General features: G+C 43.9%; 3 protein-coding genes across 3 annotated transcripts in view; 2 read left to right on the top strand and 1 right to left on the bottom strand.

Moving 5' to 3' along the window:
- Positions 1-12,643: 12,643 nt before the first annotated feature.
- T265_07998 (hypothetical protein) lies at positions 12,644-31,723 on the top strand (the record flags this gene model as incomplete). Its single annotated transcript, XM_009173679.1, has 2 exons — positions 12,644-12,734; positions 30,928-31,723. The coding sequence occupies one exon, from the start codon at positions 30,928-30,930 to the stop codon at positions 31,627-31,629; it is 702 nt and encodes a 233-aa protein (XP_009171943.1).
- An 874-nt stretch (positions 31,724-32,597) lies between these two features.
- On the bottom strand, positions 32,598-40,956 carry T265_07999 (hypothetical protein; the record flags this gene model as incomplete). The annotated part of the gene is made up of 4 exons (XM_009173680.1): positions 32,598-33,346; positions 36,349-36,779; positions 38,915-39,344; positions 40,872-40,956. The coding sequence occupies 3 exons, from the start codon at positions 39,335-39,337 to the stop codon at positions 33,115-33,117; spliced, it is 1,086 nt and encodes a 361-aa protein (XP_009171944.1).
- A 13,966-nt stretch (positions 40,957-54,922) lies between these two features.
- T265_08000 (hypothetical protein) overlaps positions 54,923-72,089 on the top strand; it is a gene marked incomplete at both ends in the record, with an annotated part of 32,375 nt that continues 15,208 nt past the window's right edge. Inside the window, one exon of the mRNA XM_009173681.1 lies at positions 54,923-55,018. Coding sequence (XP_009171945.1) covers positions 54,923-55,018 — 96 coding nt within the window. The remainder of the gene's footprint in view (positions 55,019-72,089) is intronic.

Consider the following 72,089-nt stretch of genomic DNA (forward strand, 5'->3'; position numbering starts at 1 on the left):
GCGAAGGCTTTCTTTCGTTCACCAGTCTCCTCCACAGCCATTCTACCAAGAAATCTACTGTTCAAACTGTGGTTTCGGCGAGAGTAATCCACCCTTCTACGCACCCTAACCCGTCTGGACCGGACCAGCCGTCAGGTAAAAAGGGGTCAGAATCGGGATTGACTGTAAAGGCAAGCGAACAACAATCACGCCAGCTGGGTCAGAAAAACAAAGTCTTGGGGCCACCCAGACGTTATCCAGTTAGGATACAGGTCGGGCAACAATCCCGTAGGAATACTCACTCTAATTATCACTGAAAGCAATAGTTATTCAAGGTGAACAGACCTTCTACAAGCCTACAAAAGTATAGATCCAAACAGTTTTAGTGCCCCGAGCGCAATGATGATATTGTGTCTAATGCTTACGTATGAACGTCCCAGGGAAAAAAACCGACGGTCAGTTATCAAATGGCCAAGTATGTCTGTCTCAGAATCGTGCTAAGACGATATGCAAGCGTTAATTCGGTTGTTGAAACTAGTATGGCTGAGGGTCACTCCTGAAAGAAAGAAAGAAAGAAAGGTACAACAAACCTAGCATAATGAAAACCAGAAGGGGAAGGAAATAAGCCGGTGAGTGGTATACTGCTCTGTTTGAAAATAACCTCTAGTCACAAGCGAGTTGACACTTCACTTACCATCTGCGTCGCTCGTATAGGATAGTTCTATGGTGGTGTACAGGAATACACTCCCGGACAAAAAACAACCAGTTTTACGATAAGTCCGACACTGTGAGACTGTTTTTTGCCCCCTCTCGAACCTTACACCCCGGAGTAGGTAACTTTGTCTGGAGGCCCATCAAGCTAACCTAATCGCGGTAATTCCACTAAGAGTTCATGGCTTTTTGTTGAGAACCAGCCGACCGTGCCAGAACTTGCCGCAACTTGATAGTCTAGCCACAGAGTTTGACCAATTATCTACTGAGACAAGCTCACTCCATCGGATGGACGTCCTTTCCTCCAGGACCAGAGGAGCTTCTGGAATCGTGCAGCTTTTCGGGGTGGATCAAATGGAAACCTGGGTGATAGAGATTGTTGAATTCAACCTCGTTTTAGCTTGTTGCATCCTGATACAAACCCCATAAACCGCATAGTTATGATCAGTTTTAAAAAGTTTTGAAATTATTAAGGTTGATGCAAGCTTGATAATCTCCTACGTTAGTTTCTTCTGGTCCCTTACCAGTCCGTAAACTAACAAGCCGTTTTCTTGCAATGGGAAATGTAAGTGCCTCCACAGGGATGTCAACAATGAATACCAATGCTGACCGATTTATCGAAATTGACGAGTTTGCATGTTTTGCAGAACAGGTCGGAGAACCTGTGTAAAAATCGGTCAACAACTTGGAGTTTCTCATTAGAATTTTACTGTTGGTTCTTGCAGGAAGACATCTGATGCTTATGGTCAACTGCAACTACAACAATCCGAGCACCGGTAGCTGGTACCTGTGATTGTAACACCGTTTTCGAAGAAATCCTTCGACAAGACAGTTTTCGTGCTTTACTCTGATGATACTCCAGCATCGGACGTCTAGACGTTCGAGAAGCAGTTGTTTTAGACACAGTGTATTTTAGAATTTCTCAGCCCCTTTACGATTCCTCGTACAGTTGGTCTTTTGCTGAAGACCTTAGCATTCCATCGTGTAATAATAAAAATAACATGATAATAAAACTCGCAAGAGTTGTCCGTTGCCTTGGTGCTACAAAGGAGGGGGCATCCTCAGAACACAACTAACTACCTCTTTCTTGGTGAGTAAATTTTGCGAAGAGGATCAGCGCAAGTATCTTCACCCAAGCGTCCTCACGTATTGAAGGCAATTTTCCCAAAAAGGGCCCAAAAGGTCTTATGCTCTGGCACTCGAGGAGAGATGTCATGTATATAAAAGGAGCGAAAGCTCTATTTCTGGATTTGGTGTTCCATGAGGGGATTACTGTTTATGGTATGCACAGCATTATAGCTGCTACTTGTGGCTTGTCTAGATACTTTTGCTGTTTGTCGACTAAAGATCCGCAAACTCGAATAATAAATGAACAGATACCGAATGCATATTAAACGCTGATAGTGGGTGAATGAACCCTTGGGATAATTATCCGCCATGCTTAGGGTATGTGAAATGCTTCACGGCCAAAATAGGTCAGAACGTTTTTATTACATAATCTTATGGGTGGTGGGTGGACATCTCTCTTCTCTAAACTACGGATTTACTTATTTACTTACTTACTTACTTGTCAAATACGGGCGATTTTCACTGGTCGGATATATTCCCCCTATCAGCTGATCGATAGCTCTCAACTGAATAGTTAGAAACTGCTACGTGTTTCGGCACTCTTGAAGCTTGAACAGGGACTAGCAGTAAGTAAATAAGGTAAGTAAATAAGGTAGTGAGAAGGAGACGGAGTGTGGTCTAATTATACAGAAGAAATACTTCAAATGTCTCCGACCTAATTCAGATCAGCACGAAGCAGGTTCCATGACCCAACCGAATTCACATACGGGACAGCTTGAAATAGGCAGAGAACCACATCATTATGATACATAAGTGAGAAACTACTTATAAGGTTGCAGTAAACTCCTAGACAACCCATGACTGGTTTCGCTCTTCTTGGGCTCAGATACAGTCCTCGAGTTTCCTCAAAGTTACGTTTCACGTATATCCAAATTAAGGAAATATGCTAATTTGCATACCAATTTGGTTTTCATGGTGGAATTCCCTGAATTCCAGCTGATACCCATGAAACTCGAATCGTCATCTTACTGAGTATAATAATGAGCCCCAATCAGTCCACTCCAGGAAACTGAGGATCACTATACAACTATCCCAGTCTAACCGGGAAGCATAATTAGTTCACATCTCACGCACCTCAATGGGAACTGAAGCCTTCCTGAGCACAGTGGCTTAGTGTCTGTTGGTCGAAACTTTTTATCAGTATATCACAATAATTTGTAGTGCGACAGCACGAATTACGAGCTTACGTCGAGAAACTGCTCAATAGCCCCTTCTATTTTGCTTTATTCAGCAGTTTAACATTGGCGTGCTGAATTTTTAACGTTTTTGTTTACCACAATTTTCAGGCTGCTGATATGACGCATTATACTGCCCATACGATGTTGTATTTAGAGGTGAATGAAGTGAGCGTAAACTGTCTGAGGGTGAGTCCACAAGGTAATTTATGCGCTGTCGAATTCGCACTGAGACGCGCAAGGGATGAATAAGTCAGGAAGTTACGGTTGCGTATTCCCTCTTCACACCTAATTAGCAATGCGCTCAGACACAAAACAACTCAGCAGGAAAACTTGCTGTTTTCTTTCTGTCAGTTTTAAACGCAAACAATTCTTCCATAAGAAAACGTCAAGAATAGGCTGGCATCCGTAATGTTTGGGATTTACGAGGAATATTCAAACGTCAGACCTTTATTTTTCAAAATTTTTCATCAATCGTGTGTCTAACCTGAATTGTTGCTGCATAAAAGACCAACCGTTTGGCCTAGGCGAAAAACTGCTGATTGATTCTGCATTTTACTGACGTAAATTTACCGTCAGAACGGAGAACACACACGCAAACGTACCCACACAATCTTTGAGGTAATCAAGTTCGGAATTCAAAAGATGTCTAAATGAGCAAGAATTTCCCGATAGAAACATACCAGAAATGGGTAGACCGTAGTTCTGCTAATGAGCAAGACTTCACGAGATATGCGAACTAAACATAGAACGGAACCGCTCTAATTCACGAGCAGTTTCGAGAAATTTCTTTCAGAATTAGAGACCAATGCACTGAACAATAACGCATAAGCCTAGCAAATAAACATGCTGTAGCCATCATCCCTTGAAATATTATCAGCGAAAAACTTGGTGCTGGCAAGTGCATTCATTACTTAAGCGCTACTGACAGACTTAGTCTGTCAATTACAATATAGAATAGGTGACTCAAAGACTCCCCACGGTTGTATCGTGGGTGGCCGTCTATTGGTTACGCCTGCATTGAGCCTGTCAGACTGCGCGATAAGAAGACAGAGGACTCAGGACACGGCTGCATTTTTAGGACAAAACACAAAGAGCTTCTGCGTAAATATATAGGATGACTAAATGGCCAAATATGGTCGTTCACTTGTTCGTTCTGTACAGCCAATGGCGGTGTTCCGGTCGTGAACAATTTCAGCCCTACTTCACTGGTCTTATTGTGCTAAGCCGTGTTTGATGTGCTCCGCCAACGCACCTGCTTCCGGACGTGTCTTACCGATGGTGACCTTGGGGATGCGTCACTCTTTGCACATGTACTTTTTCCACGTCTGGGCGCGTCCTGACACCCACATATTTCTGTTGGCTCGGTTCTCAAGAAAACAAGGCATACTTTCTTTAAATAGCACCGTTTAAAGATGCTGCTGAAAACCATTTGATAGCCTGATGGCTGTTTTACCTTTCTTGCGATTGATCACATGGGCGATTCGCACCCCAAGCAGAGCTTCCGGCATCCTCATCTTCAACCCGAACTTACCTCGTTATCTTGAACTTTGTACGAGTTGAAAAATTTGCAGCACATTCAGTTGAAGATTGGCACAAACTAGTATTCAGGTGAGTTACATTAAAAACGATTTACTCTGCAAATGTGTGCACCAACAGTGCACAGCTTGGTGTTCATGCAGAGCACAAGGTTGTTAGGGGCTCGGGGACTACGTGCACATGATGAACCCAAAGAAAAGCGAAAGCGGTAGTTGGCTGCTGAACAGTTTCCAGCATTCCTATTGTGAGCAAGTTGTACCGGGGAAATCTCAGCGTGTTCTTTATCCTACTAGAAAAAGCGTCCCTGAAAAGCGAGGTTTCGATTTTTTTATGTGTGCCACTTTGTGCCCATGAAGTACCGTTTACTCATGTGGTCACAGCTAGATAAGTAGTGTATCAGCTGTTCGCATTTGAACTCGTCTACTCGAGGCACGGTTGGGACTGCCGCATTTTTAAGAGTAACACATCTTCCAATAGATGCTTTCAAAAAATCCTCTGATTAGTAAGGCATAAAAGTTCATCATCGGTGAAGGACCTGATGCGCTTCAGTCTGTTAGCTGGAAAGGTATAGAAAGTAACCGGGTATCTCATTAGTACAGCTTTGGCGTTTGAGGCTTTTCTATTATCTAACCGACATCCCATCAGATTAGCGGAGAAAAGAGAAATTTGTAAAAGACCTCAAAATAGTTACCATAAGATGGTCTATCATGAATACATGACTACATGGCTACATTTTAAAAGGGAGCTCATCTCCATTAACCCTCCGTACAGAAGTCGGTGAGCTTCTGAAGCAAGTGTTCTTGGCTTAAAAGTTAAAGCTTGGTAAGCAATTGTACGAACGCACCAAAGCCTTTAAAAATATGGGGATGCGAACCAGAGCACATTTATGTTTAAGAACTAGATTTCCGTTTGTATTGTGTGTAGTGGTCCATTTAAGGATTTTTTATGTCCCTCTCTCTGCTTCACTGCCTTAAAGCTACTGCTGTTTTGGTATTTGGAGGATATCAACATCGGGGTCATCGTGGAAGTTACACTAGAGGTTTGCTAACGGCACTGACAGGCGCAAGCTGCTGATATTTTGGGCAGCTCGATGTGGCCAGTCAGTATGAACTACAGTGCATATGTGGAGCATGAGGCAGACTCCGCGGTAGATAAATCGGCAAACATAGTGTACGGTGGGCAGGTAGTTGGCGGTTCGACTTCTGCTTGGCCATACGCCTAAATATTGGAACTTCAGATGAGTTTACTGGCTGATGGTCAGGTGGCAGGTGATCTACTTACCGAGTTTGGAACCTGGCTTACAAGCCAATATTCCGAATTTTGTTATTAGTTTGTCGCCAAATGAGACATTCTGCACAGAGCTCCTCCAAAATTTCTGCTCAGTTCGTGTTATATTGTTGGAGGTTATACAAAAACCTAAATCTTGAAGTCCCTTACTTGATCAGCACAAATTACTAAATGCGTCTGACTTGATCTTCTATTGTGATGTATCAAGTGTTACTGAAACATGTTCATGACCACCGTAGGTTTAAGAGAAGCTTTTTAAAGTTAAGAAGAATGAAATTTGTGGTAATGTTTCGAGTCTATTGAAGAGAGCTTTCTTGAGCGAACGCAGACCAGTTGCAGTGTAAAAAAAATTTGGCTAAAAGGATAACGGGAACAAATGTGGGGGAACTTGGATGAGTAATTTTGTGTTACTGGAAGAGTCTTGTTATGGCATTACTCAGATAAACAGTTCGTCTAGGGTGCTGTCTTTGAAACAGAAGTTTTGTTTGGGTTAGTATGCGTGATGGTGCACGTGACCAGACCAGGTAGTGTGTGGTCATTAAACGTCATAGGGTGTGGTATGGACTTGGCGTCTCAGGAACTGCAGCTCATTGGTTCATCTGTTTCAACCCTCGGGATGTCTCGTCGTAGGTCTTTGAACAACATACATTAACAATAGGAACATGCGAACCTCTGAGACCTTCAGACTCATGGATCTCACTCCTCCTCCTTTCCATCGGTGAACAAAGAGTTATCTGCTGGAAACATCGGATTTCAGTGCACAGTTTGTTGACTGGCTGACTGAATGAACTGACTGAGCGAAACTGGAGTTCAGCGCTTTCCTTATTTGTTATGGACTCAGGAGAATAACTATATCAAAACAGCGGGTTCAAATGAGAGCGATCTGAATGTAAATTTCACAAGTCCTGCAACCAACTAAACTTGGGTTTATTGTTTCAAATAGAGAGAGCAATATATTGTTTTGCGGAATAATAGTGAAAAAATGACAAACTTCTCGTAGTCCTCTTCAACTTTGAAATGCTGCTTGAAAATTCTCTGCCTGTCTCTGAAACCTCGGGGGTCGAAATCCTCCTGGGAAGTTCCATCAGAGGCATTGATTAATCAGACAATATTACTCTCCTCGGTTCAGATCCTTCAAAAATGCATACCATTTTAAATAGCCTAACTAATTCTGATGCATGGTTGGGCATGCGTTTCACACCTGCAAAGTGTGAGGTGCTGGGTGGGATCAAACCCAAACCTCGTGCTTGCAGACGAGCCAATCCATGTAGTAGATAAATTTGTTTAACTGGGTAGCTGTATGTTCCAGCGCACTAGCTGGAGATGAGGCTATTTCTCAAATCGGGAAAGCTAGGGCAGCTTTTGCTAATCTCCAACACTGATGGCGCCGACGTAACGTGATTTTGTCTGTCAAGGGCAGAGTCTAAACTACCACTGTGAGATCCATACTGCTTTATTGATCAGAGACGGGGCATCTACGCTCAAAGGACATACGGAAGATGTCAGTATTCGACCATCGGTGTCTCTGAGGCACTGGTCGGTTCTAGTGGGGACATCGGATTAGTAGTGCTTAGGTACGCCATATGGTCCTAGCTGATAATTTGATTGATTGATTGATTGAGGCCAGGCGTTCACATCTCTTTGGATCTGCATGGTGATAACGCAAAGGTTAAGCCACCATGTACCCATATACCTTTAAAGTAATTACATAGCAGTTGCAGAACTGTTGCCTGAATTTTACATGTTTCACATTGGCATGCTGAGTGTGGCCAATAGTGCCCTAATTATACTCCATACTAGAGCCTTGCTGCCTTAACATATGAACTTATCCTTTTGTAAGCATTCAAATGCAGCTAAATTTGCCTGTCAAGAAATATGCCTTCAAGAGCCAACGATAAATTCATCCAACCGGAAATTCCGTTATGTTGGGAAGTTGATTTTGTTAGACTTTCTAGTGTTACGCTGAATTCATCGTCCACATGGATTACATTATCGAGGCCAGGCGTTTCTTCATAGAAGACCTAAATCAGACGTTGGGTCCACTCTGAATTTCTGCTTTTTGGTCAGTACCTGAATTTTGAATTTCTAATATTGATCAGTAGTTCGCCTGTTGTAGTTGGTAAAAGCGTTCAAAAATGGATCATCCTGTACAGTCTGTTTCCGTCTATAACCATTCGATCTTATTTCTATCGTTTGGGACGCTAGTCAATGAAACTTTAGGAGTAGATTAATCGGCAATGACTGTTATACATCGCTTGAGATTTCCACCACAGAAAGCTGCCGCACAGGCGTACAGTAGACATGTTTGACCACAATGATCGTAGTGGGGTGGACTACTTCCGGTAGTTAACCTACTAACATGGAAAGGATCTGGTGCCAATCATCCACTAACATGGTAGTTAATGTAAAGCTGTTGGAGAATTCTCGGAGGTTTTTTTTATTTTCTAGCATTCAATTGGGTAATATTAGCTTGCCAACATGGCTAGACTTCTGATAATGCTTACAACTTGTTGTGCTATATGGTATTCCTCAAATCAGACTCTCGGTTGTGATAACTATGAATCGCTCCCTTCAGCGTCTTCGTTCCTCAACTAATTCGTTGTCTTTTTTGGTGGGGGGGAGTTTGCGGGATAGGTATTTTGTTCATAGCCACACCACTCTCGTTTGAAAGGTCGTCCTCCTGCTCTGGCGTAATTATTCCGGTGAGTCCAAACCAAAGGGAAGCACTGGACTCGAGTTTCGCTCTTATTATAGCTCATCGGCAGTGCTGGGATTTCATACCCGGACATCTGACATGCGAGGCGAGCGTGTAATAACTGCTCCATCAACGCATGTTGGACGCATCTGAATTTCCACATTTGGACAGGCGAACGTGTTCAGACTTGAGCGATGCAACTGGGGAGCCCGACTCATCGAACCCAGTAACTGTCCTGGTTGTGACGATCGATTGACCCACCAGTCAGGACTTCCCAGTCAGGTAGCGTGACACACCCTTGAAACCCACTGGGCAATTTTTCGGTTACATTTTTGGGATTTTGCGGGATGGTTTGTCGATACTTTTCAAGAATCTCTTTCGGAGAGAGAATATTGGGAGACCCATCTTTATTTTAATTTATTGCGACCAAGTCCTGCGTGAAGTGAGTCGGTCCCAGCCTTCTGTTATCCATATAGACGGTGCTTCAGAAATATCGCTGCTTCGGTGTGACGTTTTAGGACATGAGGATATCCGAGACTGTCTATCGTAACCTAATATCCTAATGTTCAAGGTTGGTGAAGTTGGTGAACAAAAATACACCAGTAGAAATACGTCCACGTGACAGTCACATCATCGTTATTAAGTCAAGGAGGCGGTGTGGAGTATTGACTGCCATCGTGAGCAGGGAAAACTCCGGGTAACCACTTTTACTTAGCGAACAGAGTTGCTCTGTTTTCACACAACATAAGTCAGTATAAAAAAATCGGTAGTACTGAGACCGCATTTTGGAACGTGGAAAAAACCATAGGCCAGATCTACACAGATTAATTTACATGAAGTAATAATGCTCACGTAGTCGTCTCTGGAGTGAGAACTTGCCTACTATTCTCACATCTGGTTATTAGGATTACAAATCTGTGAAAGACTTCCTACGTGCGACCTGAAATATCTCTGATAAGGATCGCTTTCTGTGACTGACAATGGGAGCAAATATGTGCATCACGGTGCAACCGTCTTCCAGTCACGATAAGATTGACCAGTATATAGCATGACCGTCATGAACAGATTGAACCTCATCATAGTGTAACGGTTTGTAAGCCTACCATCGAATTGTACCGACAAGAGGCCTGCTAGGCAGTCGAAGTTTATATAGTATCACACAGAGCTGACCAGCACGGTTCTGGCCATCATAGTCACTCGGTACTACTGGTTGGAAGAAGTGTGGTGGGTTGTTGTTTAAATGCCACATAAGGCTGTCCGTAGTTAGGCGTTTGAAACAAAGTCTTTGACATTGGCCCTAATCATCTTCACGTCTAGGTTTCGGTGCCGTGTTTCCATGTTTCCTACATCCAGAAATGATCTCATGTCACATCGACTTTCGTTTGATACCATCAGTCGGGTCATCTTACTGGCTGCATACGACATATCGATAACGCGGAAACAGACACCTCCCTTATTTATCTTTCACCTGCTTTTTTCTCATCCTTCCAAGAATCCTCTTAAAAACAACTGGTCTTGGTCACGAAATCTGTGAGTCACCGTTCACACAGCTGTTCCCCTCTGGAGAGATCATTAACGAGTAAAAAGAATCCCTTGAGGTCTGAAGCTCTCTAAAAAGGACACTGTGCTGCCGACTGGTGGGCTTGTTCACTTATGATGTTCCGTGTTGAGTGGGTCTGCGAAACTGTGCTCTTGTTTAATACACCGTTGCTCTAAAATGGAAAATTGTGGAAACTGACTACCATACACCACGTTCAGACAGGACACCGTTGCCCAAATAAAAACTACCGATTGTTTACCAAGCTCTTCTGAAATGAAGACCTTTAGGTATTTTACAAAGGAGGAAGGCCACGTGATAGAAGAACGATGTTGGAGTATCCGCACTTCTCCCGCTGTGTTTAAACAACCCAAGCCGTTTCAAATCTGCTGATCAATCCCCACCATGTACTGATTAGCAATCAACGACACGAAACCCCAGGGTACTTGTAAATTCATCCTATTATTAGTCCTCTTGCCCAACTTACTCATTGGTGGCCAACACCCACCCAATTCCCGTCCCTTTTTTGTTGACTTGTATTAAGCTTTTGCTCAGCATTCATATGGATGGCACGACTCCACAGCAGAATTCCTGCACCGCAATCCAGCAGTATTTAACAATAGGCCACTGTTGCTTTCGCTGTTATTCAGCATCGAAGTTGGAACCACAAAAAAAAACGAAATATCGAGCAGCAGTGGTAAATTGAAAGGTGCCGTAGGACTCACTACCATTCGATATGCGTGAATGAGTGAGGTACGGCAGATGCGAAACAAACATTGACCGGTGACCTTTATCCATAAAAAGCATATTTGCTCCCTTCTATTGATTCTACGAGGGCCCAAAACTTGTGTTCCTGATGAAAAAGCTCAGACTGCAGCTAGACAAGTAGACAACTGTATCAGTACGAAAATAAATTCTCATGCTCAGAGGAAAAATTACTCTTTAGGCACAGAATATCGTCTCCAAAAAGGCAACTTCAGAAAAAGATCACCACTCAGCTGAGTCAGAAGTGCTTTTCCGGTCGGCCACCATTTAATTTATGACTTTACCTCTTCATACACAGATCATATATACTCTTCGACTTTAGTGACCGTCGAATGGCAGAGGGTAAAGAGGAAATCTTTGAATGGGACAAATCAAATTAGGTAAACCTCAGTTTGAACGCTACCCGAAACATCGAAACCATAGTCAGTTGCTTCTTTGCATTGACACAGCTGCTGTTTTCCATCGTTCGACTCTAATTTGGTCAAGTTAGACTTCCCACCCCATGGAAGCGTACCAGTGAAACCTTTACCCCGCTAACACATTCGCAAAAACCAAAGAGGATCAGTCCAAAATGGTATCCCTTGAGAATTCTGCCTAAAAAGGTGAAATCATTGGTCAGACTGTGAAGAAAAAAGAATGAGATTTATATCACCCTTCAAAGAGAATCAAACATGATTTTGCAGCAGCGAGTCCACTACTGAGATTTGCCTTGAGGGGCATTTGAAAAGTAATTGCCCTCAACACTTTGTCTGTGGGCTTTTACCCAGTGGAAGAATCGTTTTTAATCTGATCTCTCTTCTTTAATAGTTAGGTGAAATTGTACCCTATTCAGCTTAAATATCGGTGTTTATAAGTTTGATTTTGACGGACAATTATTCGCAATTGATTTGGTTGTTTGACTGCAGGGTTCTATTGTTTTGCCCGTTGACTTCTGCTCTTTGAGATCGGTGTCTCTTGCTGTCACCTATTGGTCGTTGCCAGAGCGACCGCCATTTTATGTGGTTGGTTACCTGAATTCAACTCCTCCTATGGAGGATCCAACCTTAAAAGACGTCCTTCAAAAAAGACAAATACTTGTCCTTGGAGCCGCTTCCAATGATTGTTCCTCTTAAAAGACATCACGTCACAGAATAGGCGAAATTTTTTCGGTCTCTATGGCGGAAGGTACATACAATTTCCTACTCATGCATAACCCAAATATGAATTGCCTTGTAACCCAAGCCTTCAAACAGCGGAGTGCATTTCGTCAGAAGTTAGGTCAGGTTCCTTTTCTTGTTGAAACACACTACTCATAAGGTTGCTGATGACTCCTCGACAAGTGCTTCAGCAAACTCGTGAGTAGTGTGTTCCATCGGTCAGGTTCTTTTCTTGTTGAAACACACTACTCATAAGGTTGCTGATGACTCCTCGACAAGTGCTTCAGCAAACTCGTGAGTAGTGTGTTCCATCGCAGAATTATACCCCGATATTTTCAATAACCTACAAAACATGAGGCAACATCTGTGGAGCACATACATTTGTGGAATGTCATACATGAAAGTTTCAGCTGTGGTCCATTCGAGTTTCTCGTTAACTCCAAATTAATTTGCAGATGAGTGTTTTTCACCAGTTATGTCAATGCATGTTCATAAAACTAATTGATTGATTTGGTAATCAGTTTTCAGTAGCACTGTTAGTGAAACTACAAAAGGACGTCGAGAAAAACATGTTTCCAGCGAAATTGCCTCTTATCATTCACGTAACTATTATGATACAGAATAAGTGTGCTTTTAAAGAATTATCGCCTATTTGGGAATCGATTGGATCATTCAAACAGTGTGATATTGATCTGAGCAGACTGCAACTTTGGCGTTTACTTACCCAGGAATATAGAACAGACTATGGGCTGCCTTAAAAATCTCTGGAGATCCTGCTGTCGGTGAGTTACTTGATTAAAATTGAATCTTTCTCCCTGAGCTCAAAATTTAATTTTTTCCGTGGACTATGTTCTCTTATGTCTCATTCTACTGAGATTTTGGTAACCCCCAAACTGCGCCAAATTTCCGCCAGCATCCAACTTTTTGGTAGTCATGTAACCGGGAAAATGATAACCAGCACCACGAAACGAAAACTGATTGTTCCATGCGACCCCCAAAACGTCGAACGTCACGATATTATTTTCGGGCAATACGGAACCATGTTGGTGAGAAAACCGTCCCGCATCAGGCTTTGTTCTTATCATATTTAGCCACTTTCTTGTTCTCCACCAGAGGTATTACACTCACTCTGTGTCGTAGACACCGGCCAAGCACTAGTCGTAACTAGCAACGGAGGTATACTGCGGCCTGTGGTGGCAGCTGGCTGAAATCAGGCCGTCATATACCGCGTTTTTGAGAAACAGCCCTGTTAGGACCACCACGTCCATTAGGTTGCTTGAAAACGGGGTGATCGAATCACGCATCAACATGGTGGATGAAGACGGTGCAGCCGTGTGATTTTAGCCAGACTACATGAGCGTGTATACTTGCATGAACAAAGTAAGCGGTTGTTTGTGCGTATCATAATACTAGTAGTAATAATATTCATAATAGGTGCGACTGTGAGGAACTGACAGTATGCGATCAGTGCACATCCACTAAAATGGTGTGGGGAAGTTACGGCCAATATTTTGGTGGTTCCTGTACGACTACAAGGAATAAGGCCCGGGGCCCCACTTATCCACAGATCAGAAAGAGCTTTTTGTCAAACTTATATGCACCAAATACCCATTGATCTCGCTACTGTTTACCGATACCTTAAATTTGCTAAATGACAGAGGTGATGTTCGCTTACAGGATATCAAAGAAACCTGGTTGTAGCAGTCATGCCACTAGGTTATTCGCTCTATTTCGAAAGTGTAGCGGCAGCTTACTACTAGGAGATTGTGACTTTTAGCATGAAAATGTCAACTCCAGAAGAAGCCGCCCTTCAGATTTTTCCTAGCCGTGCGTGACGCAAGCTCAGACAGGTGGGCGTAGAAATAGACGAAACCTCTATTTTTGCAATGTGGAAAATGGTTTCCTATTTATTCCGAGAATTTCCCCGTCCACGTTCAACCGGAAGTTTTCCGCTTTGATCTTTATTAGATTGAGAAGTATATGCGTGCTTTGAATCCCCATACCTGCAGTGACTGGTTAAGAGGGAGTCTTTTATGAGAGCTAGTCTCTTCTGACAATATAGTCTAAATAAGAAAAGTGCTTTTCCTGAGTCATATTCTTTTATATTACTTCAGAACTAAGTAGAGACTTGCAAAATAGTGTCCAGAATGAAAGCTTGTAACTACAAACAATAAAAGAGTATTTCTGGCTCGAAGTATTTATTGTGGGCATAGCTGAAGATCGCTCTGTTGCAAACTTCGATCTCAAAAGAAGAAAATACACAATGAGAGGTTTCTAACACGGACTAAGGCATACCACTCCTGTCCTCTCTGTTAGTTGACATTAGGTTAGTGTTTATTCATCATAATGTCCGAATACCAATATTCCGGCGAACTCTTGACGTTTACTCGCGGCTTTCAGGCCCAGTTTTCAGAACTAGCTGATCGTGCTTCTCAATCTTGGCCGGATCCTCTCTGTTCTTCCAGTTTCCGATAACCAAAACTGTGGCAGTTGGAACCAACATACAACTTGTACATGGCCAATAGCTGACAAATTGGGCTGGAATGTTTTGAAACAAAAAAAAAACACCATACTCACTATGAAATATCAAAATAGGATTAGCTTATATCAAAACACCTTAGGTCGAACAAATCTGTATGCATGTTGCATGATTTTCCATACATGCTCCGCCTAATCTGATATGAGGTCTACATTGAAATTCAATAATCGTCGCAAGAAGATAACTGGTGAAATGCTTGTCGGTGATAATCTGGACATGTATACGTTTTTTTCACTTCTCTTCAACTCGAAAACAGGATAAAATTTTGCTCAACTACACCTATTCCTCCTTTGATGTTCAGTCCCCAATATCCCGTTCATCCGTGAGAACCTTGCTGCTATTTATCCATCCACCCCTGAGCCGTACAACATGTGTTTCCAAACTGCGTCGTTGTTTTTGTCCATCTCTCCTGCACAAAAGGCAGTTCATTGTTATCATAGTTGGTAGATGTTCTCAGCTCAAAACCGAATTTTCACCGAATCTGACTCTAAGTGTTGTTGGAACATCAAAATCACGGAAACGCTTACTTCGACCATTGAATGAACGGACGGGTGAATTCAGGTCTGAAAGAATTCACTTAGTTTGGAAAGCCAAGGTTTCTGTTCGTAGCATCCATCGATATTCGCAATCAAGACACCGTACCTCGTACGCCTCCAAAGGACCGAGCACCACACTGCTGAGGAACTTTGAGTTTAACGATCCCGAATATCAAAAGAAAGAATTGGGTTCGAAAGTCTACGGTACTATTCACACAAACGTGAGTTCAATTATACAACAAACCTCAGTTGTCCACGTTTGCCACGTTTACACGTGCACAATCTTGTCACTGATCGGTACAGCGCATTGTCAATGGTTGCACAACAAACAACGGTGAGCGGAATGTGGGATCTGTAGTTTGGGTTTCGGTCATCCCTTCCAGGACCAGTCTCGTGGCGGTGCGATCAGGCGGAAATCACGGTAGGACCGGACAGGGCGGGCTCAGCAGGCTGGGCACAAACGTCCATGTGCAAGTGGGTTGGCACATATACACACATGGACATATGGTGTTGGACAGGTTAGCCATTGAGTCAAAGTGAATGGCAGATACGGATAAGCAAAACAAGTGGAGATCAAAATATATGGGAGAAGTAAAGTGAATAGGTGAATTATTATGATGTCAAGTTAGATTCAAAGCACACCACATGCGAACATGTTCACCTGTTGAAACGTAAGAATTCATATGCGTCTGGTGTGTGCTGGTGGAGTAGTAGTACCACACCCTTCTTGCATGCTAGGTGAGCGGAGTTCAAATCTCGGTGTTGCCAAGGTTACGCACTGTTGATGACCTCTAACAGGAGCAGACTCGAGCTCACTGCTTCCCACGTTTGATGTGGATCAACCAGAATGATTGCGCCAGGGCAAAACGACGATTGTTCAAAGGAGTTATGTGGGTGCGCATTTTACAGAATCCCGCAACCACCAACACCCAAAACCCTATATGTTTCACCGAAAATAAATAAGTAAATAAATAAATAAATAAATATTGTATTTTTTATTGGGACCTTTCCGGCTGTTGGAACAGTTCAAATGCGGTCTACTAACTTCAAGAAATGATTGACAGTTATCGGTAAAAATAGGCAGGACATAAGCTCTTGAATGAAATTTGACAAGTCGTTGGTTCGTTTTGCTGAGTAAGGAGAGGATTTCTGCGATAGACTTTGGTTGGTAATGCAAAATGTGAAGAGTCTAGCGACGCATGTCCCTCTACGTCTTCAGCCCACGGATACAGTTTTATGACGTCATCAAACTCAGAGCACGGCCGTTTTCTAGACACAAAACATCGGGTGAATACCGTGACAGCTTTTGTATCTACCTAGGAATTATCGGAATACGTACCGATGGCCCTCAGATGAAGTTCTCAGCCACTGCACACTCCCCTGGCATCAGGATTCACCGGCCTGAAATAAGTAACCAAAGGTGAATTGTGCAGGTGTTAGGGCTCATGTGTTCGCTTAATCAAGTGATTATAGTCAGATGACTCTCAGGTCCGTGCTAGTTTTTAACCCTCTAAGAGTTGATATTGAATCACTGAATTTTATTTTGAATGAGAGTACCTTATACTGTATTTCCTAATGATCCTATCACTGTCATATATATATGTATATACGTATATAATACCGAAAAGGTATATTTTTTATCTCTGTTGTTCCAAGCAATAAAATATAAATTTTTGTTCTCGAATGACTGTACTATTGCTCCTCCGACTCAATGACAGGTACCTGTACTTTCACGGCATCAACACTTCTGGTTGTTGCCGTAATATGAACTGAAAGGTCTTGGTAAAGGATGACACCAGGGTCACCGGAGTAAACAAAAACACGCCGAAACATGCAGGAGCGGATAGTAACACTTGGGCCTCTTTGCAGCTGACAGGAAGAACGTCCCATACTTGATCAATTCACTTGAGATCATCAGCGATCCCATGAATAGAAATTCCGTCAGGGTTAAACTAAGCTAAAATAAATGGCGCTGGACACCGAGGGGAAGTGAATCAAGATACGGTTAACTGTTCTTTTCTTTGCAAATAATCATTCACAAGATTAAGATAGGGTGGCGGTGAACCCAAGTTTGAATGGTTATTCACCCCACAAACCAGTGTTTTACACGTTCTTGCATAAATTTCCGTTAGAAACTGGCTTGAAAATTCCCCGATCCGATTTGGGATAACCATACTCCACAACAGTAGAAGCTGGTTAGTCTTTGGTTGCCCGTTCATTCTTCTTTTACACAAAGGAATAAGCACCTGACTTTCACCACGCCTAATAGGACTAAAGACGAATTCAACTCACCTATATAGGCACAACAAACCAGTTTATTGTCAAGGCACAATGAAACGGCTTTTCCGTGACGAAACTGGTGCTGCAGCTTGCTGCATTCGAGTTGCGAGTTTTGTAGGCGTTCAGATGATCGCTCCAATTGTATCGAACATGGGGTAGACAGATCGGTGATAAGGTCCTCCGACGCGTTTGTCATAACCCGGTACTGTGCCTGCATTCTCACGGTACCGTGACCCAAGGTGGCCTAACTGCGTCAGGCTCACTGTGGTGAGTGCCTGCATGGACTCAGTCGCTGGATGGCGCATCCCTGGGATCACGGGATATGAACATGCTGACTTGTGAGACCCGAGAAAATTCCGGATTTCGGGGTATCTGATTTGGCGAACTAAGCATAGGTGTCTCTCAGTTGACCCAGTGAAAACATATGCAGGCCCATCCGGAACTGGGGCTTGAGACACCGTGGGGACACAGGTAACTACTCTCGCAAGAGCATCGAGCCCTTAAGATGGATCATTTGGCGCGGGATATTCTCATTGGTATGCGGATACGGTCTTGACGAGGGACAACGGAATTAAGCCTAATCTCTCATTTATGGTAGTCGAGTACGTCTGGAACCCAGTAACTGAGTGGAAGTAGTGCTACTATTTGGGTGGTTATGAGGCTGCGCGCTGGTTCAACACAGGTCAAGAACGGTGACGTATTTCCTGAAATTTGTGCAGAAATATCAGATACCCACGGAAAAGACCAGATATTCAGTGGACTGCGAGAAACTGGCGGGCAGTAAGACAGCCAACAAATGCAACACAGAATCATACGGGAACGTTGAATCTGATCGTGTTGAATGCAGTATTACAACTCGGAAAGTTGTCAGGACGTTCAGATTACTGAAAATAACCCCTTAATGCCCGGAACCTACTGAGAACCCAAAAACTTCACCAGGATCTCAGTAGGGAAGCCGGCAAGCCAGTCAGTCACTCAGCAAAAGCCGATAAGTGCTCAGACACGCCACAGAACGACGACCGACTATGACGTGTTCGGGCATTTCACAGAAGCCCGGTCGCTGATCATGGGCGTTCACTAAACGCGGATCAGACAGCATGGATCAATATTAAAAACTAACTTTTAATAGCACAAGGTCGTTGTAACTTTTGCACTCGCACACACTCACTTGTTGCAATAAAGCTGTCGTGTTTCTTGTCGGCAAGCCTTCTGTCCGACACTAGGCACGGGAGCGGTGACAGCAGTCAGATATAACAAAAGTTGGCGCATTTTCTGATCTACTTTTTGGACACTCCGCTCTGTTGGTCGTGCTACACTTTTGGGGTTTGCATAACTACGTCCTAGACCAAATGCCAGCCGTGATGACTGCACGTCTTCTCACACGCGAAATGAGGCGAATTTCATTGCGTGCGCATGGACCATGGTACCCGAAACTACTCAAGCCTTTTTCTTTTGGAGTAATATAAGCTGTAGATCTGTTTTCAGTGTCTAGATGCTATTCCTAATGGTCTCTTCGTGCAAATATCCTATGCAACTGCAAACATTTCCACAGCTGATGGAAATGAGGGCAACCAATGCGATGTGGTTTCAAGAGGTGGTTTCAAACCACCTTCAAATTAAACACATTTCACCACGAAGCATTAGCAGGAGGGAAGTAATTGTCTAACGAGGAGAAAGTACCATGGACCACTTCCTTTGAGATATTTGAAGTAGAGTTTCTACAAGGGTTATGAGCTGTACGCTTTGCACGGGTGTGTAGAGACCATTCAAATGCCTAAAACGGTGAAGTTAAATTGCTGTAGACGTGTACTTCCATTCTGGTGGGGGGTGCCTGAAGTAATAGTTCAAGAGACAGCAGATCAGTGTCGTGACCCATCCAATCAGTGTTTAAAAATTTGAGGACTGTGATGCATGAAGAATCGTTTTTACAAGATATTTAGGTATTCCAGTGAAAGCTTTATGCGACTGGTTTTGACCGCCAATTGCATGCATGATTCCTAGAAGCCGGACATCCCCTCGACAACATCTGATTCATTCGCGCGCTTTCTAGGTACCTCCAAGAAGATGGTGTTATTGTGAGGGACGACAAGCTGGATGGTTTTTCTTCATGCCAATATCTAAGCTAGGCTAAATCTCCAGGATGGTAAACAAAATCATATCCAACTGCGGATCATCCTCGTCGGCCACCTGATAGTGCGAAAAACAGAAGGAATCGTTTTTACTTACCCTGTCCTCGTCAAACTTAGGACGACCAACCTTTCAAGACATCACTTAAGGATTCACAATGCACAGAAGTCATAAAGTCATACTGCATGCTTAAGAGTTACATTCCTGGTTGTTAAGCACTGATGCTCCAAGCTCCATCTCTGACTAAAATATTACCTAATCTGTCACTTGAGGGCGGCACTCCGGTCCTCCTATTCGGTGGCGGATAGAGATATCAATTGTGCTTGCATAGATCCTGAAATAAGTACCGGATTCATTGTGGTGAAATTCGTTTACTTGGGGTCCATCACTTCTAGGCCTGATTCATTTTCCTTGCAAATCAAAGAGCTCTGCATGGCAGTGCTGGCCGATATCCGACACGAGTTTGTCTCCCAACGGTGTATGGATCACCGAAAGTCTGTGCTTTGTTGTGTAAGACAAGTTGTTGGAGAGGGATCAGATGGGCTGTTGTTTGTGATTTTGTGATAAAGACCCAAATGACTAACGGGTGCCGGATAAACTTGTGGATGTCTTTTGGGATTCATCAGCCGGCCTAATGTTGATGGCATTACAGCGAACATGAGCGCCACAGTATTAGTGTTGTCCGCCATTCTTTTGTTTTCGTTTAATGGAGCACCACTCCATACAGTGCACTACAACCGTAAATGACACAAGCCCCCCCTTCAAGACAGACCAGTTTGGCTTCCAGGGGGCAACAAACGCCCTAGTTGCAATAATGGCATTTTCTCCTCATTTGAAAATCTGACCAAACCTACCTCAACTATCCCATTGGCGCCTTGCGACTGATACAGTACGGTAGATCTGGTATCCCACAATTCCGACTGCGACAATGTAAATATGTCTGCAAGTTGGTATAAATACTCTCCGGTAATCGAAATTAAGATTAGACCGTGCTAATCCTAAAGTCAAAAGGCTTTTTGAATATGTGGTTTCATTCTTTTGGTCTACAAACCAGTTAGGGTTAATCTGTGGTAATTTAGGTGAATCACTTTTGTCTCTTAGGTGAACGGCAATCCGAAATAATTTGAAAAAGTTTCAGCGAATATTTCCGGAAAAAGCTTTTTGGTTTTGTGAGAGACTGACCTGGAACCCAGCTGAATCTCTCGTCTGTGATGTCCCCAGGCAACTGAATGTGCTGCACCAGGCCGCCTCATGTCTTAGTCGCTACGATGTTCGAGATATCGCGAGACATATATTCGTGACGCACTACTCTAGGGTAATGTTGACAGTATTCCGTATGTCTTAGCAGAGTTTCCGGAGAGGTTCACAGGATAGCTAGTTTTGTATGAAGAACCTCTTTTTGATATTATAAACTACTATTTAAATACTTACAGTCAGTGAAGAACTCGCTACGATTTCGAGATATCGCGAGACATATATTCGTGACGCACTACTCTAGGGTAATGTTGACAGTATTCCGTATGTCTTAGCAGAGTTTCCGGAGAGGTTCACAGGATAGCTAGTTTTGTATGAAGAACCTCTTTTTGATATTATAAACTACTATTTAAATACTTACAGTCAGTGAAGAACGTGTTCTAAGCGTCCACAGAGGCGTCCGTCCGAAACTTTCACCAGGTTATCCTGGATTGTCCTTTCACACTAGTTCATGGCATCCCATTGAAGTTCTTGAAGGTTTTGCGATCTACTCATGTAGACATCTGGGTTGAGGTCTGCCGTCCTGAGTAGCCAGTCAAATGATCCTTGTTGGCCAACCACCTGATTCCCGAAAGGCTCAGTCAGCCTGTCGCGTACGTTCCGGCGTAGTGCGGTGAAACGCCAAACCCGATCGCTTAACTTTGACTCCTCTGGGTGTGGAACTGTTTGCTACTACAGGAGGTCCGCGTATGGTAAGTAGGACTTAGCCGTTAACAATGGCACCATATCCTTGTTATCCGAAAAGAAAGGCCTGCCGATGGTATATGCACAAGGATCCTGGCTTTAAAAAATGGGCCCAACGGGTTGTTGCTGCAATGCTTGTGATGATATGGGTCATATCCGAAGCAACACCAAATTTTCACATACCTTCGGATAGAAAACGGCGTTGTCGGTAAATAGAGAAGAAAACAAATCTTGGACTCAAGGTCTGACTGCAAATATCCGATATCTCCTCCAAAAAATCTACCTGCAGTTGTAAGACCTGCAGGCGACCAAGTTCAAGAAGTCGGTGGTGCTTCATTTTCACACCCACCGCATGCTTCGAAGCGTTGCACTTCTAGGAAAACCTCCCTATGTTCCTTTCGGAATGTTTTGAAGAAATTTGTGCGTAGAAAAGTCATCTATTGACGTGCATAGCCTGCCTTTCATCGCCGTTTCGTCTACGCTTCTAGTGCGTGCGTATTTCTCTCAATCTCCCGAAAATGTCGGCCCGGTATGGGCAGTACGTCAGCAGTGATTGGATTGAACCGAAGTGCAGCCCCGCATTAGTAACCGCAAATCCTATACATCATGGATGTATACACTTATCGGTGCACAGTTCGCACAGGCGCCACGCCTTGTTCTAGAAGCCCAGGCCCAAAACAGGCGCCGTTCAACCAAGAGAGCAAGCGCTTTTGCTTGCCCGAGTCTCAGCAGGCCTTGTCACAACGGCTTAATGGTCTCGTGATAATGTGCACCGAGAACCATGTTTCATAGCGCGCACTGGTAGCGTCTGCCACCGGATAGACCATTGGTGTTCCAGCTCACTAGAGATAATCACAGTGCTGGTTCGACATCCGAAGCAACGCTCGTGAGACGTGACCAATAATGGTTGCTCCGAAAGATAAAACTTTTGTTCAGCACTTCAATCAATCCCGTTGTGAGTAGCTTAGTTCGTCAAATAGGCCTTAAGGCTTGAGCTTCATGTCTAACGGCTACTGTTCTGTATTCAGTATTGACCGCAGGCAATATGTCTTAGTCCATGTACCTTTAATTTACACCTCAGTGGCGATCTTGCAACCACTGAATTTCTCTATTTGAAGGCCTGCTATTGTATGGAAAATTGTAGTAGAGCGACATGATATGGCTCTGTCTCTCACAATACCTAGAACCATATTCAACACGAAATAAGTATCCCATGAGGTCCGGTGTTGAAAAATTTTTCTAGTGCATGGATTTATCTGTATCCGATGTTACACATATCTGTAACAGTAAAATCCACAAAATAGCTCCACTTAAACAGTATAAACATTAAAGCTTAGGTAAGCAAACTTTCAGAAGTTTTTTTACTCATACCACACAGTTAATTAGCAACCACTTAGTCTAATTAGCATGCTTATCTCCAATACTGAGTACACTGATTTGCTTCAGATTTGTGGGCTGCACGCGAATGATAATGTCGTGCTGTAAACAAGCTAGTGCGATTGAGCAGGCTTCATAATATTAGTAGATTGATCAGGGTTTGTGGGAATGAAACGTGACAGAATTGGTTACTAAGAGAAATATATTTTAGAGTGATATTTTCTTCAAGTGTTTGGGGTGGCTAATAGAATAGAACATAAAGCTAAACGAGTTACTCAAAGAACCCGATGGCCTATCCCTTAGGCTAGCCACAGCCTAAGCCAAACACATCGTCGAGTGCCAAAAGCATTCTGTAGATGACTGTGCGTAGTAATGAGAAGGCAGAAATTTATCCCTCACACAACTAGCCTAATGGAGTCGCCTATCCATACTTGATGGATTTATCAGAAAGATGTAAGTTCATACTTTTTGCAGGGCGATAAAATGCTTAATCTTAGCGAAGGGAATCATAAGTCCCAGTTTATCGAAACTTTTGGCAGTTCGTGTGCGTTAATTTACTGTGGATCACCAGTAAAGTAAATAGCGTCAGTTCACATGAACAGTTTCTCTACCCTATAATCAATTTTAGCAAAAGAATTAATGTTCAAATTAGTAGGTATACTAACCAGGACATTGCTTCATTTACCATGTATGCACACATTGTGAAAAATAGATAGGTCTAAAAGCGAAAATTATTTGCGGCGTCTCCATTCATGTGAAATTGGTGCAACATTTCAAGATGGGAAAAGCAGCCAATTTGAAGGCTGTCCTGTGGAAGTCGAATCTGGCTCGTCAAAACAAAGTCCACCGGGTTTCTGGGTTACATTGACCTGACATTAGTTGGCTCCTAGAGTAACCGCATCTCACAAAAGTGTACGTATCGGGGTTTTGTTCCTTCTGCATAACTTAACTCGGTTTCATTTGTTAAGTACAGTTGTTCCACATCTTAAGTGACCACATACAAGGAGCTGTTCTCTTCTACAAGGTACTTACTCATATCAAAACCTCAAACTGCATGTCCTGTTTACCCTACTAAGTAATATTTTATCCGACAGCTAGTTCTAGTATTCTTAGCCAAACCGAGATAAGCATTCGGAGAAGGAAAAAGAAGAGAGCACCTTGTGGTTCCCAAACAGAAGCAACTCGGTCTTGACAAGAAATAGGTCTTCTCATAGTCTCTGATATGATCATTGACATTCTAGATTTCGTAAAGGCGACGAATGTCCTAAAGTGTGTTTATTGAGTCTGAAGTTTAGATTCAGGCTCTCCTTTTCACACGAAATGCAGAATCGAAACATAATCTATGAATTAATGAACCTTATAGGTTGCTTCAATACATCGTGTATGCCTACACTTTACGACAGAACTCTTATTTTCCATGAAGAATATTACTTTGGTCACTTTGAGTGGTCAGGTGATATTTATCGGATCGCAGATGGCCAATCTACCCAAATTCCAGAACTAGTGACATCATGTAGGCTCCGAGCAAGGCACCGTCAGACACGCCTACGCACTCTGACAGGATATCGCATGAGTTGCATTCAGTCCATGTCAAATGTGGTTTTGTTCGTATTTTATAACAAAAAGAGCACATTTTCAGGAATAAATCGCGATGGAAATTAAGTAATGACCCATTTCCTTGATAACGCACTACTCAAACGGTTGACGTAAACGAAATAGTCCGCTAGCCAAATATTATCTGGTAACCTAGTGTTCATGTTTGCACACCAAGCTGATTGTATATGGAAATAGATGCTCACTTGCCAATCGATTTATGGGCAGTGTCAAGGAACTATGTCGATATCTTAATATCGTTCCAGTTTAACTTTGGGCTATACAACCCAACCGAGGGATTCAGCTGAGATTATTTTAAGTCTCTTTCACGCCATAACAACTTGCAGACTTCCTGTTGCTCAATGGATTCCTTAGAATCCGTTTACTGTGGCAATAACACGGTTTCCCCATGTCGAGTGTGTGCGCTGTTCCCTGAGCCGGCAGCCAATGGGCTGCTTTGGACCTGTTATCTCAGCCTAATTTAAGGTAACCAGCACTTGTGCTACTCAGAAGTAATAAGTAGTTCGTAGTAGTTCATTTTTTGCAGAAAGCTGTAAACGGGTTCTTAGCGAAGAAGGCGTTCCAGAAGTAAGCTATTGAAATTACTACAAATGCATTGTGACAAGGTATTCCCATGTTTTTCAACTATATTCGATAATACCCGTCGCATCAGAACGAATTTCCGTTATTGACATCCTGGTGGCGACATAAGATTTGCAATAACAAGGACTACTGTGGAAGCAAGTACAAGTATGTTACAACTAATACAGCCACTCCGTGTTTTCGTCCCGATAATTTACCACATAATCATGAGAAACCTGTTCACTGTACTTTGAATTGCATCTACGTGGCAGTTGCACTGATATTTCTTCATTTTCAAATCGGCTTCAGGGCAATGACCTTTTGCGTCTGTGCACTTTGGGCTGAGAAGTGTACTCATATGTTCCAAAGAGAAAACATTCCAAGAACTCAAGTTTGCTGGTCTTTATTTTTCGGGACGGAAACGAGACATTTTTCGGTAACATGTGTGAAAGACTGTGTTGTGTTGTTGAAATACACACCCTCATGTGTATCACAGGCTGTAATTAACCGGGCTCATTGTTACGGTGTCTGTGGGGATATGTTAGAGTATTGGGCATCATTTGGCAGTGCAAATCTTCTTGCTCAAAAGGCTATGGACACAATTAAAATAAGAACTATGAGACCAAAACTGCTTTCTTTTCGTAAAATATTCATTGGAAAACCGTGTTGTCTCATTAAAAATATCATTTTGACCTAGTAAGCCTCATAATGATACAGTCACTCCCCCTACGTCTGATCTCTTGTTCTTTGGTCAGGTCCTTCAGAAGAGATTGCTTCCCAATGGAAGATTTTGTGGACAATTATTTACAGTATCACAGTTTTTGTGGGATCCATTCTTACTTCTGTTATGGATGATTCACTTTGAAAAACTATTAAAATATCTCTCGAACACGGCCAGGTTGACCCCGGCAGCCAAATCTGGATTATACAAAAACGAGAGAATTGCTTAACCTTGCCCTATTATCTAGTGGACAGAAATATTTCACAAATTATAAGACTGTTATTGTCAAGCCATCAGGCACCCACAAATGTTCAAGGGGCTTGAACTGAATATTTGGTTCAAGTACACAGGTGGGGACATATGAGGTTTATCCTGCCTCACATGTGCCAACAAAATCTATGAGGTATTTTCTTGGAATTCTGCATCAAACAGCTTGCCCAGACACACTCAGAGTGGCNACCGCGAAAGCCAAAAGAAACAACTAATGAACAGAAGTACTTTAGAGGAAAACAAAATATAAAAAACTATCATCATATTGGGAATTATCAGAAGTCAGATAAATGTGGGGACATTGACTTATTAGGAAACAGGTTCTGCATTGCACCAAGGAGCGTGACTAAACCACGTGCTCACTTAAGTGTGACTGTAAAAAATCCAATACGTGATCTCAAAATGACCAAGAATTTGTGAATTGTGGCAGCATTTTCGCATGTTGTGTGAGAGAGCCCATGCGGCCAACAAGTCCGTATGTGGCTAAGAAAACAAAACTATCCAGTATCCATGTAGGCCAATTACTGTATGACGCCTTCCACCCCATTGGAACAGATGAGCACCAGTCAATTCTGTCGTGATTACCAAAAGGGACTTCTTTCGTAGGAACCTTTTTTCCACTGGATATCTGCTTCGCCTAGGAGATATTGCTTTGAGGGCAAATTGAACAGCATCAGTAACCTGTCGATATTTTAAATTGCTGCAGTTCTCTGCTCGTGACTCTCCGTAGATTGCATGAGGTCACTTGGGTCAGAACTACTTGAGATTAGGTCAAGCTCAAAAGAACCAGAACCAAATTTTTTGAACTGCTGAGAAGAGGGAAATTGAAGTAGGATGCTACAAACACTTGAGTACAATGTAGAGTAACGAAGAGCTCATCCATGATGCATATGTATATATGGAGCGGCAGTCGGTTCGTGTCAGTTGTATTTATGGTTTAGATAGAACCTGTTTTCACAACACTCCTCACTGAATTAAATTTGGAACCGAAAGATTCGAATTTTATTACCACAGGGAAAATGCCAAGCAAGAATGTCAGTTTCAAATGCCGTAGGGCTGACTTAAGAACTTTACTGCTTTTTCCTGCACAGTAAATAATGATTGAGTAGAATGTCATGGATGTGTGATCTTTTATTACCATTTCTCTGGGGGAACGGACAGGAAACAATTCGATTGTATGGACCTCTTGCATTTGAGCTTCATTTCGTGAAAAAAGTCATTATCTTAGGAGAAATGTTGAACCAGTTCACCTTGCGGTAGGTTTTTGTGAGACAGCACTCATCGTCATTGAAATTAATACCATATAGGAACATTGGTACTCCACTGCCCTTACATCAGTAAAAATTTAATGTTTCTATTGCAGCGTTCGCAACTCACCCGGTCGCATCATTCATCGATGCCTGACAAATTAATAAGGGGAACAGGAACGTGTTTTCTACCACACTGCCAACGCAAATGGTTGGATTGGAAAGGTTGTTGGCGGTAACCGCCAATCGAACATCGGGTAATTAGATATCCTTCTATGTCTTCAAGCAAATTGCTCAGCGTGACACAGATTAATAAACACCCGATCTTAAACCATTAAACGCAGCCATGTCAACAATATTTCAAACTATTTCCAGGTGTCATCCGAATTACGATATGATACCAGCGCCAATGGGCTAAAAAGGGTACAAAGAATATTTGCAAAAGGTGCAAATTCGAATTTATCGAAAAACGCCGCGGGTTGGAGACAAAACAATCCACATTTCGTGTTATTTTCCTGCTCGTTCAAAATGAAGATCTGCGAAAACCAGATGTACTTGGCTGCTACTGATAAGGATCAGATGAGGGAACGTTGAGTGAGTAAATCCTGTCAAGACTATTCGGCATTACAAAGGTTCACGATATCATCCGGTTACCCTATTGAGACATGCCGACGCCACTTCACTGAAAGAACGTACATGGAAGGCCTGAACTTTTAGTTAATGTGTTTTCCTTCGGATAGGTAGTGGGTCTCCATATGTGCAGGACTGTTGGCCAACAGCCAGCTCCGTGGCGCCCCAATCTTTAATAACTAGTAGTAATAATTTGGGAACACGTTAGTGTAGTACGTCGGTATAGTAGTAGCGTTGGTAGTTCCAACTCAGTACGATTGGAATACAATTAGAAAATCAAGTTGAACTTGGGTTGAGTGTTGGGTTATTGCCGAAGTCACGAGCTGTTGGTTGATACGCGTAACACAATATGTTAACCTCAAAGACAAGTTGAGATTTCTCCTAAATAGGTTGTGCCAATCAGCGCATTAGAAATAGGATTTAATGCCTGTTTACCTTGTTTTGCCACTTGGTCTCTGAATTCGTCAGCTAATACCCTAAGCTATGCTCCAGCTCAAGCATGTTTCCTGAAGTTTATCGTCCGTTTCAAGCAAGCAGAAGACCTGAACAGAATCTAAAGGAATGGCCAGATCTACGAGGGCGCTAGCCTTTGTGTGAATACGGATAGAAAGGCTTGTCATAAAAAAGAACTGCTGAGTTAAATGATGCTCCCCTAACCAAACGAAGTTGAAGCTGCTGCTATACGCGTCTACACATATCATGACTCTTTGCGGCCCAAGTTTTGGCTACTGTTTCCTTTCTGACACGGGTCTAGCCCACAGACCATAGAAAAATGCATTCAATTGTTTGTTGAACAGAATCTTTACTAATTCCAAAGGTGGGATGTATGTCGTAAGTTGAGTTAATGGAAAGGCCGTGATAAACCGACTAGTGTGACCGCAAAAATGTTTTTCACTGCACTCAGTCGTTCAATAAGCAACCACCTGGAATACCGAATGTAATATAGCGTCATTGATGGATGATTTATTTTGTATTAAGAAAACAATCAGAATCCTATGTTCCTTCTCTGTTTTGTTCGAATGATTTTCAGTACTCCTATTACGGTATCATGTAGATACATCAGCGTAGTTAAGCCCATAACATTCAGATTTTCCGTCGTATCAAATGGATCAGTAAAATTGCTTCCGAAAATCTGCATGGTCGAGTGTTTTAGAGGTCAAATAACTGGTCATACTTCCCAGTGGCTTTTATATATCCCCTACCCACTGTATGCTTTTCACGTTACTAAGGCTGGTCGGTTTCCCCCCAGCGCCACGCACAATAGTGATAACCCGATCATTGACAGCTCGTGCTTACATCTTCCGGTAATCCTCATTCGGTGATTCTGTGAAAGGATGTGACGCCGTTTCCGGCATTCATGAGGTGATCAACCTGCATGTTATACTCTAGCAGAGCACTCCATGACAGCGATGAACAAGGCATGCTATGCTAAGCGGTGTAAGAGGAATGATAAAAATCTACCATAATCTCTCTATCGGTTGTGCTCTGTCTGAGATTAGCAGGAAACCTTCAAGTGAAATCCAGTTTGTACAAAGGTTGAATAAATAGCTCCTCTGCATCCTAGGCTAGTGTGTCTGGTCATGCATTGTGACGAAACACGCAGTGCTTGATTGCTAACCTTCCAGCGCCTCATGGGACACTACCCGGTCGTGGTCCCAGATACTTGTCTGTTTACCACAGTGGTCACATGCTAGCAACAATCGATATGAAAGTTGGGTCGGATGAAATTACCCGCGAGGTTCGAATCTGCTTGACGGGTCCGGTGAGCAATGGAACAAGTGTTCTGGATTTGGACAGATAATCTCATTTACACACGAAGTTGGCTTTGACAGGAGGCTCAGCTGAATGTAGATGAACCCCCCCCCCCGCTTATGATGCTTTGTACATGATTGATGAAACCCAAGAAGAGCGAAACAGGTCTGCAATGTCGAAGAGTCTTCATCAACCTTATGGATAGTCTGTTACTTCTGGAAGAGTGTTTTAAATGTTTTAGCAGATAGTAATATTATGGTTTGAAGACCCTGAGGCTGCTTTGTTCGACACCTGTTTCCACTTCTATGTCGTAATTCGCGCGTGGCTGTGCAAGCAATAATGATGCAACCTGGAATGATGCTTGAAACATTGTCTGTACCACGTCCCAAAGAAACATCTTGGGTATCTGTTCATCAAACAACTATTGCTATCGCCTATCGAGTATGAGTAGTTACAACCCGTAGAGTCAGCTTATCCCCTCAAAGAAGTTGGCCATAATAAACTAAGTAAAGTATTTCGAACTGTGTCAACGTGAGACTCAAACAATTTCGATGATTCTCTACTGTTCGAATTTTAAGCTTTACACAAGCTTAGTATACGAAGAATAGCTTAATTTGGTGCTCACCGTCCGTCCAGTTAATACCCATTGTATGCTCAAGTTGGCCAACTGAGAAAATCTTGAAAAAAAAACAGATAGTCACTGGAGAGAACACTTGAAGTTCTCCTCTTGGAGGGGAAATTTAAATAAAACTAATAAGGGTGGAAACCCATGATGGAGGCAATTGCAATATATCATTATATCTATTCTCGTTATTCATTCCGCGCAGTGAGAAAAACAGAAGTCACTGGAGAGAACACTTGAAGTTCTCCTCTTGGAGGGGAAATTTAAATAAAACTAATAAGGGTGGAAACCCATGATGGAGGCAATTGCAATATATCATTATATCTATTCTCGTTATTCATTCCGCGCAGTGAACTGAACTGTGGTCGGTGGTCACACCGACAATTTACGATAAATTTATGCCCAGAGAAGTAACCCCGTTAGAATACTGTGTATGACACTTTGCTAAGCTGTAAGCAGACCCCTGTCCAGTTGCACCACTAGGCAACATTTGTTATCGGGAAACCGTATCGTTGGCCTGACAGTCAAACAAACAGCTACATTATTCTCTGAATCAGGAAACTTATGGTTTTCAGCAGCACATCCAAGGAAAGGATTTCACTAAGATAGTGCCCTCCATGGGCCCGTCTGCTAGAAGGCTACTGCTGTCCAGTCAGCTTAGGTGGGATGGTGGTTTGAACTAAATACGGTGAGACAGGATACACGTAGCCCGTGGAACCTTTCATATACTATGATCTAATATTTCCTCCTGTCTTTCCAGAATGAGCTCTCTGCATGTGGGTGCGAAACAACCATCATGTCATTCTGTCGCATCCATGTTGGACATGGACAACTCAGAAGTGTGCTATAAAACGGACTTCAGGAGAAGGAAATCATTCCGACTGAGAACTCTGGCCAGTGCAGATGCTAGTAGTGTTATCTCTGTGAACTATGGCAAACAAGGATGCAAATTTTTGGCCGCTTCTTGCCTACTATCAGTCACATTCGCCGCGACACAACTCACCATTGCCATAAATTACATAAGAGATGGCGAGCAAGAAACTTTATTAGCCAACCACGTCATTATGCCCATAATGCTGTTCATATTTGCCGGTGAAATCGCGTACATCACCGCGTTCCCAAAGAAACGAATGAGTTTTCCTGAAATCCTCATATGGACGACGGCTGGAATGATATTTCTAATGGGTATCTGTTCACTATTATTGACTTTTCGGTCCTTGCCACTTGACATAACGCAAGCATCCGAACAACAGACAAGTCGTGTTGAATGGATATCCCTAGCAGTAAAACCTGCACAGTTCAATAAACCAGCGGTAATCCCTATACTTATCGTGTTTAATTTAATTTTCCTGGGGTTTGATATACTGAACTCGGTTGCTTTCTTCAAACTCTACAAGCCTATCAAAGAGGATGCTGAAGCTCGGGAAGACCAGTCGGAATGCGACTCAACAACGAGTGAATAAACCAGTGTCCCTCCATTTTCTGTTGTCCAAGTTCGTGCACGCGTTATTGACTGGTTGATTGTGTTCCAAACGTTCTTGAGCGACTGATAAAAACTGTCCTGGCAAAATCATTTTCGTTCCACTTGAAAAGACAACTAGAGATGGGTGTGTGCACTGTCAATGAGTTCGGGCTGAATCATGCGCTGAGTCGAGTAGAACGAACACGCTGACCGTCACACCGCATGCAGAACGATAGAACGAATCGGTAACTTTTTGCACTGCCTCCGGTAGCGTCAAAACTACTCCTGCCTTGATTAATAACGCCTCCCACGCTTGCAATGCAGACAAATTCAAATCCACTGAAGTTGAAGGAATACCGCAGACTGGTATATGTTGGCACCGCTGAATCCACATTATTGAAAAATGACATTGTGGATGCGTCAGCTCCTAACTGCGAGAATACATTCAATTCAGTCAGGTGCTGCGCAATCTACAGAAAGGTGAGGTATTTTTAAGCAAATTCAGAGTAACATAAACCAAGGTGTGGGTGCGCTGTGCGTAATGGGGCTCGGGTAACTCTTCCTATAGTCGACTACACATAGCGGCAAACTGATGTGGATAACGTTCACACTGTCATTTCATGTCTTAATCAGCATCACATGTGAGCACTTTAGTTCAGTTCAGGAGAACGATGGGACTAAAACCTCACATCCTTATTGACCTGGGAGAATACTCTGCAAATAAAATGAGACCATTGTATGCCGAGTAGCCAGTGGTGTGAACAAAGGTTCAGAAACTACAAGAGAGTAACGCACCGTCCCTGATTTGAGATAGTTCAGTCGTTATGGCGTGAAGCAACTGACTGGGAGATCCGAACTAAACCCCATGCCTTTCGACTGCTCCTGACTAGATTTGCACAGACCGACAATACCCCGGTCCATGTCACATGGCAGCTATTCACCGAAGGAATATCAATAATTTAGTATTCCGTTGATGTCAAATGAATGCAGAAACACCTGGTATAATTTACGACGGAATAGTACAACCAAAGAGCATTGAATAGAGACTTGGCGTCAAGTTTTCCTGATAACTTATGTTTTCAAACGGTCCAGTAACCCATAGAGTAAAAGAAAACGGAAGAAGAAGACAGATTCAATGTGATGCGGAGTAGCAGAATAAAGTATATGAATGTGATACATGCTGAGATAACAAATACTGAAAGTCAAACTAGGCACAGTATGGTAACGAAAGACATGGAGAGGATGTTTGGAGATGTGTATAAAAATGAACGCTGATTAGTACCTGTTGCTAGAAGTAAGAAATGTAAAAAGTGGTAGTAAAATTCCATGACCATCAGCAAGTAGGTTGAAAATAGGAACACAAGAAATTCCAGATGAAAGGGTGGAAAAAAGGCGCTGAAAAAAGACGGCGTATATCACAGCCTGAGTATGGATATCAATATAACGATCAAACGCTATCGGAGCATGCAATTACGGGCGGTTTCGGCTATTCATCTGTTGGTGGTGAACTAGTTGATGGTGTAGGGTTAAAAGATGTTGATGATTCGACTGTTCGCTGAGCAGGCTCGGGGTTGTGTAAACCCATATTCCGTCTCTCTAAAAGGTGAGGAATGGCATCAGAAATCGTCTGAGAGGTTACGGCAGCTGCGAAATCATTCCCTGTTCCGAATACAGCCTCCGTGCTCTGACCGGCAGCGTGACCAATCAAACGACCAAACCTGTTAAAAAGCAAACCAAACAGACATTGATTGGTAGATGGCTATATCGGAAAATCAAAACTGAGTATAGAGAAGTAGCGCCCACTGGGCCGGCTGCAACCAACCATAACCGCTACAGGATAGAGCAAGCGATATTTTGATAGGCTGATCAAAGCCCGCCTCAAACAAATTAGTTGAGCGAAAACTTGATAGGTAGATAGGATCAGACCCTCTGTTCCAAAGCCTAACGTCTGACAGTTTCAAAATGCAAAGTCCGTTTAAGGCACCCGTGGTGAGGACATTGAATATTAGTAGGTTTCAAGACTAGGTAAATGGCCATTTGTAAATAATCCACAACAGGGGCCTCATTAACAGCTAACGTCAACTGACATGTGAACACTTAGGAACAGGGAGGTCAGGCCAATTGGGGAGGACTTCATTGAAAAAAAGATATTACCTGTATCATGAGTTTTGGGTTGAGTCGTCCACTGCCAAAAAATTGTGGGTTTTCGCACCTAGTTCACGATGAGACAAACGAATAGCCAGAAACAATGAGGTCGTCGGAAGAGGGTGATGGTGAGGACAAAACGTTATGGTAATCGGTGAGATCCGTCGCATACACGACCCGTAATTTACCGCTACGAATGGTTATCAGTGAATGTAGGTGTATCAGCGTATTTCCGTAGAAGACTGAACCTTATCATGTGTGTGCCTCCGTGACTCACACTGAACTGGGGGATGTACGTGTGGCCCTCGCAGAGCCCCTCACATCGGACTGGTCATCGACTAGAGGTCTGAGCAAAATAGTTTTCTAGTACTGCAGGTTGGGGGTTGGAATACTTGTGGTTACTTGCTCCTTAAAAATGTAGGCTGCTCTGAAGGTCATGCATCAGCCACTACTGCCTTGCGATTAAGCTTTTGAGCCAAGGGCTTTGGTTGTGGACCATAGTTATCTTCCTTCCTAAGTCTGGGCGCTCTGGCAGTACCCCAGCTCACGTGGGACCATGAATTCCACACTCACAAATAATCTCAGCCATCGCGTGGTGTCATCAGCCGGGTTACTTTCCTTGAGCAAAGTGCGTAAAATATCCCGGCGGATACGCACAAAAGGGAAAACCACAACGGTATCATCAATATATTCCAGTTCGGTAAGGTTATCGCGCCAGCTGTATGAACACCAGGGTTAAGGAGAGGTTTCAGCGTTCGTCTTATTATCTCATCGAGCACAAAAGTAAATAGGAATGCAGAAAAAGGATATACTGTCGGACACAAGTTAGTGTACGAAAGCCTTTGAAGAGATCCCACATACTATCATGCATTCCGAGACCTGATACAAAGAACTTAGTTTATTGACAAACATCCAGGGTACTTTCTGTAAAGCAGACGTGTCAGGCAGAGCAGACTAGTCAGAAGAGTCCAATCGCCATTGAGATCCAGGAGTACGGAACCTGTGGGTTTTTTTTATACGTATGCCGTTTTTCGAGCACCTAGTCAGCGCAACGCCTCCCAGGACGAAATCCCGCTTGGCGCACTCGCCTCAGTGTCTCACAAGCCATCATAAAGCGACGAAGGACAAGTGACACCAAGGGTCTGGTTGAAACTGCAGTCAACCTGCCAACCCCGCGGTTATCGCATTCACTACGGGTCACTTTTTGAAAGCGGGCATCACCACCGGCTCTTCCCGGTTGTTTGGGACAGTCTTCATTTCCTAGATGCAGGCAAATAGACCATACGAGCGCTGGCTGAGGACTTTACCCTCACCCTTGAAGAATACAACTGAGAGGTTATCCGGACCTGGAGCTCGGTAACACCTTGAAAAAAACATGCAGTCAAAAAACTCGAAGGCCATAGGAGGTTTCAGGGATAGTTTTCCAGTGCAGTTTGACAACATGACTTAGTAGCAGGTGACCACGAGAATCGTTCAGTCCAGCGATCAAGGCGTCCCATTCTATTGAAGGTGGTCTCGCCAGTCTGATGTTTGATGGTTCAGCTGACCGGCGATTTCCTGCGACCGGTCTGACGAATCAAACAAAATAATCCCCAACGTTCTCGGTATTTTTTGCCTCTTCCATTTCATCAGCTTTCCTTGCCCACAAGGTTACACGGTTGGCACATGCGCTGTTTCAAATCACGTGCCACAGGGGGAATCTCCGGTATTGTGCAAGAATGTGATGGTCCCCCTCCAGCACGAATAGACATCTGACGATATAGCAGTTAGGAGAGAGTCCAGAAGACCGTTCTGACAAATTCGCTTAACTTCGGGATTTGCCAGGCTCAGTTGCTACGCGAGTTGTTCCCCCCTTACGTGGCTCTGGGAAACGGAAGAAGCCGACTCCGAACGAGTGCCGGGTCATAATTCACACAAGTGCCCAAAGACGAGTGGCAGCCAGCTATTGATCTGCACCATCATCGACCGAGGACGAAAAGCCTGAGTACTGTCTGTGTGACTCGGACTTCAGAGTTGGCTGCTTGTGACATTCTCTGTGCACGGTTGGTGGCACTGCAAGATATTGCTGTCAACTGATGTCAATGGCGTTATTTGATGTCACTTTCTATCCAGATAATCCCAACCAGTGTGCGAAAGTGCGAGTACTTCGGGTCGACGGTGGTTGGCTAGCACTAAGTCGCTTGTCCATCTAATTTCGTCGTTTTTCCGCCGTAAGACCTTCAATTAAATTATGGTTGTACTGCAGCGAAGACTAATGTTGAACACCGGTGTTGCGCTATCGATGATGATGACCAGTGCTAATCGCGGAAACAGTGCTTCATTGGAATCCAATCAAAACTCGTCCTGTTTCCCCTTTTTGCCTAGTACTGGCTAAAGATAATCAACTGTGTCACCAAGTCTGCAAGAAACGTTAGCAAGTCTGAGGTTATTGGCTTACCATACCCCGCTGGGTCGTGAGGTTGAGTCAAGAGAAAGAACTAATGTATCATGCCTAATTGGAGCACGTTGGAGGAACTAGATGTGATGCACAATTAATGGGAAACAGCTGGGAAAAAGTGTAGACTAGTTCACTCACATGCGCCGTAATTCATCAGAGTTCTCTGCGTGAGGAGTTGCGGATTCCTCGTCCCCATGCCAGAAGTTTGGACGAGCGAAACCGACATCCTGAACTTCGGGTGCGAGAGTGGGGGAAAACATCGGTTCCCATTCGGAGAATATACCATATAGTCCAGAAGCAAATTCATCTGCGGCAGACTGAAGAGCAGAAATTAACTGACGTGCGAACCCCACTCTTCGAGTAGACCGACCGGGAAAATAGTGGGCTGATGAGCGGGAAGTGCTTGAAGCATCTATTCCAGCCTCGCGGTCAGCACGCATTTGTTCCATACAACGGATTGCATCTTGTAGTTCAAGCAAACTCTCCTTATATTGGTTCCGTTCGGCAATAACCCGAGCCATCTCCCGTTTGGTGAAGCAAGCCTCACCCAATTTGGCATTTTGCATACCCTGAAAAGTTGAAGAGGAAGCGTATCAGCTATAATTAATTGGTATACGCTTATCCATCGTCCCAAGAACAGAGTCAGACTATTAAAGGCGGTGTTATATGTAACTAGTAGCATTAACTGGACAGTAAGAGAACAGATCAGTTGTGTGTTACTTTTTCGAACACAGAGGAAAGAAACGCTAAAAAGTGAAAGTTATCCTCGTAAGGCACTGACTCAAATTCGCTTGTAGTAAATCCCGGAACTGGAATAAATATAAAGTGGCTTGAGCGTAAACCAAACCAACCGGGAAACCAGGGCTCGACTCGTACCAAGGAGTCTTTTAAGCTCACTTCGCAGCCGTTCCGCTGCGGACGGAGGTTTTCTCATCAATGCTTCCAGTAAGTGCGAATCAGGAACATATAAACGCAGTGGAACAAGCTACTAGCGTAAAATCGGGAATACTGAAAAAAAAACTGATAGGGTGCCTGGATTAACTCGGTAGTAATCTCAAGGTTTGTGAACTTCCGATCAGGATCTCAGGGAAGATGTACTGTGAATGTTATATCCTTCCACATAATCTAAGATTGACAAGTCTTACTAAGTGACATGAAACGATATCACCCGCGTCAGGACGATCGATCGAAACATATGATGAACAGTTTGTTAAGTTTCGAGACCCACAATCTAAAAGTACAGGCTGTCCGGTTCAAAGAGATCACAGAAGGCATTTTCTAAGTAGTAAGGTTAGTATACGTTCATATCCCCATGGAAAGGTATACTGGGTCTAAGCGCGTTTTTGCGGCTAGCACAGGTCTCTTTGGAACAAACCTGAACTATCAACAATGGTGTCCCTAAATGAGTGCTTAGAACAAAACGGGATGATTCATTTCGAAAGACGTTTGCGCATTGGGAGGTGCCCCCAAGAAAGTAGCCTATTCAATCAGACTGAACAGTATTTCCGGTGCACATGCTACTGCATTCTTAACAACATGGCCTTCCATATTCATGGAAGATACCAACACATGGTACCAAGGCACACTCAAGTCTGTATTCCAAAGTTCATGAAACCCATATTATGGGGGGCTTAATTGTGCATCAAAAAACGAGCAGGATTATTTTGTTTCATGATACACCGTACTTTGTGCACGTTTTGTGGTTGAAAAATTGAAATGAACCGGACTAGACATACCTTCATTCTCAGTCTGATCAGCACTATCTATTTTTTTCGGAAAAGTGCGGCTTTCTTCACGGCTATGACACATAGTAAGCACAAATCCATTGGAAGATATGGATGAGACTGTGCAAAATTTAGAGAACATGAGCCCTAAATTATGAACAGAGAGCCCTATTAGGGTCTGTGTGATCATCGGCCGGGCAGGCCGCGTAGAAATCACCGACGGACTAAATTATTTCGCAAAAATAGAAAGTGAAGAGTGACCTATTCCAGAAATCACAACCAGCCACGTGACGGCGCACGTATGATGGGCTCCACACGGACGTCTTGTTACTTAAAGGAGTCAAACACAAGTCTCGTAGAATTCAATGACAAGGCAGCTGATGACGGTGACACTCGATCGTTTTCCTGTTACTCGCTCTCCGCGGTGACTATATTCAGTTCTCATTCCAGAAAATCCAAAGGAAAACTCCATAACGTATGCTCCTTTTAAATCAGGTGGTCTCAACCATAGACACTTAGGAAAATGTTAACTGGTAAGGCTCAAAGCCACGCAGGAGAGAACGCGATTTCGACCCAGTTTGTCGGTTGTGCACAAATACCAACCCACCGCTATGATGGAAACCTATTCTGTAAAATCCCACAAGCAACAAATGACGAGTGTGAGTGAGCAACGAATATCAATAGGAGGGAAGGCGGCGGATGCAGATGAGTACATTCACAGACACAGCACAGGATAATTTTCGAAAGAGACTACTATTAGTAGAATGTACGGAGTAGCTCCTCTCCCATTTTAGAAGTCACCAGTACATGGTTGGGGTAGCGACGATGGGACTCCTGGTCAATGATGATTTAGCAAGCGAATGTCCCAAACGGCGGCCAACCTACTACTAATTAGGAAAAATCCTACTCTGTCTAACAGCGGTTTTCTTTCGGGGAACTGTTGTAGTAGATTGGTGATTGTCAAGGGATTGGCAACTTACCTCTTGTATGGAAGCAAGGGATCCGCCCGTATAGTCCATGCGGAATCCTTCAGGTTTCTGATTACCTTTAACGTCGTCTGGACGCGCCCCGGCAGATACACGATTGAACGCAACGCAGTCCAATGAACCTGGCAGAGCTGCAGCTTGCCGTTCCAAAGGTGAAATCAGGCTATGGTTTTCACTCTTCGGTGATGTCAAAGTTAGACAGGATGCTGCGTGCTGTAGATTTGATTGAGATGTCATCAGGTCACTGACAACTTCCAAAGGTAGCAGATCTTCCACGTCTTCATACTGTTTTAGACGAGTGTGTAAGTGACTGAGTTGCTTCTGATACGTGTTGATCTGCCGCGCCAAACGATTCGCTTCAGCTTTGGTCTGGTCGCGATTCAAACGCAGATATTCCACTTCTTTCTCTAGCATCATTTTTTCGCTAGGTACAGAGGAGTATGCAAACCATACAAGTGTTCCAGAGATATATGAGCTAAGCATACGACTGCTCATGCAGAAAACAGCTCTATTCGACAAACAACCATTGATCTCCTTAGAAAGGAAAATATCCCACGAGTCATATATGAACCTTTCGACTTTGAGAAGTCATTACTAAATGCTGATCGTTGTACTGTAGCACGCTTTCAGGAGCCAACATAACTGCAACCGGGTCTTTTCTTCTTGGGCTGCCTGAGTAACAGCTCTGTACAAGTGGCAACAACTATACAAGGAGAACTGGGATGAAAATAGGGGCGCGCGTAACAGAATACGTTAATGAGCACACCTTGAACTGTGTAAATCAATCCAATAATCGCCTTTTCTATCACCAGACACCTTATTAAGTATGGCCATTAGGTTGGCATTTATTGAATCTGCAAAGTCGTCACAACTGCAAGACCCCATTTGTTGAACCATAACGAATTCTTATTTATTAACCGATCAAGGCCAGGCCAGGTCAGCGTTTACAAAAATCTCTGGTCACATGTTGTGCCCAACCTGGTCCAAGTAACCTGGTTGTAAATTTTTGCCTTCCGGCAAGAATTTGAATTTCCAATACTTATGTTTGCGTTCGCTTATTTGCTACTAGTACCTGCGTACTGAGGTTGACAAGTGTTCAAAATGGTACTACGTCAGGCATGAAGCGTCTCCTTACTCTATCATTATTTGAATATTCATAACGATTCCTGTCCCAAATCTAATTCCACGCACTGACGTCAAAATCAAAGGAGGATTGTGACATAAGAATCGCACTAGGTTATAAACTGACGTTCTAATGACCCCCGACCATGAAAACTCGATTACGCTTATCCTACACGTCTTTGGTCACCCCGCTCAGAAACAATCGTCCTCTCATATTTAGACGAAATTTTCTGACCATATAAGTTTGTCTCAATACACGCTTTCCAGCGACATGGAGATCCGCTCGTTGCTGTTGTGAGAATAGATGAGTAAGACATCGACCTAGCAGTTCAACGATCCGTTTTTCTCCGCACACCAGCAAGCACGTGCTTCCTTGTTTTTTTTCTGGCTAGGATAGTCGCCTAATAAACAATCCTAACTCATAACCGATGCTATCCAGATGCAATGAGATAACGAACATCGCTGGCGTGATTGTCCGCCATGTTTTGGTTTTTGAACCGACTCTGATTCCAGCATCTTGTGTGGACCATGCACGGAAAGAAAACATGAACTTTCTAGTGGTTTGCTTTACAGGGCGAGAACCAATAGCTGAGCCTTCCGTAACAGCGACGCGCTTGGCTTTCCTGTCTTTGAAGTTATAATCCTTCGTTGGAACTCAAAATGGTGTGGCTTGCATGAATGGGGAAGTGTGCAGGATGACAGAAGACCAAAAATATCGTTGTGGATGACACTGAGGTACGAATCGGTTACAACCTCCTAAATAAAACCCTTTTAGGTAAGGAGCATCGTAGAGTGCAAGACAATATTAGCCAACATTAAGCCCACTCACCCAGAAACGGTATCAAGTTTGCTGATTAGGTCATTTTTCACAACGTTCAGAGCGTTCCTGTGGTTTTAGTGAATAGGGAATACGGGAAAGAAACAATACGACACAAGATAAACATCGTCTTCAAGACATCTAGTAATCGTGCTTCAGGCAACTAAGGTAAAACAGAAAAATCGATAAAAGAACATAAAGACAAAGCCGGAACAACGTTGCCACGATCAGATAATTGTGGCCCTACATTGCCCATAGACTTGGACGTACATTGCAGAAAGCCTAAGCCACTGGCCCCTGAATGCCCAAATTAGGATGAGACAGTTATCCACTGCGTTAGCACTAATACAAAAAGATCGTACATTTTCCTAAATGCTTCGTTACGAGTGCTGGGATATTATTGTGGGCTGGCAATTACCACTTTTATCGAAGTGCCTCAAAAAGACTAGTTATTCACACTATCTATGATAAGGATGCCGTGTGCTTTGCCCCTTAGTGGCGGTATCTTCACTAAGGTGAACGACGACGGCGGGTGTCCGACGTTTAAACCGGATTGAAAGATCAATGGTTGCCCGGATAGGTGAGCTGGCTAAAGCTTGAGTTGGGTCGCCAATCAATCACCCAGTTCAATGACATTCTTCGATGCTGGTATCACAGAAGCGTCCCGCGCATTTCACATATGACAATACAACCAAGAAAATAGTCACCCATCCACCTTGGTGGTTAAATAAACAGCACGCAATTTCATTCCTCAAATATCCAAAAGCTTTACTCTAGTGGATAATAGTGTCTGAGTCTAATATCTGTAGCGTTTTCAACTACATGAGAGAGCGATCTTGATTCATCGCGGTGGCCCACATGATCTTTCTTGCTCGTGTTCATGTGTTTAGCCGAACTGGACAATAGACGGAGAACTGTACCCTAGTTGACACTGTCAGTCTATGGGTCCCTTCACAAATTTATGAAGATACGCAGAGGCATGCGTATCCGAGCTTCAGGGGCAACAAACTGCCCATAGTTCAAGCACAGTTGAGATAACGGATTTTACGGACGAAACATTCTAGGATTTTGAGTATCGACAAATTTCACGAGTCAAAAAAGCCATCGCGAAATGACCACTTTTAACAAAACGAGGTTAGCGATTTAGATACATCCTGTGCACGCAGAGAAGTGAGTTCTATAAAACAACAACGGGTCTCGCAACCACACTGATGGTGGCAGTGTGACCTCAAGGGGGATTGGAATATAGGTAATTCAGACGTCTAACTGAGCTTCCACCGATTCACAAGATTTATTACGGGTAACCAGAATCCGTCACCATTTGTGTAGATAAGGAAACTGGCCAAAGTTGATAGTCACTAGGGTATGAGACAATTATGAAGTCGATTCTTCGCCTGGTAGGAAGTGATCACAACAAAGAAAGTTAAGCGAACAAGACCCCCAGAAATATGTGATGTTATGCTTATTTACAAAGTTATTCTCTGGTCAAATGGTCAAGTGTTGTTTGGAGCCGACGGATGGATTGAGCAGGAAACACTCCATTAACCAAGACAAACACTTCCGAACAACCAGAAAGCAAATGTACCTACTTCTGCTACTTACTTGGTTGCACTTAGCTCTGTATTTTCAGCAATTAGTTTTTCGACTTCCCGCATTATACCTAGACAGAGAAACAAAAACACGGTAAAAGGAAATCAGCTCGTACTCAGATCGCAAGCAAAAACGGCCTTGCAACACATTCCAGTATACTTCCTGAATATGGAATTTCGCAGCTTAACTGATCTCATTGTTGACACCCAAATTCAGAAGAGAAGCACAACAATCAACAAAGGAGCCTTTACGCCAGTTGCCATTGACTATGAGCTCGTAGAAATAAGCGAACCATAACACGTTTAGTCAACCAAGATTCGTCGGTTGCACGTAAGATGGATAGTATTAGGACGAAAGAATTGCACCTTAACATCGGGGACAACCATTCTAAAGTGGACAGAGATACTGAATATAACAGACGAACTGACTGACGACAGCACCCGTTAGCGAAATGAACCACTCGGTTCAGGCAATACCCAGCGGTGATTATTTGAATGTGAGGAACCAATCCCAGAGGGCCATCAAATGCACCTTAGGTGTCGACTTGTGAACCAGACTGGAAGAAATCAGTCAAGAATTCTAGAATGCAACAGGATCGCTCGCGTTGTCATCGTCATCATCATTCTCAGCTGTAATAACCGCGTACTTGTCGTCCAGTGGTTGTAGCTGCCAGTTTCGTTCACCGACGATTCGGGGAGGTGGGGTAGGTAGCTGCGCGTTGGAGCTGATAAATTAGTGCGCAAATACAGCACTGTAGGTGGACTTTTAAGTGGGGGTATTAAAAAGGGAGCTATGCATTGAAGACAATAGCTTGGATGCATGAGCGCCATTGAGGGCACAACTGGGCCATGTCTGAAAATGTCTCTAACCATTGATATGGCCCGTCTCGAGGTCCCCGTCCAGGAAGACGGCAATGACCAGCGCAGGTGAGTTTGCTAGTAATGGCCCCTATATTTCACTGCCAAGTCGTTGTTTGATCGCCTCCGGCTCTCTTCCACCCTTCACGTGGTTGTGCAAAAAGAGCCCTTCGAGAAAGTCCATCGACTGGCATACGCAGCACCTGGCCAAGCCAGCGCAACCTATGCAGTGTGATTAGTTTATCTATCGAGGGCGAGTTACTTCTCCCGAATATCATTCGACGAACTTCAGCATTGCCTTTCTGATCGATATCAGGTTAGACATACACTCTTTGAAAATTTAGTTGGTGTTAATGAGTGTATTCCGTCAACTGTGTAAAATTTGGTGTTCAGGTAGGACATAAGGTTGACGGGAACTCGGGAACCGTACCTAGCCCAAAGAAGGACGATATCGAAGAGTTCCCAGGAACCGTATGTGTAGCACGTTCCGTCAAGTTAAATCTGGCCTACATAAACCATCACGTGCTTGCCCGTTAAGAGTAAATGCATTCCATGAAGCCCCGGTGTTCAAGAGCGCCTGAAAGGACCCCGCAGAGAGAGACTGAAATTAAAGGGGTACTTACCCCTAATCAGAGTGCTGATTGTTATATGTAGAAACATGTTAGTTATGGTTCATGTGATTTGCGCCAACGAGTCTGAGAGCACTGAAAAGCGAATCACATCTACGCTCAGACATAACTTATGCTGGAGCAGGAATACACCGAAAAGCCTCATTGCTTCATTGTCACTGACCTTTCAAGACACCGAAGCCTAAAGGCTCCCCCACTAATATCACCAATAGACCGTCCTGCAGATATAAAATGCACAGATGTGCAACGCTAACGTCGATATGATACCGGATCCCAGCCTATTAGACCTATTGCGCACTTGTGCGTTGTACAGTTAAATAAACAACAGGTGCACTTGAGAGATCGAACTAATAAACACGTCTGTAATGATTGCAGACGCGACCTGTTGGCCATTGTTAATCGGCGTTAATGGACCTGGGCAAAAAGACACAAAGGTATGGAAGGAAAATGAGAATAAGCTGGGTTGTGAATAAGAATTCTATCCGTCATCGTAAAATATGCGTTGCGGCAGGAGGACGATGTTTTTATCCATTTTTAACAAAAATGACGAGGAGATGTAAATGTATTTCAGCTGTAGCACCCTTTCGGCTCCTAGCTGCCATGCCAACTCAGGGAAGCACGAAGGCCGAGATACTTTCAGGTTGCCCAAATCTAGACAGCAGTCGAGACTCATGAGTCGGGTTCGAACCAAGGACCTTCCGGTCAGTAATTTCGCGTGTAAAACACTGAGCCATTTCGAGTTTGATGACATGTAAAGTGAGTGGGTGATAGAAACAGTGACAGATGACACACACACACAACGATGAGGAGTTAAAAACGACCAAGTCTCACAGCTGCAACCAATATGAGGGTTGATGAATAAACTGGACAGAGAGACTGTGAAAACTGACACCGTAGTTTGTCTGTAGTAGAAGTGCACTGAAAAACGAATCCACACCATGTAAGAGTGCTAAGTCGAAACAGAGATAGAGCTCGAGATCAACAGACATTCTCAACAAGGACAAATACTGTGGATCAAGAAGAACCTTAAAAGCGAGAAATGGCAAATACCTACTTTAAGGTTGCAAAATGTGGGACATTTTGGGGGTTAACTATCAGACATGGCAAGTGAGCAGAATGGAGGCAAGTACTTAACCGAGTAACCTGTACAACAGTCAAACGGTCGAATAGAATCCACCGAACAGACATTATCTGTGAGAAGTGGTTTCAAATTTCTACCATATCAGATTGACCAACATGTAGCTATCGGATACGGAAAAGAAGTTGGCCTGCACTTAGTAGGAGCGCTTCTGGGCTCACTGCTCATAATGGACGTGCGCGTCTGAATGGAAACAATAAGTTGTGACGAAAATCGACTATAAAGCGAGCACGTGAAGGATGAGCGATGTCGCATACCATCAATCAACACGTGAGCTAAGGCAGCTGGTCAGGTGCTGCGTTCCGTTGAATCGATAGGTGTCTGTGGGCTGGTTAACCTTATCATCTGGAGTTATCATCAATGACGACATCTGAGCAAACAGCCTTGAGAGGTTCCCACAGAAAACTCTTCCAGATTCCCCTCCCAGAAACCCGCAGAACAGTTCCGGTGAGACCTCAAACTAGGTATCATAACGAAAAGTAGCTTGCTAATTCGAAAAGGGTGCAAAACCTGCAGTCCCATCCTACGTTTGTGTCAAAGCATTTGTCCCACTGAACAACAGGTGTATTAATTCACTGTGGCGAGTCGCGAAACTGGTTAAAATTCCGCTGATTTAGTCCTTGCGACAAAATTTCCATGGCATATACTCGCTCTACGGAGACTCTACTGTGTGAACAAAGACAATGCAAATCTGGTTTCCGCATAAGATGAACAGGTGTATCACTGTGGCGAGTCGCGAAACTGGTTAAAATTCCGCTGATTTAGTCCTTGCGACAAAATTTCCATGGCATATACTCGCTCCGCTCTAACTCTACTGTGTGAACAAAGACAATGCAAATCTGGTTTCCGCATAAGATGAAATGGGGAAAGGACGAAATTGGGAAATATCACCCAGTTCAATGACATTCTTCGATGCTGGTATCACAGAAGCGTCCCGCGCATTTCACATATGACAATACAACCAAGAAAATAGTCACCCATCCACCTTGGTGGTTAAATAAACAGCACGCAATTTCATTCCTCAAATATCCAAAAGCTTTACTCTAGTGGATAATAGTGTCTGAGTCTAATATCTGTAGCGTTTTCAACTACATGAGAGAGCGATCTTGATTCATCGCGGTGGCCCACATGATCTTTCTTGCTCGTGTTCATGTGTTTAGCCGAACTGGACAATAGACGGAGAACTGTACCCTAGTTGACACTGTCAGTCTATGGGTCCCTTCACAAATTTATGAAGATACGCAGAGGCATGCGTATCCGAGCTTCAGGGGCAACAAACTGCCCATAGTTCAAGCACAGTTGAGATAACGGATTTTACGGACGAAACATTCTAGGATTTTGAGTATCGACAAATTTCACGAGTCAAAAAAGCCATCGCGAAATGACCACTTTTAACAAAACGAGGTTAGCGATTTAGATACATCCTGTGCACGCAGAGAAGTGAGTTCTATAAAACAACAACGGGTCTCGCAACCACACTGATGGTGGCAGTGTGACCTCAAGGGGGATTGGAATATGGCTAATTCAGACGACGTCTAACTGAGCTTCCACCGATTCACAAGATTTATTACGGGTAACCAGAATCCGTCACCATTTGTGTAGATAAGGAAACTGGCCAAAGTTGATAGTCACTAGGGTATGAGACAATTATGAAGTCGATTCTTCGCCTGGTAGGAAGTGATCACAACAAAGAAAGTTAAGCGAACAAGACCCCCAGAAATATGTGATGTTATGCTTATTTACAAAGTTATTCTCTGGTCAAATGGTCAAGTGTTGTTTGGAGCCGACGGATGGATTGAGCAGGAAACACTCCATTAACCAAGACAAACACTTCCGAACAACCAGAAAGCAAATGTACCTACTTCTGCTACTTACTTGGTTGCACTTAGCTCTGTATTTTCAGCAATTAGTTTTTCGACTTCCCGCATTATACCTAGACAGAGAAACAAAAACACGGTAAAAGGAAATCAGCTCGTACTCAGATCGCAAGCAAAAACGGCCTTGCAACACATTCCAGTATACTTCCTGAATATGGAATTTCGCAGCTTAACTGATCTCATTGTTGACACCCAAATTCAGAAGAGAAGCACAACAATCAACAAAGGAGCCTTTACGCCAGTTGCCATTGACTATGAGCTCGTAGAAATAAGCGAACCATAACACGTTTAGTCAACCAAGATTCGTCGGTTGCACGTAAGATGGATAGTATTAGGACGAAAGAATTGCACCTTAACATCGGGGACAACCATTCTAAAGTGGACAGAGATACTGAATATAACAGACGAACTGACTGACGACAGCACCCGTTAGCGAAATGAACCACTCGGTTCAGGCAATACCCAGCGGTGATTATTTGAATGTGAGGAACCAATCCCAGAGGGCCATCAAATGCACCTTAGGTGTCGACTTGTGAACCAGACTGGAAGAAATCAGTCAAGAATTCTAGAATGCAACAGGATCGCTCGCGTTGTCATCGTCATCATCATTCTCAGCTGTAATAACCGCGTACTTGTCGTCCAGTGGTTGTAGCTGCCAGTTTCGTTCACCGACGATTCGGGGAGGTGGGGTAGGTAGCTGCGCGTTGGAGCTGATAAATTAGTGCGCAAATACAGCACTGTAGGTGGACTTTTAAGTGGGGGTATTAAAAAGGGAGCTATGCATTGAAGACAATAGCTTGGATGCATGAGCGCCATTGAGGGCACAACTGGGCCATGTCTGAAAATGTCTCTAACCATTGATATGGCCCGTCTCGAGGTCCCCGTCCAGGAAGACGGCAATGACCAGCGCAGCTGAGTTTGCTAGTAATGGCCCCTATATTTCACTGCCAAGTCGTTGTTTGATCGCCTCCGGCTCTCTTCCACCCTTCACGTGGTTGTGCAAAAAGAGCCCTTCGAGAAAGTCCATCGACTGGCATACGCAGCACCTGGCCAAGCCAGCGCAACCTATGCAGTGTGATTAGTTTATCTATCGAGGGCGAGTTACTTCTCCCGAATATCATTCGACGAACTTCAGCATTGCCTTTCTGATCGATATCAGGTTAGACATACACTCTTTGAAAATTTAGTTGGTGTTAATGAGTGTATTCCGTCAACTGTGTAAAATTTGGTGTTCAGGTAGGACATAAGGTTGACGGGAACTCGGGAACCGTACCTAGCCCAAAGAAGGACGATATCGAAGAGTTCCCAGGAACCGTATGTGTAGCACGTTCCGTCAAGTTAAATCTGGCCTACATAAACCATCACGTGCTTGCCCGTTAAGAGTAAATGCATTCCATGAAGCCCCGGTGTTCAAGAGCGCCTGAAAGGACCCCGCAGAGAGAGACTGAAATTAAAGGGGTACTTACCCCTAATCAGAGTGCTGATTGTTATATGTAGAAACATGTTAGTTATGGTTCATGTGATTTGCGCCAACGAGTCTGAGAGCACTGAAAAGCGAATCACATCTACGCTCAGACATAACTTATGCTGGAGCAGGAATACACCGAAAAGCCTCATTGCTTCATTGTCACTGACCTTTCAAGACACCGAAGCCTAAAGGCTCCCCCACTAATATCACCAATAGACCGTCCTGCAGATATAAAATGCACAGATGTGCAACGCTAACGTCGATATGATACCGGATCCCAGCCTATTAGACCTATTGCGCACTTGTGCGTTGTACAGTTAAATAAACAACAGGTGCACTTGAGAGATCGAACTAATAAACACGTCTGTAATGATTGCAGACGCGACCTGTTGGCCATTGTTAATCGGCGTTAATGGACCTGGGCAAAAAGACACAAAGGTATGGAAGGAAAATGAGAATAAGCTGGGTTGTGAATAAGAATTCTATCCGTCATCGTAAAATATGCGTTGCGGCAGGAGGACGATGTTTTTATCCATTTTTAACAAAAATGACGAGGAGATGTAAATGTATTTCAGCTGTAGCACCCTTTCGGCTCCTAGCTGCCATGCCAACTCAGGGAAGCACGAAGGCCGAGATACTTTCAGGTTGCCCAAATCTAGACAGCAGTCGAGACTCATGAGTCGGGTTCGAACCAAGGACCTTCCGGTCAGTAATTTCGCGTGTAAAACACTGAGCCATTTCGAGTTTGATGACATGTAAAGTGAGTGGGTGATAGAAACAGTGACAGATGACACACACACACAACGATGAGGAGTTAAAAACGACCAAGTCTCACAGCTGCAACCAATATGAGGGTTGATGAATAAACTGGACAGAGAGACTGTGAAAACTGACACCGTAGTTTGTCTGTAGTAGAAGTGCACTGAAAAACGAATCCACACCATGTAAGAGTGCTAAGTCGAAACAGAGATAGAGCTCGAGATCAACAGACATTCTCAACAAGGACAAATACTGTGGATCAAGAAGAACCTTAAAAGCGAGAAATGGCAAATACCTACTTTAAGGTTGCAAAATGTGGGACATTTTGGGGGTTAACTATCAGACATGGCAAGTGAGCAGAATGGAGGCAAGTACTTAACCGAGTAACCTGTACAACAGTCAAACGGTCGAATAGAATCCACCGAACAGACATTATCTGTGAGAAGTGGTTTCAAATTTCTACCATATCAGATTGACCAACATGTAGCTATCGGATACGGAAAAGAAGTTGGCCTGCACTTAGTAGGAGCGCTTCTGGGCTCACTGCTCATAATGGACGTGCGCGTCTGAATGGAAACAATAAGTTGTGACGAAAATCGACTATAAAGCGAGCACGTGAAGGATGAGCGATGTCGCATACCATCAATCAACACGTGAGCTAAGGCAGCTGGTCAGGTGCTGCGTTCCGTTGAATCGATAGGTGTCTGTGGGCTGGTTAACCTTATCATCTGGAGTTATCATCAATGACGACATCTGAGCAAACAGCCTTGAGAGGTTCCCACAGAAAACTCTTCCAGATTCCCCTCCCAGAAACCCGCAGAACAGTTCCGGTGAGACCTCAAACTAGGTATCATAACGAAAAGTAGCTTGCTAATTCGAAAAGGGTGCAAAACCTGCAGTCCCATCCTACGTTTGTGTCAAAGCATTTGTCCCACTGAACAACAGGTGTATTAATTCACTGTGGCGAGTCGCGAAACTGGTTAAAATTCCGCTGATTTAGTCCTTGCGACAAAATTTCCATGGCATATACTCGCTCTACGGAGACTCTACTGTGTGAACAAAGACAATGCAAATCTGGTTTCCGCATAAGATGAAATGGGGAAAGGACGAAATTGGGAAATACTCACTGCTACGTGCTTCGAAGTATCGCGCTTCTCAATACGGCCGACAAAGAACAGAACCATGCTGGTCATTGGAGCGGCGAGACTTCTGGATGAAAAGGGATTACCAGTAGGAATAACCGGAGAAAGCTATGGAGGCTGGTGGAACGCATACCCATGGTTTGTTGCGTGTAGTGTGCGAACTTGACGAAAACGCTCTCAGACAAATACGCAGATTCGAATCGACAAGTCGGTCAGGCATCCACATGTGTGGCTGCCTAATATATACTCACGAAAATGTGAGAAAAACACTGATAATGACATGGCGGATATATTGTAAGCTACCGTAGCTAACAACGAAAAGAATACCTGACAAAGTTATACGATTCCACTCGTCCCCTTCTGTAAAGAAGTGCTGAATATTCTGCATGATCCAAGTCGGGGCTTACAGTGATCACCCATTCCCTCATGTTTAATGGCTGTTTTCGAGCTCAACAGCGTAATTTACATAATCTTGGTGACAAGCGCTAATTAACAGAGAAACGAAACTGGTGATACAGGACAACGCGATGCTAAGCGGACATCAATGCAACATTTCACGTCTTGCCAAACGAGACGATTTTGTGATCGGCAGCAACAACATTGAGTTTTGAACGGAAGCACACAGAACAGCGATGACGAGAAACCGCAACATACGAGCAAGCAGTCGGATAAGCAGGCTTATAAGCATGAAAACGAGGGTGGGCAGTGCACATACAACAATCACACAAATCAACGAACCGTAAGTTTCAACGCATTCAGTTGGCTCTGCATTACGAACTGAAATGAACGGAACAGAGAAGCCATTGGGGCGAGTGAAACGGGGCAGCACACTGATAATGTTAACTTAATTCAACAGAGGTATACATATGGCCGAAATACGGGTAAGTAAACGGCATAGTAATACGTGCTGACTAGGGGAAATCGATAACGGGTTGTCGATCGATCGGTGAACATGTGCGACAGGAATGCATTGCTTATGGTTTCCTCCGGGAAGTTACAAAGGCGGAATACCTACCAGCCTTTTCGATTTCTCAACCAACAGAAAATAAAACGTGGAATGTGAATAGAGAAGAATTCAACGGATGAGGGTACCAAGATTAGTGAATACCTGGAACTTTTGTATGGACCGGTAAGCAACAGAGGATTGCTCCAAATAAGTATTTGTGTCGTGTCATTCTTTCACATGCAAACAAGGCGAACTGGAACTATGATGTGAGATCAATTAGATCGATTTTCCATTAAATATCACTTCGGAACGATATTTTCAACAGCGATTTATATCGGTAGTTTGCCATTTGTAGAATGCCTTCATTTACCTGAAAACCAAAGCAAATTTGTAAGACAATTCGGGATTTCGCAATTTTGTGTGGATTGCACGACGGGATTAGTGAAAAGCCTGAGGGTGAAAGATCCCGAACTGTAAGTGTCATGCCATCTTTATCCACACGAGATTATCCTTGTGATCGTTTGAGAGGTTACTGTGGCTCGTAATAAGGAAAGAAGCGAGACAATGACACGGTTCAACTGGGTAACGATCCACGTTCAGAGGGGTCACGTCAAATGAGATCGCCTGAACCCAGAAAAAGTAGTGATGGTAGTCCTATCAGTAGAACACTGAAATAAGCTATACTATAGGCAGTGAAATATACCTATTGAATACTTCAATAACAAATATCGAGCTGATTATGATTAAAAGATCCATCTGAAAGCCACCTAAAACACCACCATGCACCAGCCACACTTACCAGCCTCTTCTTCATCCTCCGTATCTTGACCGGCAACAGAATTCGGAGCGATGGTAGACTCGTATTCCATTCTGAATGTGGAGCGGACAATATGGAACTCGGTAAACGATGGACAAGGATTAGTTTCTAGCTCTAATGAAAGAAGTAAACGAGGCGAAGAGCTGTGTGAGCAAATTCGATGAGAAAAACAGCTGCATAGTACAGAAGTCTTTGCATATCGCTCGGGGAAACCATAGCAAAGAGGCAGAAGTTTGCAGTGCTGCCCGTTTCTTCAGTTCAATCTATATGGTCAGCGATAGAGGAGACGAAAGATCAAACCACTGGCATCCTTTCATACGATCCGTAGGAAGCATGACAGTTGACACAATGCACCGCCACTCGAGCCAGGAGGTGCCCCATACATAGGAGATAGACGCAATCAACCGACTTCTCTGATCCTTTCAGTGCCATACTTTGAATACCAGAAACGATTTTCAAGTAAAAGTCATGATCTAATACTTTCTACGAGAATTGCAGAAGTCCCACTTGATGCATAATGACGATCCACCCGACGCACAGCTCCCCGTCTTTACTATGGATTTCGAATAGCAATAAGCTTAGCTGTGGCAACCTTACGATATACGGCTACCATGCAACCCGAAGGACATGCATGAGTTTGGATACTAGCACGTTGCCCAAGCGAACAAATGATTCACCACGAAGCCAGCGTACGGTCAGTCTACTCATTAGGTGTTCATCGCAAACGATTCCCAGCATATATAAAGCACAGGCAACCGTGCATTCAGAACCAATGACGATCAGCTATCACTGGCGATCGTGTTCAGGACTGTTGTGCCCTTTGAAACGCTCGTACAGATTCCATTTATGAAGCGATACAAGAGCCCGAAAAATGACCACGAGTATGAGTAAATGAAGACCAGGAACTGGTAAAGGCCTTGAGCATCGAAAAGAGATATGTTCTATCCACCGAGAGCTGTGTCCGTTCCCCGAAAACGCTCGTATTCCATTTATGAAGCGATACAAGAGCCCGAAAAATGACCACGAGTATGAGTAAATGAAGACCAGGAACTGGTAAAGGCCGGCCTTATCGAAAAGAGATATGTTCTATCCACCGAGAGCTGTGTCCGTTCCCCGAGTGTCGTGTCTGCCAGTAACAACCTATTAGTTACCTCCAGAGCATCTGCCCTAGGGATGTTTGTGTACATTGAGATTACGTCAAAACTCACGAGGACTTCATCCGCCTCCAAAGGAAGCCCTGCGACTTTGTTGGCAAAGTCATACGAATTCCTAGTGAAGGTGCTTGATTTCCCTGTGAGCGGTTTTAGTATACCAGCTAAGAATCTGGCCAGTTCATGCGGCGGCGAGCCTATACCATCCACTATTGGCCTTATCGGTACATCTGCCTTGTGGATTTTTGGCAGTCCGTAGAGTCGCGGTCGAATCGCACTTTTTGAATACAACCGATACCATTTACCTTGCCCTAAATGGTTTATTACGGATCTTAAATATCTCCCAACTTCAACCTTATTCATTATTGAAGTAATACTGCTACCGGTAATTTGTCGGTAGGGTCCATCGGCGAGGTGTTGCCCGACCTTTTGAAGATAGTCGCTCTTATTCATCACTACTGTGGGTTTACCCTTATCGGCTTTGGTAATGAAAATACTATCTGCCTGTCTCAGTGTGTTCAGCGCTCTCCGCTCTGATGGTGCAATATTTGGAACTCCCGGCTATTGGGATTTCAGGACTGTGACCAGTTGTATCCGTAGCTTCTCAGCTTCCGCTAAAGGAGTTCCAAATATTGCACCATCAGAGCGGAGAGCGCTGAACACACTGAGACAGGCAGATAGTATTTTCATTACCAAAGCCGATAAGGGTAAACCCACAGTAGTGATGAATAAGAGCGACTATCTTCAAAAGGTCGGGCAACACCTCGCCGATGGACCCTACCGACAAATTACCGGTAGCAGTATTACTTCAATAATGAATAAGGTTGAAGTTGGGAGATATTTAAGATCCGTAATAAACCATTTAGGGCAAGGTAAATGGTATCGGTTGTATTCAAAAAGTGCGATTCGACCGCGACTCTACGGACTGCCAAAAATCCACAAGGCAGATGTACCGATAAGGCCAATAGTGGATGGTATAGGCTCGCCGCCGCATGAACTGGCCAGATTCTTAGCTGGTATACTAAAACCGCTCACAGGGAAATCAAGCACCTTCACTAGGAATTCGTATGACTTTGCCAACAAAGTCGCAGGGCTTCCTTTGGAGGCGGATGAAGTCCTCGTGAGTTTTGACGTAATCTCAATGTACACAAACATCCCTAGGGCAGATGCTCTGGAGGTAACTAATAGGTTGTTACTGGCAGACACGACACTCGGGGAACGGACACAGCTCTCGGTGGATGAAATAGTTGAGGGCATAAGAGTGTGTTTGAATCTTGATAAGTTTGTTTTCGACACAACTGTTTACTCACAAGAACAAGGCCTTGCAATGGGATCTCCAATATCCCCACTTTTAGCCAATATTTACATGGAGGACTTCGAACAAATAGCCTTGGCCGGATATCATTGTCCACCCAAAGTTTTTTGGCGTTATGTTGACAACACGTTCGTTGTAATCAGATGAGATAACGTGAACAACTTCCACGACTATCTCAATAGTTTAAACCCACACATTAAGTTTAGCATGGAAATAGAGTCCACCTCGGGCACATTACCCTTTCTGGACTGTATAAAACATAAGGTTGGTGGGAAATTGAAAACGACTATCTACCAGAAACCAACAGCACAGGAACCGTCTTAAGCTATTCATCAGCACATCCAAGGTCCGTGAACGCCAGTATTGTCTCATCGATGTTTCGTCGAGTTAGAGCGCTGTGCACAGAAGAGATCGATCGGATGGCAGCTCAAATCGAGATTGCCAACAAACTTCAAGAAATAGGATACCCAGTGAGTTTGATTAGGCATCAACTAAGGAAGATATTGGCTCCAGTATCTGGACCCAGTAAGGAATGGATTGGCACAGCAGTCATTCTATATAAAGCAGGAATATCGGAGGTTATTCGAAGATTGTTGAACTCAGCCAACATTCGAGTAGCTTTTCAGAAGGGAAAAACGCTACGCTCAGTTTTGATGCAACTGAAAGATCCCCTAGCGGCTGAAAGGACTAGGGGCTGTGTGTGCAAAATAAACTGCAACGATTGCGCTAAGGTTTATATAGGACAAACTGCCAGGGAATTGCACACCAGAATTGGTGAGCATAAAAGAAGGAATAACAAACCACCAAGGAATGCAGAAGAATACCAAACGCTGGTCAAAGACTCAGCGATGGCAGTACATGCCTTAGACACGGGACATAGAATAGATCTGGAGAATGTAGAAGTCTTAAGACGGCGACTGTGATTCACACCACAACGGCTGATAGCCGAGGCGGTGGAAATCACTAAGCATCACAGCGTGAATAGAATCGAGGGTGTGGAGCTAGCGAGCGTATGGAAAGCGGTCTCAGATAAGCCGAGTTGACACGTGACGGTGTGGTTGTCAATCCACTTAGGATCATTAGAAAAAACCGGGGGATGGGGGTGGAAACCCCAACCGACCAAAGGTCACAGCATCCCTCTTACACAACCTTCTTAGCACTAGCTCACCCACACAGACTGACAGAAGGTTCAAACGAAGTTCAAGAGGAACCATCAAGTAAACCGAACCAGAACTAGACCCTAGGCTGGACCCAAACACATGTAGGTTCCCCACCGACCCAACACTTGTTCAACCACTCTAACACACAAAAATCCCTCGGCCGACATCCAACAGAGATTTAACTTGACTTAGCTGATTGGTTCCCCTTCCGGCTTAAATCTCGACCAACCCCGGAACCTAGTCACTTGGCCTGACGAAGCTTTTGTGTCCAAAGGCGAAACGTCGCCCAGCAATAAATCTACCGATTGTCACCAAACGTTTTCTAAAAAGAGATATGTTCTATTTTACTGCAATCGGAAGACTGACACAAAAGGCCTACAGTAAGCGAAGACATCGACAAAGGTCATGATCCACTCACAAAGTCACTGTCTACAACCATGATAAATGTCATTTTGGCCTCACGCTTCCACAAAACTAATGACAATACCGACTTGTGTGCAACAGAGCTCTGCCTCGTGGCTCCGAAAGCATTAATACACTTGTTCACCCCTACATCCGTGGATGCGCAAGGGTCTACGGATGGCCTCTCCTCAGTAAAAGTGATTTCCGGCAGGGTAGCACTCCATCATTCTTTCTGATTCGTATTCGGGATTTTTATAGAGGTGTTAAACTGTCTACTGCCTCATAAGTAAAGCTACTTCCAGGAGAAAACCCCCAATAAATTAAACATTGTGGATGATGCCGTGCTACTTTGTTCGGGTCACATCAGAAATTTGAATGACTTAGTTCACCTAACAATTGCTTTCGAAATGTGATTTTACCATTCAAATGGAAAGTTTCAACTAAAGGGTGGACAAATAAATTACCGAATATCATAGCTGTACCTCACGATTGAAACTTGTTACTAAACTGTAGTATTTTTATGACAGCATTTCAAAACCTGAAAACCCTGTTCGGTGTGGTCTAAACCAGGATTGAAGGGAAGAGAATAACCAATGTTATTGCGAAACATTCCCGCTATGCGAGGAACAGAGACAACCATTGATCACATGCTGCTGATATTGAGAGCAATGCAATTCCAATGTTGAAATACGCCACATGGTATTTGAAGTCACTTAGGAAATGCTGGAATGACAGTTTGGCACTACTAAACCAGTTGTTGACTCCACGGTGAAAACTACAAAAGATTCGTCGTCTTGAGGTATCAAAGGTTTTCGCCAGGTTGACGTATGTCGTCTGCTAGCGCTGGGAGGTAAAAGCTCACCCGACTTTTAGTAGGGAACCTTTTGGAGAGCCGCCTATGGACCCTAATAAGCCAAAAGATTTGAAAGACAGTCTGCAGCATTTGTCTTCTTGGTGCATTATTCAAGCCAGAAAATATATGAATGTGAAGACTAAATTATGCTCACGAACTTCCGCGCCTCTCCTGTGAAGCAATCTTGTTTAAATAAATGAACCATTGACGGAACCAAACGCACCCTTGAAGTCAATGAACACCAAGATTATGAATTATTCATACATATGGTGCTACGCTACCAGCGAACGGAGTTCGAACGCGTTATCAATGGAACCTCTCTGATCGGTATCCCACCTGATGTCCCAAGGGTCAGGCTTTCGCGGGCCGCCGTAAGGCAACAAAATATCAGTGACGCTGGAAGTCTCGTTACACTGGATTCCCTAGGTGGTTATATTCGATGAAGCGCTATTATCGACCCAACAACAGCCAACAACTGTTAGAGAAACGAATACTCACGTCTCATCCATTCGATCCATGAATGATGCAACCCGATCAGCTGGTTTCATTTCTTCCATAACGCTTATCGCTGGCAAGGAATTCAGTTTCAGAAAGCCATCCTCATCCAGTTGGTCTGTATGGGAGAAGAAGGAAGCGAATTTGCGATATCACATGAGACAGCTTTTTGACGGTTGTATGCTGTTTGTATGGATTGTCAGTGTGCGAACGCACTGGTGCATATTCGTCAGTCCCATTGAGATGGGCGTTCAGTGTGGACGAAATCTAAGAGATATCTAACTAAACCTAGGCGACGAAATTGTATTTATTCTTGCTCATCTTCGTAAATAACGTAACGATCGACAGAGAGGACAAAAGAATAAGCTGAATGTTCCTACTGTTTCGTGCAACGTAAACACTCAAGGCCATTGTGAAAACATAATCTGCCCTGAGGAAATGTATCCGGGTTGGTTCGTCATTCTGCCATACTTTTCCCACAATATGGTTGGGGTTGAACCGGTCGACTGACAAACGATTGGACAAATTTCAGGTCAATGTCACTCACGCGCAAATCCAGCGTGAATTGCTTATTAGAAATTAATGATTGTGCGTGCATGCATGCGCGAGTGGTCGCCTGAACACTACAGCTGAACAGAACTGTATTTTGCTTGATTGTATTAAGTTGGAAAAAAGCTGTCCTGAGAGTTCACAATGAAGGTCGGAAAGTGTTCCATATGTACTACTTCGACCTTCAACGCTGGCTTATGGATGCGCGTGAAGAGAACAGTAGATGATTGGACAAGGGAGTGATGAAGAAAAATCAATCAGCGACGTTTATAGTGATGAATGAGTGAGCCACACAAAGTACTGCCAAAAAAAGTGTTCCGTTTTATCGATGTTAGGACGATCATCATACGATACGGCTGGGTGGCTAAGAAAACGGTTCATAGCCGCAAGAGAATAGGCATGTGAGCATGTCGGACATTTAAAGAAACTGACCAGCAGTCAAGGGAAAACGAAGCTGAATATTTTAGGAGAGCTTGGAAAGAAGTTCGTCTGAATTCTGAAATTTCGCTCAAACAGATCTGTCCCATAAGGACCGACTATCAATAAGGTGTGTTCAGCATAGTTCAACCATATCAAAAAAGGCTGGTTCAAATCAGCACAATCCGTTGAAAGTCCTGTGGCTAGCAACGCAGCGCTTCAGAGCCAAACTTCAGTGGTGTAAAGGCTCGAACAAACCAAATGACAGTTTCTGCAAACTGCAGATGATGATAGAAAACCTGTTGTTTGATTTTATGCTTATCTAGCTAAATCATCCCAACTGAGTACTAACAGCAGCTAACAGCTACGTCCTTTAGACGCCGAATTTAGAGACAAAAACAGTGAATCCCTACGGGGACACCATGAATTGACAAGTAAACAATTAGTTTGTTTGGCTACCACAAAAAACTACTGGCAGAAATACCAAATGGGGATGTGGCCTGACACAAGCTGACAATAGCATAGAAGTTTGTTCTCTCTGAAAGTCGGTTACTTTTATCCGGTGGACCGCAAGTCTTCCGTCAGTGGTCCAAAGCAAGAAAACTCGAGAAACCAGATAAGGCGTAGAAGTAAACCAACAAATTAGGCTGAAATGTACTCGGGAAAAGTGGAAAGTATGGTTCCATAATACAGGAAAGACATAGGTGAATGCCACTGTATCATGCTGTCAGCGAATTAAGGATGGCTGTGCCTATTTTTGAGCTAGTATGCATGATGAAACAGTTATAACCTGGAATATCGCATGTGAGTATTCCTCCGGATAAGATGCAGCACACATGCTGTCCCGAGATTCCATCGAGAAGAGTAGCACAATCCCTTTTGCTTGATAGAGAAAGTATGAGACGATTGCTCAGAGACTATGGACAACATACTGCCGACTTCGCTTTGTTCGAGGCTCATCAGGTGGTCAGGAAGCTGAGAACACCAATTCTTGACAAGAATAGCTATTCTGGTGGATGTAAACTTACGAGTACATGTGCATGGTGAAATTGCCAGAAATGCTGAAACTTTACTGAACACAATCGGAACGGAATGTCGAGGTAACCTGCGTGCCGCACATTGTATGGACGAACACCAATATCCTATTGACTGCGGGTGATACCATTGAATCCCTGGTTCTATCAGTGTCATCATGCATTCGAGTTCAAAAATAAACAGCCTGCTGAATAGCTGTTCAAGTCAGAGAATGATCGTCTCGGCTTCTGGGGAATGCATGTGATTAGCCCTGAAAAGGGTGGATTTCCAAAAGTCGTCCTATAGGAAGCTGCCTGTTTCCAATTCCAACGTAATTTTCATCATATTCTTGTTCGAGAAAGAAACTGAACTACATTGGAGGTAGTCGTAATAGATCTATTGCAAAGACACGAAATGGGTTCGAACCGTTCTTTTTTCATTACATCTTAGAAGAGAACAATTCCCAGAACATTATGAAACCAGTCGAGTTTCAGGTAACTCTAGGCGATTTGTCTTCCACACCACTCTCCTGTTGCAGTTCCGAAGTTTCGAGAAGCCATACATCATTAACCACCGTCGAAAGCCAATCTGAACGTCAAAAGACGGGAATTAGCAACAGCTTCATATTAGGCTCGGAACGCTTGAAATTTCCTGAAAAATATTGGATTATTTCATAGTCTGTACTCGAAGTAAAACTGGTGTAACCAGGAACTGCTACAAATACATAATTACATACATGTGTGTGGACACATGTCTCGTGAAAATCTTCGAAACACTTACCGGGAGAATCACTCCTCTGATGAACATTTGTCTGGCAAAAATTAGGGACAGAAAAATAAAAGGTAATAAGTCGGTGGAGGAGAAGCTCGGGAGAGAGCAGTTAGATGATGGATTAAGAGTAAGAATACATGCTACAATTTGGGCCAATGCCTGTAAACTGAAAGCAATAAAACCGAAATTGCCGGGTAAATTGATGGTGTCACAGGAGATAATACATCTGTACACAGAGAAAGCAATATGGAATACAGGCAATAAACCTGAGGAATGCGATGCAACTTGTAACTGATTACACCTTCATGTTGAGCAAGAGATCCCCTTAAACAGTTGGCTGAGATGAAAAAGATTCCACGAGATTTCCAAGTCTTCCGGAGCCATGCAAACGTAACCAATAAATGTTTTTTAAATAAGACCTAGTTTAGAACTGTGAGAAGCGTACTGTGTTGGAGTTGATCGTTCTATGAGTCTGTCGATGTAGGGTGATCGGTTGTGTTTAACCTCGGCCTAGCAAGCAGTGGGTGCCTAAATCGCAGTGTACGTTAAAACTCTCGGTTGGCCTGGACGATGAACACTTGATCACCTGATCCTTAACTTGATTCAACGAGAAAAGTTCTGACCTGGATATACATTCACTTCACATGTTAAAGAAAGTCGTCTAGAAAGTAACTGTATATTCAAATTGGGACTGGAGCAGTTATATCTAGTTAATAACATCAGTACTAATCTTAAAGCAAATATAAAAATACCTTTGGTTCGCCAGTATTTGTTTTGGCAGTTTCTCCACAGATTTTCCAGTCCCAGTCTGACTGTGGTGCTTGTATTGGAGCCTTTGAACTTCTGATAGTCAACTGTGATACACTGTCCGCATCAGTAAGACGAATACGTTCCGTTTGATCTACATAAGCTCGCAATAGCTCTGTATAGCGATCTTGTGCAGTGGAAAGCTCTGATTGTAACTGTGCTGCACGTTCTTCCAGTCTGAATGCTTTGGAGAATGACAGAAGAGGTGTGTACTGATCATAGTGCGTGATAATGTGACGACAAGAATCGCACAAGAATGGTGAGGGGTATTATCCAAGTCAACATAAAAAAGAGAGAGTACTTTTTACGTACAAGCATACAGGGTAGTATATAGACGCGTTCGAAAGTGGAATACAAAACCAAGCCTTGGAGGCGAAGGCAGGTTCAGTTTGTTCAGGAATTAAATAGCTACGCATTAAAGGCGATAGCTTTGATGCATGAGCGCCAATGACTGCGCGACTAGGCCATTTCCGCCAATGTCATTAAGCACTGGTGATTTGAGTCCAGAGGTCCCCATCCAGGGAGGCGGCAGTTGCCCACCCGACTAAGTTTACTGGTTAGTGTTTTCGTAATTCGTTGCCAGGTCATATACTGTTCACCTCTCGGTCGCTTCCACTCAGCACAAGGCTGGGAGAAGAGAGCTTTGTGAGGTAGACGGTCTTCTGGCATGCGCAGTACATGTCCCAACCAGCGCAACCTATGAAGCGTGAGTAAGTTGCTGACTCACTTGAACAATTTAAACGTCACGAGAAAAACTACCTCGATGATCTTCGATGAAGCTTTATTGATCACCCATCTATGGATCTGTAACTTAACAACATGTAACAGAGCTGGCCTTGAAGCCTGGCGAAACCTGGTCACGTAGAGTTTCAAATATCAAACAAACGGTCCAGTTAACTGACGCCTTAGCAGCACCCTAATTCAAGAACCTTCCTTTCGAAACGAAGCTTTTGTAAGCAAAACATTACAGCTGTGTGATAACAAAGCCCGAGTTCAACACTGGTGTCGCTATTGAGTATGGCGATGAGGATAAAAACAAGACATCAGACACATGTGCCAGGTATGTATAATGGCCGTACCGCCCTGGAGCAAAGTGAAGGTCACAGAACATTTTCATTTAGGCCTAACGGAAGAGTCCGAATGAAGTCGACGGACTGATCTTGCCGGAAAAGATAGGGATTTCTTTACCAAAACACCGTCGTCTACTGTTGAGTGCACAGGGTGAATTTGGGTCATATGAATAAACTCGAGAAATATAAAAAATAACAGATCTTACCATGCTCCGCTGCGTTTCGGGATAGCATTTCATGATGTCGAATTCGTGCTTCTAACTTATCGACTTTTTCATCCGCTTCCCTTTTCGTCGCAAGCAGTTCGTCTTCTAGATAATTCACACGCTAATCCGTTAGATAATATGGAATTGTGAAAAGAAACTTACCTTGACGGCTGTATCATGCAGTTTCTTCGCCCGTTCCAGTTGAAACACCACATCATTCTTTTCTGCGACTTGTAACTTTAAGTCGATTTTCAACTGTCGCCGTTCATTGTAGAGGCCATCCATTTCTTCTAACATTTTTAAGGTTAGTGGTAACAGACCACCAAGTGAGGATTCGCCATGTAAACGTCGAAGAGACTCAAGCTCCTTGTAAACATGTTGTGCTAACTGATAAACCCTCGGAGAAAGTGTAGCGGTATCATCCGCTCTGGATTCGCCCGAAATGAGCTCCATAGCCACGCCTATGTTGGAAGAAAGATAATTATGTCATGAATGTTAATCAACCCAGACATATGGAGTGACAATGCCTGTATTTGGGGAAACGTTGCTAAAATGCGTTTAAGGATGCCGGTTCCTTGGAAATAAAACTTTCAAGCAGGTGATTGATACATGAATTGTGGTGCTGGTTCATGTGTATAGAATAAAACTACACTGAGCTGGAGATGCCTGTTGTCCTAATTCATAGAGGGCCGCTATGTGAGAGATTTATTGGATGCTTTAAGAACATACGCACTGTTCCGCTGTACCACCCTTCCGGTGCCGAACTGCCATGCTACCCGAAGGAAGCACGAGGGCTGGGATACCGCCAGGTTGCTCAAGCCTAGACAGGGGAAGTAGAGAGGCAGAGTTCGGGTTCGAACCACGAACCTTCCAGTCAGCAAATTCGCGCTCTAACCACTTGAACCATCTCGCCCCGGATGCTTTAAGGGCTTGTTGTGATTTCTTTTATCGGACAAGAGTTTAGATAAAGGGCAACGGATGTTGGCAGCTGGGCGAATAAGGAAGAATTGGTGAGGTACGTGTGAAGAGGGCCTGTGAAGGAATGGCTGTAAGGGCGAAGAATAGTTTCCGATTGCCCAGAGCGAAGAAGGAGGTCGGCTGAGGTATCCCGCCTTGAGCCTTTGACTTGAAAGCTGATCTGCAAGGCCAAGGTAAGATGTAGCGCTTTCTTCGTGAAAACTCCTCTCAACCTTTGATTCAAAAGCTTGAAACTCGATGCAGCGGCTAAGGTTTTTTTTCTGAGGGGCTTTTTTCTGGGGCAAATGACTTGACAGTCCGACTCACGTGGCTGCAGAGGAGTGGCCTAGTTCAATCAACACAGTTATGCGTAGATGCCTGTCTCTTGATGGTACTAAACACATCGGGTGCATCTAGAGTCACATCGGGCTCATGACAGGGTTTATTTGATTGGACAATTCGTCAATGGTCACAGCAAACCACTGGGCAACCGGAGTGTGCGGTTTTTAGAACCGAATTTTCAAACGCGTCCTTCGTGGATGGAAGGTAGCACCACTGCTCTGATAAACAGCTGGATAGTTGGCTGAAAAAAACTATTGTTTTCAACCTCTCGCCGCAGCGAATAGCGCGAACGCACGACAGGACAGTTCGATAATAAAATTTATCGCAGTACGGGGACTCGCTGTTCTTTGTGGAACCGACCTTCATGGACCTGCTTGGCACGGATGAATCTTAATGGGGTGAATCCCAGCCAGTGAAGCCTGCGGGATCAGTCCAGCACCGAAACCCACGATAAGATGATAGACCTAGCTCGGAGGCCCGTTGTGGGAATAATACCAGTCAATGCAACCAACCGAGAAATTTCCGAAATTCATGGTTAAAGGTTTCTGAAAGGATCCACTGGTTGGCATTGACAAGGTGTTTTAGGCTGTTACAATGTGCGATTGCTTGGCTGTATGGATGTGTGATGGTTACCTTAGTATAGCACGCGTAATTGAATAAACGAAGGGTGGTTGCTATGCCCAAACGATGGAGTTAAAATAATATATTCAACTGCAAGTTGTTCGCTTGTGAGAATATACCGGTTCAATGATATGCTTACATTAAATCATTGTATTAACGGGTTCTCACGGTGACTGGCTCCCGTGACAGGAAATATTCCGCACAACTATTGTCCACGAACGGCGATCACCGGCAGGATCGCAACAGGCTGAGATGAAATGCCGATTCCAGAAACTAGTACCGTATGCAAGATAGAGACCGAATCCTTCTAAACCCAACATTGCGCTGCTGATCCCGATTCTCAGCTACCCTCTAAGACGCCACCACCACTCCGGGCATCAGGGAGTCGGTGCAAGTCTTCACAGCAACGCGCAATGTGGCAGAAGCATTGAAACCGTCGGGTTACAGCAGCTGCCTGAGACGGAATGTTGAGGCAACGTACCTTAACTAGTGAGCAGGATATCTAATCAAGCCGTCGCAAGTGCGGAATACACCTTAGTTGCCAGTAATAAAGTCTTGTAGATCCACGTCTTTGTCGAGTAGGACAATGTCATATTGGAGCGCTACAGTCCAAATGCTTCGGTTCAGTTGGATGTCAGAGTATCCCTCCAGTGTTTGTTGCACCACCCAATCAATTACGAAGTTGTACGACACTGTTGTTAAAGGTAATATTTTCCAATACTGGATGCGAGATCAAACTCAAAAGTCTATTCACTGTAAACTCGGACTAGAGGCTTCTTTGACAGTAGTACGTTCTGATGGGAGCAACGAATGTGACTGATTCACCCGTGACACCATTTCGATGCCTAGTTGCCACGCCATCGATACGCAGTTCACAACTATCGTTGGGTCATAACTAGGCCACTTGAAGGTTTACCTTAGTTACATTTCTCCCCCGAGTGATTTACATGCTCTTCCAAAACTTAATTTCGCTAGCAATTTTTCCTAGGCTAATGACCGCCATTAAGACAAGAAACAGTATTGGATATGGAATTGAACCTTACGGCAGCAATGGATGTTCAATAGATTGGCTATCGTTCGGTGGCCTAGATACGTTTTGTCCCATTCTAGTAGTGAGCCATGAACTCCATAGGTGGTCCGTTTTATGAGCAGGATGTGGTAACCTGTAGAAGGTCTTTGAGAAGTTTACCTAGACGTTCATCTCAGTCAGGTTGTCCAAGTCTTTGTTCCAACAGTTGCTATTGAGCAAGAAATTATGAACTTCTGTTGTTTCAGTGAGTGTTTCTGTCCTTCCAAGCGTATTCACAAGTGCTTCACAAACATGGGTCACATCACTTTGGAGAGTAAGGTGAGAGCTCGGTAACCGCCCTTTGCAGACCGATGACTCCGATGAGGATGTAATAAGGTTTTCGAAGAATTATGATAGCGGTACAGCTGCCTTGAGCCAAGCTGAACGGAGTACACAGAGTATGATAGCAGCAGTTGTCGTAACACTTTGTCAAAGGCCTTCGGGCAACGCGGCAGATCCACCCTGCTTCCCAACAGGATTATGAAGCCCGCAGGACCCCATAGCTTTCTTTTTGCGGGCGGCCGCCGGCTATCTACAAATGACTAAAGGAAATATTTGCGACATCCCGCCTGCCTGTCATTCAGAATATAACTACATTCCAAGTAGGAGGGTGAGACACAGTTGAGAAGCCAAGACATCCGTCAGTATTGAAATCTTTCCCTCTAAATATTCGCTTGGGTCCGTGGGAGGCGAGTGAACATGCATGGACACCTCGAAACTTAACATAACTTAAGGGCCCCAGGTAATACATTAACCAGAGCCAGTGGGCTTCATAATATAAAGTCCACTATGGATCAAGTCTTCTTATCCTCATGTTGTAAACTGACTAGCAAAATGCAAACGTTAATACCAGTAGACCGGTTAGTAGTCTAGAGGCGAGGTGTAATGTACGCAGACAGGCAGGCATAATCATCATCATTAGCAGAAACATGTCAGTACAACACAGTGGCGGTTAATTGTCACCTAACCCAAACATCAGTAAATATTGGTGAAGGAAAAAGAGTTTTGTGCGGAGAAGTCTATAATTCTTAGGGATGATGAAGAAAAGGGTGTACAGCTTTGGACAACATTAAAATAAACATATCTAAAAACCTTCGACTTGGCGGAGGAGTATGAAAGATTACGGAAGGCCTGAATTCTGCCGGTGCGACTCACGCTGTACCTGATTGAAGAAGTCGTAAGATATACCTGTTAATCAATGTCAGTGGCGTTTCTGCTGCCAGTCCATTTCGCCTGTTGCCACCATAATTAATGTCTAACAATGCAAATTCTGGTATCCGATGCCCACAGAGTCCACAAATCTCATTTTATCCTTCTAACTAGGTAACAGCGACCATTGTTGATTGGCGGACCGATGGGTGTAGTCTCTTTTCACGAGCTGTAGGTGCGAATTTCGCGTGCATGGCAGCTGGGCACCGAGGAGTTTTTTTTGTATTGCCCCAAGGATTGTACTTCCGAGTCATATACGCAGTAAAAGCGGAACATATCTTCAGTGGTGCTGAAGTTATTAGCATGCAAACATTGAGGAGTGCTGGTTTTTCTGTGTGCACTATCCGCTTGACGTTGGTTGTCAGGGGCGAAATCCTCATCCTCAGTTCAATGATAACCTAGATTCCGTCGGTGTTCCAGGAGGGCGTGGGTCTCGATCACGCTGGAGGAAATTTCCCTCCGTCTCCTTCATTTTGCTATCGAGTCAACCACTTTAGGGCGGCGCCTGGTTTGAAAGCATTGTGCCCGTTCGTATTAGGGGAATTCCACTGCTTATATTCAGGCGTTAACTGTTTTTGTACCTGTTCATCGAGCGCTTCCATTTTCGGCCCTGTTAAAGTTTGGTGGCTTGGTTGTGGCTTAGTTTTTCCCCATCTGTTTGAGCAGAGCCAATTATGGTTTTCGTGACCGTGGGCTTTTCCCGTTTAAGCTTCCAGGATTTTGGCTAGAGGCAGTGGGGCGAAGAGGTTCATTTTTAATTCGTCCTCAACCTGGCATTCGGTGCAGAACTGTCATCTGGCTCATCGTAAATCAAACGATGTGACCACCGGCTGTCACGGTGTCGCCATTCGGACACTAGTGTCCCGTTTACTATCATGTCCGCATGATAAGATGTCCAGACCCAAGGCACACATTTTACAGACAGCAATTTTTTCATTTCTAGTACTCAGTGCGTGAAACAACTTTTTTCGACGGTTGTTCACGCTGCATCTAGAACGCAGTTTACAGCACTTTTAGGTGCTTTGAGTCGTCACTTTGGCATGCTTTCTGTCCCAAGCTGAGACCTTCAGGATCAGTGCTACACTCCCTCCCGCCTGTGACTTCCAGGCGAGCAAAAGCGGCTGAACGACAAGAAAAGAGCTCATCATATAAACTTGAGCGAGACTTGATTCTGTGTATAGGTCCGCGAGTGTAATTTAATGGGAACGCGACCAGACGTCATGACAACTGTTAAACATTTGAAGGTAGGAATGAGTTTAAGAGCCTCTGGAGGATGGAATTTCCGAGAAGGCAGCATGTTCGGAACCTACCGGGAGGCGGGAGCTCGATCGAAATCGACCCCACTGCCGAATCTGGGCAAGAAAATCCATGGCCTATACCCCTGCAAGCAACCAATCAAGGGCAACCGGTGAAGCTCGACCGCCAACCAATCACTCAAAGGCTACCGTATAATCTGATCCAAGGTCAAAACTGCACATTGAATACAGTGACGCACTTGGAGTACCTTAGACACACTCCCGAGATTTCTCTGAAAAACTAATTTTTATTGAAGGAAAACTTCACATGAAGTTTTTGGATTTGATGGTATTTATTGAACCCTAAAATCTCCCAAGAGCAGCACAACTTTGCTTAAAAAATTTTGAGCTTACTCAAGCTCCACTTTGGGCGCGTGATTTATATATAATCAGTGACCACCATAGCTCATCAGTGGAGCCTTAGGAGCACGCCCGAAATTCCTCTAAAATCAGAGTTCGGAGGAGAAACACTTCAACATAAAGTTTTCGCACGTATGCAGTTGAAGTAAATGTTGTCGAATGTGAGGTCTTTGGCATCTTAGGGATGTGGACACAATAAGTTCTATGTATTTTCAGACTTGGGCTCGCGTGAGAGTAGACGGAAGGGTCTTCAAGAGCTTTCGTACACAAAGTGATGCCCGTCGGGGGTGCATGCTCTGTCTCTCTCCTTGTTTAATCCCTTGATCGGTGAGATGATGAGATGAACGCTGTAAGGCCTCCGGAATGCCAGCCTTCAAATTGCCCCTGACAAAAACCTTGCCAATCCGAAATATGCTGACAATATCGCTGTCATCTTCATAAAGAAGCATGAGGTGTTTTTGGATGAACTGAAATCATCCCGTACTTTTCACGCACAAAGTGTAAGGTCATGTAGTCACTGAACCCGTCACTTACATTTCAGAGAGTGCTGCACGAAATTATGTGTATCAGTCTAAATTGTAGGTTGTTTTGCTGTATTGCTGTGTGATCTTGCCTGTTCGAACAGCGGAACTGAGACATCCCCAGGTGTTCAACGACCGTCCTTTCAGAGACATAGCTCGTGTAGGTTGGTGTCGGCGAATCCGTAACGAGGTAATTAGACGGTTAATTTTCGGTTGTGCAACGGGTATTATACTGAGAAATGTGCCCTGTTGCAGAAGTTGCGCTGTTCAGGCCATGTGGTACGTATGCCGAACCATCTTTCTCTTGGGTGTGGCGTTTTCCGTGCCCATTATAAAGTGGCGTAAGCAGAGGCCGTCAATCCTTGCGCTATGAGAGAAGTATAAAAGAGCTTACGATTATCTGCCGGTGCTACTCGTCTTCCAGGATAAGGACCATAAGATCCTACTTGTTGGAGACGCAGCAGGATACGGTGCCAGCTGACGTCAGTGGCGATCTTGTTGCCAGTTTCTATCCAGATTGCCTGAATACGTAACCCGAGGAGTTCGATGAGGCCCGAACCTATATGACAGACATGGAACGGAGCCTCAGAATAGCCTGAACCAGTGAGCAGCTTTCAACATGTTATGTTATTGGTGCACAGGTAATGATAGCCATAACACAACTCAGAAGGTTATGTGCACTAATAAGTCTTTACTGTGGTTGATAGTGGTTGGTTGCCACACGTATAAAAATAAATGTAATGCGAAATGGGAGCAAGTCAAAAAAGGAACTTATCGGATGTGGGAGTCCCTTGGAGAAAGTCCGGACAGTGGGAACGTGTTTCCTGCACAGTTTGGCCGCTACATGTATTCCATAGTTGATTGTGGACTGTGAGTGTCTGGCTGACTCCTTGCTCCCCGCGCGCAAGTCTGTGTGTTGATAGGGTTGGGTTTCCCTTCATGCAGGTCCCAGTGCGTGTACGTGGGGTCGTCGGCACATGAGTGGCCGCTACGCCGAGTAGGCGGTGCAGACAATCGATGTCCGGTGAGTCAGCCTAGTATGACGTGTTTGTGAGTATGAGAAAAAGACAAGCCTCGTGGTCCAGTAAGCGACTGTGACCCGAACAGTCAAGTATGCGGGTGACTGGATCGCTAAAATGTGCGCATGAGGCGTGAAATTTCTGTATACATAAACGGATGGTGGATGTCACGAAAAATTAATGTGCAGACGTAAACACGTCATCTGATCGGTTTCCAAGTAAGGAGTACTTAGTTTTTGAAACTGCCACCGCGACTGAGTATAGGATTGTTAAAATTTATGCTGAAGACTACGGAGCTTTCGATTTTTTAAGCAACATGATATCGGTAGAGGGAGGCGAAAGCGAATTGAATTTAGGATTTGGCGCTCCAAATGAGCATATTTGATTCACCAAATCTCGGCAACTACTGCACCGATGTGTGCACGTTTGTGCGGTCCTTAGATCCTATTGCTCAAGCCTATACCACTTGGCCTTACGACTAACTGGTATACACACCTCTTTAGTTTTAAGCCCATCAGGTCCATTTATACATACTTTGCCGGATCGCGCTATTGAACGGATGTACACACGACTTCCTCGTTGCTACCAATGGAACTAATTGCACAAGGAGTAGGTTTACCATTATAGCCGTTAGACTCCGGCTTCGGTGTGGACACTGTTTGGGAACCCGGACGATGGGATTTATTGAGCGGTTTGTGAGTTAGCCACTACAGCTTAGTCTGATTTTGTGTTCTCAATAATACTGTCCAAGATGTAGACGAGTTTTAATTGAATATATATTTTTCCTTACAGAAGCCCTGTCGAGTGAAATCAGCTTCCTAAAAACGAGAACTGGATTGACTACACATTACGTTTGTACCGGTGCAACCAATAAATAGAAGCATAATTCGTAATGGGTGGCTGTTTTCCAGGCATGGATTAAGCAAGCCAACGATGTGTGGGGAAATGAAGGGCCGCATCTGGTTGTTGAAGTTGGCTGTAATACATAAGTGGGTCCTCTATATCGGCTGTGTGCATGCGTACGGGTCAGCAGCTACTGTAAATAGCAAAGGTGAGCGATAACATGAACACATGTCAGAATGTTGGGTCGTTGTTGGCCATCGGATTGTGTTACCGTGTTCTGGGACGCACAGAGATACGACCCTCAAAAGCAACCTCAAAATCAGCGTCGCAGATAGTTTCGATAAGCAGTCTAGATGAGTGATAGTGACTACCGTTATCATGGTGATCGACAATGGATGGCCAGAGTTTACATACATGGCCTATTTCACGTATGGAGCATCATATTCATCACAGGGATGATATCATCGTGTTGGTAATGTACCTGCAGTTATCTTATGACGCTGGATTATCCACAGGCTAATCATGCATATCTACGAAGTGGGATCCTTCACAGAAATGGACCTTGAATAGCCACTGCACAATACGCGCAGGTGTCCTAAACTGTTAGTCCTAATGGAAGTTGGTCTCCATAGGACAGAGCGTTGCGCAAAAGTTGGCTGAAGAAGCTGGGCTCATTTGTTAAACCTGAGGAGTATGAAGCAAACAAACCTGACTGACAAATTTTTCCGGATGGAATTAATATTGGATATTCTGTGGATGTAATCTTATTCCTAAAGAACCCCGACGAACGCCACAATATGCTGAAAGCCGACGTTGTGATTTATCTTTCAAAGACTGGTCTATGACCTTGAAATTTTGCTCATCAAAACAAAAAGCTCTTAACAGCATATAACTGAAGGGGGCAATCGGACTGGATCGACTCCCTGTAAGATTTGCAACTTCCAAATCCCCACAGTTATAGCGAAAACAATTTGCGTGTGCTTCTAGTGAGGGACATTTTTAGCCGATGCTCACAAGAAGCACACCCGACTTAATTATTGTTAGTATTAGTAGTATTTTAAAAACAATGACTGATACACGGGATGTTAGGCTAAAACATCAGCACATTTTTGGTTGTATGTTGCTCATGGTATTTTGTTTAAGTGGGCGAAATTTCGAAGTCAGCGACCACTGCTGATTTGCATCTCATAACCAGCTTGCGAGGCAATGCGTGAAGACATAGTTTGGCATCTTTCAGCATTCCATTTTGCTCTCTAAAATTTAGATTAACACCACAGAACACGCATTGAAACTTTTACCCGGAAAAATAGCGATCAGGATTTCATTCGTGAAGCCCCTCAAGCACAACAATTAAATGAGCTTGCTCAGCGGACTTGGGCACTGCATAGTCTTCGGAAAGCTCGCCTTCCGCTCAGTAGAAAGATGAAAGAGAATTTTATGCACTGTGTAGTATGGTTGCTGGTACGCACTTCTATGAGTGATCCACATTTTCTGGTGTGCATAATTAGTCGCTGGATAGTGCAGAGTAATGAAATAACTGCATGTTAACTGACAACACAAC

This window comes from Opisthorchis viverrini, assembly GCF_000715545.1.
Source record: "Opisthorchis viverrini unplaced genomic scaffold opera_v5_193, whole genome shotgun sequence".
In the NCBI taxonomy this organism is placed as follows: Eukaryota; Metazoa; Platyhelminthes; class Trematoda; order Opisthorchiida; family Opisthorchiidae; genus Opisthorchis; species Opisthorchis viverrini.